This window comes from Panthera onca, chromosome B1 (genome assembly GCF_046562875.1).
Source record: "Panthera onca isolate mPanOnc1 chromosome B1, mPanOnc1 haplotype 2, whole genome shotgun sequence".
Taxonomy (NCBI): Eukaryota; Metazoa; Chordata; class Mammalia; order Carnivora; family Felidae; genus Panthera; species Panthera onca.
In genome coordinates this window covers 158752003-158824091 of record NC_138342.1, presented here as the reverse complement: position 1 = coordinate 158824091, position 72089 = coordinate 158752003, and the positions used below count along the sequence as shown (strand labels likewise).

Genomic DNA, 72089 nt, shown 5'->3' with positions numbered 1-72089 from the left:
AACTCCGTGGACTTAATCATTATTCTATGGTGGCTCTCTAAAATGGGCAAGAAATACAGGAACAAGAAAAAGAGTACAGTTTCTAATATTGACTTTGCTATAAGCTGGGTAATTTTGGGTAAGTCAGAACCCCATGAAACTTAATTTATTTGTCTGTAAAAGATCAGACTCCAAATATTTTTACTTCCACAGCCCTTAACAACATTAAAAAAATATTGTATCCCCTTGTACATTTTAAAAGGACATCTAGATTTTGAAGATGTTTAAATATTTGCCAAAAAAATACTTTCTAACATTTTATAAATACATATTTTTAAATAAAACTTTTCTATTACCCTCTTCAAAGAAGTACTTTAGCTCTCTTCTGGCTGTTATTTGCCTGGTGTATCTTTTTCCATTCTTTAATTTTCAACCCACCTATGTCTTTGAATCTAAACTATGTCTGTTCTACAGTGCATATAATTAAATCTTGCTTTTTCTTGTCCAGACTGATGATTTGTGCTTTTGGATTGGTGTCTTTAGTGCACTGATATTTAATATAATTATTGATGCAGTTAGACTTATATATCTGTCATTTTTCTATTTGTTTTCTATATCTCTCATGTATTTTTATTGTCACTACTGCCTTTTTTGGTATTAAACCAGTATTTTTTAGTAAAAAATTTTAAATTACTCTGTTCAGATTTTAGCTTTGATTTTTTTAACTTTCAAAAAGGTTTACACTTGGGGTTACAACGTGCATTTTCTTTTGCTAAAAATTGTATATATTTCAGGTGTACAGAATGATGTTTTAATATACGTATACACAGTGAATAATCACTACAGTCAAGCTAATTAACATCCCCCATCACCTCACATAGTTGCAATTTTGTGTGTGTGTGGTGGGAACACCTAAGATCTACTGTGTTCACAGATTTCTAGAATTCAATACAGTTATTATACTATATTGAACATTAATGTACATTCCATGTCTAGGCTTATTCATCCTAAAAAACTCTAACTTTATATCCTTTGGTCAACATCTCCCAATTTTCCCCACCTCCCACCTTAATTTATCGCTGTCTGTTTCCAATTTGACTGACGTACTTCTAGTAAAATATAGCTCCATTCCCCTTCTTTGGTGCTAATACTGTCATGTATATTACATCCATATATGCTCTAAGCACAGTGAAAGTGTTATAATCATTGCTTTAAACAATCTTATGGGGAACAAAATTAAACAATCTTATGGGTATTTTTAAGAAATTAAGAGAAACCAAAATATATACAGTAAGGGTATTTTATATATACCCACATATTTATCATTTCCCTGCTCTATATTCCTTCTTGTATATCTGATTTCATACTTAGTTGTCATTTCCTTTCAGCCTAAAGGGTGTCTTTGTAGGACAGATGTGCTAGCAAAAAATTCTCTTGGGTTTTGGTTACCTAGGAATTCCTTTTTTTTTTTTTTTTTTGCGTCATTTTTGAAGGATAGTTTTGCAGGATAAAGAATCCTTGATTGACAGTTCATGAATGTGTACAACCCACTAAGTATGAGGCAATTAGGACTTGAGGCAGCATTCCCCAAAGAAGCATACCCTTTGGAGATTCAGTTGCTATGGAATATCCATGGTCTATGATAGTTGGAAAACTGGTTTCTTTACAATAGGGATTCTCAGAATCTTTCAAATGCTATTATGTATCTTGCTTCTTGAAGAAGGCAGAGCTTAAAAGCTTCCAGAACTTTTCTGACTACAGAAAATTCTTCCTACTGAGCGTCACGCTTGGCTAGTATTCTATAAACAATATGTTGAAAAATATTGATCTAGTTTGGATAAATAAACTGAGGCACAGAAAGAAAGAGTGTGGCCCAAAGGATGAAACAATGGCAAAGTAAAAAGAAGGGCAACATGATCATGTTATTAGAGAAGTAAGGGTTATGACCCTTAACAGTCAAAGAAATATATTGTGATTCATTTATTATTGGTCTCTTTGTTGTTAAACAATGCCCTGTATTTGACCATATAGCTTGATAAGTGGTCTGGAACTTAGTTTGTTATCTTAACCTTAATGTAACTATATGCTTGACTGTTATAGCTCACACTGAATAGAAAAAAAAAATTCTGCAGTTGAAACATCCTTACTTTATAATTACATTTTGATTGCTGAGGCATTATCAGGGCATCCTGCAAAGCTCAACTAATGCAAACTTAATTCTCCTTTAATATCAATCCCAGGAAGTGTTTAACTTGAAAACAGTAAGATTTATTTTTGAGTCTGTAGCTTATTTTAAATACTGGTTGCTAGATTTTATATACTGCATACAAGGGAGAAAAATGGATGCTAAGAAAGCTCTATTGTTTCTTGTCTTCTGAAGGGGACAGGGAAAAGCACAAGGCTCACAGTGGTTGGCTATGTAGTTGGAAGATGATTGCAGGAAATCTGGAAAATGATTGCAGGGAAAACAGATATACCATTACATAAAGCATACAACATATGAGAATATATGTGATCTATAAGAATTGATATATGAGAATTGAATTATGTCTTTTATAGAATTATAATTATTGGTATGGTTAATATTTATTGAACTCTTGCTATATATCATCCCATCGACTCAACAATCCAATGGGGTAGCTATTGTTAATTATTTTCATTATAAAGATTAGGAAAACAAGCTAGAAAGATTAAGTAACATGTCTAAGATCCACCCCTGTGTGGTTTATGACTCCACATCTGTGCTTTGAACCACTGTTCTACACCATAGTGGTTCTCGAAGCCTAGTCCCTTAAACAAATCACTACTTGATAGAAATGCAAATGCTTGGGTCCTACCTTAGACATCCTGAATCAGAAACTCTGGGGATGGAGCCCAGCAATCCATGTTAACCAGCCCTCCAGGTGATTCTGAGGCTCTCTAACATTTGAGAACTCCTGTCATTTAGCATGACATTTGGTAAATGTGTGTTGGGTTGAGGTATATTTTAAGAGACAATTTTGGCGATTTTTTTTTTACTACACATTAGAAATCCACCTCTCAAGTTTTCAGTGTCAATCTACGGAGAACATTATAGCATATACCTTATGTCTTAATTATAAAAATGCAGTGCAAGACTTTGTTTTATTTGTCTTTGTCTAATTTCCTATGTCAGTAAGTATTCCCACTGCACCTGCATTGTTGGGCACCGGATCCTGCTGCCTTTGGAGTAGCCACTCTTGCTCCTACACAAGTCTTCTGAGCTTTAGTCTCCTCATGTGTCTACCCCAATTACCTGCAAGTATTCACCAGTATCCAGCACAGTCTCTGGCACAGGAAATTAATAATCATTAATTAAATAATTTGTTAAATGTTATAAGCTCTGATGCAGATTTTAAATGACCATTCTAGGTACTCTTCTAAAAGTGAATGCTTAATACTTTCTCACTCTCGGATTGATTTGAGTATAACAAAAGTCTACCAGAGCTAGGCATCATCAAACTTCAATAAGTTATTCATGACAAATGTGGTCACTATTCTGCAAAGATAGATTTTCACATCTTTCGCAAAGTGACTTTCACAAAGTGACATTGTGTTAATTTCAAGAATAGGTCCTAAAAAACCATGAAGTTTCTACATTGGTCTCTTAGAATATGTGCTCAAGGGAAAACCAGCCACCATCTAAGAAGTCTATAATGAAACCTTCATGCTGTAAGTAAGTCCAAACTATCTGGCTGAATAGAGAGACTATGAATACAGAGCAATACCCAGTCAACCCCAACTCTTCTGGGCTTCCCAGGTGAGGGACAAAACTTGTGAATTAAAAAGCTATCATGGACATTCAGCCCAGCGGGGCCTTTAGTTAGGGTCCTTCTACCATCTACCATAGGACTGAAATCATGTGAATGACCTCAGGCAAGAAAGGTCCAGGTGAGCTCTGTCCCTCAGAAAACAGTGAGCAACAATAATACATTGTTGTTTTAAGTCACTACAAATGGGGTAGTTTGCTACATAGCAATAGATGACTATAACAATAGGTCAGGGTGTAAAGGTGTCTATCCCATATGTTGAGCATAAGTCATGGCATCTAAATGTAATATAATGAGCTAAAGGAGAAGGGTCAGGTCTACGTATAACTCATTTCCTTTTGTTAGATTTAGCAACACATTAGTGCTGCTTAAATGTGGACTCTAAGTGCTCTTGGTGTAAGTATAAAAACTAAATTTGCATGGCAGGCAGTGTGCATACTGCCTATTTCAGTTGAGGTGGAAATGTCTACACCAGCAAAGGGAATATCTTTATGAGTGTCCCTGAAAAGAAAAACAGGATAAAACTTGTACCCTGTTGAAAAATTTTATAACTTGAGTTACACTGTACATTAAGTGAAACAGTTTCTAATACGGCCTAAGGAAAGTGACTGGTGCTACTTCCATAAGGCTATGAAGACTTGTATCATGAAGTCTGGCACAATTCTCACACAACTGCCTGTTCAGGGAGTCAGGTAGACACATATTGCACCTTTCAGACTGGGGCTTTCCCTGTGACCCCTGGGAAACCCTTCTAGTTAGCATAAGACAGCCTAGTATTTGTCATATTCCTGACCCTGCAAAAACTTTTATATTAAAGTGTTTTCTTTCATTTTTACCTCCCTCCTCTGATATATAGTAGACAAGATTTACTTACCATTTATCACCTAGCATATATGCTAGCTTTCTCCTATATGCAACTAAATGGGCATTGTGTATTTACAGGCAAAATCATTTCTTATTCAAGCTTTAGTGAGATATACCTGACATTGTAGAAGTTAAATGTGTACACCATTTTGATTTGATATACTCATATATGGTAAGGTGATTACCACCATAGCATTACCTGACACCTTTATCACATTGCCTAATTGCCATTTCTGTTTTGTGGTGAGAACATTTAATATCTAGTCTTTTAGCTACTTTTACATATATAATAAAGTATTATTAACTATAATCACTATGCTGTACATTAGATCCCAGAATTTATTCATTTTATAACTGGAAGTTTGTACCCTTTGACCAAAGTATTTCCATTTCCCCCGACCCATAGCCTCTGGTGACTAGCGCTCTAAGTTTGTATGACTTCAGTTTTTTAGACTTCACATACAAATGAGAACATACAGTATATGCCTTTCTCTGATATATTTCAGTTAGCATAATGCCCTCAAGGTCCATCTATGTTGTTGCAAATGGAATGATCTATATCTATGTCTACGTCTATATCTATATCTATATCTATATCTATATCTAATCTATCATCTATCATCTATCTATCATCTTTCTTTTTTTAAATTTTTTTAAACTTTTTTTTAATTTATTTCTGAGACAGGGAGAGACAGAGCATGACGAGGGGAGGGTCAGAGAGAGGGAGACACAGAATCCGAAACAGGCTCCAGGCTCTGAGTGGCCAGCACAGAGCCCGACGCGGGGCTCGAACTCATGGACTGCGAGATTATGACCTGAGCCGAAATCACCCGCTTAACCGACTGAGCCACCCAGGCGCCCCATCTATCATCTTTCTTTATCCATTCAACCATAAGTTGTTGGACACTTAAGTTGTTTCCATATCTTGGCTACTGTGAATAAGGCTACAAGAAACATGGGAGTGCAGATATCTCATCAAGATCCTGATTTCAATTCCTCTAAATATATACCCACAAGTGGATTGCTGGTTCATATGGTAGTAATACTTTTTTTTCCTTTGAGGAACCTCCATACTATTTTCCATAGTGGCTGTACCAGTTTCCCACCAACAGTATACTAAGTGCACAGTTTCCATTTTCTGCACGTCTTTGCTAGCACTTGTTATCTCTTGCCTTTTTGATAATAGCCATTATAGCAGGTGTGAGGTGTTACCTCACTATGCCCTTGATCCGCATTCTGTGATGATTAAGGATGTTCACCTTTTTGTGTATTTGTTGGCTATTTGTATATCTTCTTTGGAAAAATGTCTATTTAGTTCCTCTGCCCATTTGTAAATCAGATTTTCTTTTTTTTTTGCTATTGATTTTTATGAGTTCTTTATATATTTTAAATACTAACCACTTACCAGATAGATGATTTGAAAATATTTTATTCCATTCCATAGATTGGTTTCTTTGTTTTCATTTTACGGGATTTTTTTCATTTGCGGTGCAGAAGCTTTTTAGTTTGATGTCGTGCCACTTACTAATTTTTGCTTTTGTTGCCTGTGCTTTTGTTATCATGTCCAAAAAATCACGGCCAAGACCGACATCAAGAAAAACTTATCCCTATGTCTTATTACTCAAGTTTCACAGTTTCAATTTTTATATTTAAGTCTTTAATCCATTTCGAATTAATTTTTGTGAGTGGTGGAAGATAGGAATCCAATTTCATTCTCCTGCATTAGGTTTTCCAGCTTTCTCAACATCATTTGCTTAAGAAACTATCTGCTTCCCACTGAGTATTCTAGGCTCCCTTGTCAAATATTAGTTAACCATATATGACAGGATTTATTTCTGGACTCTCAATGTATTCTACAGGTTTGTTTTTATGCCAGTTCCATACTATTTTGATTACTATAGTTTTTTTAATATAGTTTGAAATCAAGAAGAATACCTCCAGCTTTGTTCTTCTTTTTCAGAATTGCTTTGGTTATCCAGAGTTAATACAAATTTTACGATGTTTTTCTTCTATTTCCGTGAATAATACCACTGGCATTTCATAGGGATTTCATTGAAACTGAAGATCACTTTGGGTGTATAGATGTCAGTGCGCAAATCTTTTGTATCCTTGGTTAAATTTATTCCTCCATATTTTATTGTTTTAGATGCTACTGTGAATAAGGTTGCCATGTTTCTTTTTCAGATATTTCATTGTTCGTGTAAAGAAACACAACTATTTCTGTATGTTGATTTTGTATCCTGCAACTTTACCAAATTTATCTATTAGTTCTAACATCTTTTGATGGAGTCTTTAGCATTTACTATATATAAGATCATATATCTGCAAAGAGACAATTTCACATCTTCCTTTCCAATTTAGAGGAGTTTTATTTCTGTTTCATGTGTAATTGCCCCGCCTAGGACTTCCAGTCCTATGTTGAGTAAGCGTGGCAAGAGGGGGGGCACTCTTGCTTTGTTCCTAATCTTAGAGGAAAAGCTTTCAATCTTTCATTATTCAGTATAATGGTAGGTGTGCATGTGTCATACATACTTTTTATTGTGTTGAAGTATGTTCCTCCCAAACCCAATTTGCTGAGCATTTTTATCGTGAGTGTGTGTTGTATTTTGTCAAATGCTTTTTCTGCTTCTATTGAGATGATCATAGGATTTTTTTTCTTCAATCTATTAATGTGGTATATGACATTTATTGATTTGCATATGTAGAACCATCCTTGAATCCCAGAGATAAATTCATTTGATCATGGTTCATGATCCTTCTAATGTGTTTTGAATTAGGTTTCCTAATATTTTGCTGAGAAGTTTTACATTTGCGTTCATTAGGGATATCGGTCTATAGTTTTCTTGTAGTGTCCTTAGCTGACTTTGGTATCAGGATAATGATGAGAGTGTAAAATAAGTTTGGGAATGTTCCCTCTTTTTCAATTTTTTTGGAAGGGTTTGAGAAGGATGACATTGATTCCTCTTTAAAAATCTGATAAATTTCACCAGGGAAGCCATCTGGTCCTGAGCTTTTCTGTGTTGAAAGGTTTTTGGTTACTGATTCAATCTCCCTAGTTATTATTGGTCTGTTCAGGCTTTTTATTTCTTCATGATTCAGTCTTGGTAGGTTGTATTTTTCTAGAAATGTATCCATTTCTTCTAGGTTGTCCAATTTTTTGGTATGTATTGGTTGATAGTAGTCTCTTGTGATTTTTTGTATTTCTGTGGTTTCAGTTGTAATGACTTCTTTTTATTTATTCTATTGACTATTTATCTATTCTATTTGACTCCTCTCTTTTTTTCTTAGTACAGTTAAAAGTCAACAATTTTATCTTTTAAATACACCAGCTTTTAATTTTTTTTAATTTTGTTAATTTTTTTCTATTGTTCTTCTGGTCTGTATTTCATTTATTTCTGTTGTGGTGATCTTTGTTATTTCTTTTCCTCTGCTAACCCTGAGCTTACATTATTCTCTTTGTGTAGTTCCTTAAAGTGTAAAGTTAGGTTTCTATTTGAGATCTTTTTACTTATTTGTGGTGTATATCATCTCTTACAACTTCTTTTCCAGTATCCCATAGCTTTTGATATGTTATGTTTCCATTTTTGTTTGTCCAAAATATTTTTTTTTAATTTCTCTTTTCACTTCTTTTTGACCCATTGGTGTTGGGAAGTGTGATGCTTAATTTCCATGTGTTTGTGAATTTTTTAGCTTTCTTCCTGTTATTAATTTCTAGTTTCATGCCATTGTGGTCAGAATAAATAGTTGGTATAATTTCAATATTCTTAAATTTGTTAAGATTTGTTCTATACCTATTGTATGATCAATCCTGAAAAATATTTCACTTGAATACAATGTGTATCCTGCTTCTGTTGTATGGAATGTTCTGTCTATGTCTTTTAGTTTCATATATTCTGAAGTATAGTTTAACTCCAATGTTTCCTTATTGGATGATCTATACATTGTTGGAAATGGAATGCTGAAGTCCCCTACTATTACTGTATTTTTGTCTATTTATCCCTTCAGATCTATTAGTATTTGCCCAATATTTAGGTACTTGAAAGTTGGGTACATATGCTTTTATGATTGTTGTATTTTTCCTGATGACATAATGATATAATGATTATCATTATATAAATGACCATCTTTTCTCTTGTTAAAGTCTATTTTGTCTGACATAATTATAGCTGCTCCTGCCATCTTTTGGTTTCCACTTGAATGGAATATCTTTTTCCCTCACTTTGAGTCTGTATGCATCCTTAAAACTGAAGTAAGTCTTGTTTTGTTTATTTTGGTTTCGTTTTTAATCCATCCAGCCACTCTATATCTTTTGATTGGACAATTCAATCTATGTATAGTTAGAGTAATTATTAATAGGTAAAGATTTACTAATGTCATCTTATCAGTTATTTTCTGGCTTTTTTCTAATTTTCTTATTCTTTTCTTCCACTCTCACCCCTTCTTTTGTGAATTGATGATATTATAGTATTATGTTTTGATTCTCTTTCTATGTCTTTTGTAAATCTACATAGGTTTCTGCTTTGTGGTTAACATGAGGCTCACATAAAACATTGCAATATATACTTATATTTATATATAAGTATGTCTAGTTTACACTGTTAACAATTTTAACTTCAATTGCATACAACTCTACCTTTTTACTCCTTCTCTTTTATGTTTTTGAAGTTTTTGAAAGTTTACTTTTTTAAATATTCTGTATCTATTAACAAATTGTTGTAGCTGTATTTTTTTTAGTTCATTTATTTAAATTCAAGTTAGTTAACATACAGGGTAGTTTTGCTTTTAGGAGTAGAACCCAGTGATTCGGCACTAACAACACTCAGTGCTCATCCCAACAAGTGTCCTCCTTAATGCCCATCACCCCTTTAACCCATTGCCCCTCCCCTACCCCTCCAGCAACCCCCAATTTATTCTCTGTATTTAAGAGTCTCTTATGGTTTGCCTCCCTCTCTGTTTTTATTATATTTTATTTTATTTTTATTATATTTATTTTATTTTTATTATGTTTTCCTTTCCTTCCCCTGTATCTGTTGTGTTTCTTAAATTCCACATATCAGTAAAATCATGGGATATTTATCTTTCTCTGACTTTTTTTGCTTAGCATAGTACACTCTGGTTCCACTCACATTGTTGCAAATGGCAAAATTTCATCCTTTTTGATCACCATGTAGTATTCCATTCTATATATATATACCACATCTTCTTTATCCATTCATCAGTCGATGAACTTTTGCCCTCTTTCCATAATTTGGCTACTGTTGATAGACTTAGCTGCAGTTATTTTTAATAATTTTACCTTTAACCTTTATCCTAGAGTTAAGTAGTTAACATACCATCATAATACAGTATGAAGTATTCGGAATCTGACTGTATGCCTGACTTTGCTATTGTTTTATATAGTTTCATATGTTTTCATGTTGCCAACTAGCATCCTTTTATTTCAGCTTGAAGAATTCCACTCATCATTTCTAGTAAGGCAGTTCCCATGGTGATAAATTCCCCAACTTTTGTTTATTAGGAAAAGTCTTTATCTCATCTTCACTTCTGAAAGACATCATTGTTGGATAAAGTATCATTGGATGACATTTTCCTTCCTCTAGACACTTCGAATGCATCATCCCATTCTATCTGGGCCTGCAAAATCTATGAGAAAAGCATGGAAAGCCTTATGGAAGTTCTTTTATAGGAGAGATTTTTTTTCTTCTCTTGATCCTTTAAAAATTCTCTCTTTGTCCTTGGTTTTAGAGAGTTTCATTTTAGTGGGTCTTGGAGAAATTCATTTTGGATTGAAACTTTGGGGCACTTACTAGCTTCATGAACTTGGATGTTCAAGTAGCTCCACAAGTTTAGAAAGAGGTCAGCCATTATTTCTTTAAATATGATTTTTCTATCCCTGTTTTCATCTTTTCTCCTGGGACTCCAATGATGCATACGTTGTTCCTCTCAATGGTGCCCCATAAGTCATGCAGGCTTTCTTGGTTCCTTTTCATTCTCTTTGTTCTTCTGATTGCATAATTTCAATCTATCCATTTTCTCACTCACTGATTCTTTCTTCTGCTTGAACAAGTCTACTATTGAAGCTCTATTGAATTCTTCACTTCAATCATTGTGTTCTTCAGCTCCAAAATTCATGTTTCATTCTTTTTTTATGTTTTCTATATTTTTGTTGAATTTCTCATTATGTTCCTGTATTTTCTTTCCTGATATTGTTTTTTTTTTTTTTAATCTGTGTTCTCTTTTAGCTCCCTAAGCATCTTTAAAACAATTATTTTGAATTCCTTGTCAGGAAATAATTGTATCTCAATTTCTTTGGGGCCAGGTACTGAAGGTTTTCTATATTCCTCTGGTGGAGTCATGTTTCTGATTCCTTGTAATTCCTGTAGATTTGCACATTAAATTTTTTTTAACGTTTATTCATTTTTGAGAGGCAGAGAGAGAGCATGAGCAGGGAAGAGGCAGAGAGAGGGAGACACAGAATCCAAAGCAGGTTCCAGGCTCTAAGCTGTCAGCACAGAGCCCAACACCAGGCTCAAGCTCATGAACTGTGAGATCATGACCTGGGCTGAAGTCAGATGCTCAACCGACTGAGCCACCCAGGGGCCCCAAGATTTGCACATTTAAAGAAAAAGACCCCTCTTCTAGACTTTATGGGCTAACTTCAACAAGGGAAAATTTTCACCTGCAAGGGGGGCACAGTGGAACTTGCTCTGACCTTGGGTCTAGTGGTGCAGGGCACCAAGTATGGGGACATGTGCTGGCACTGCATTGAGGTGGGGGTATGATGTCTCTTTGGCTCAGGCTGTTTGAGCCCATGGCATCAATAACTGTGTGGTCCTTTGCCAGTATTGATTGGGGGGTGGTAGTGTTCTCAACAGGGCTGCAAGTGCTGTTGGGTTCCACAGCGGCACCTCCAAGTTCAGGACCAGGACAGGTAGCACTGGTAGCTGGAGCCAGTGGTGTGAGCACACTCAGCAGACACATACATCGTGGTGGGGCCCAGGGAAGGCAGGCAGTTGGCCTCCAGGACTGGAGCCAAGTATGGGTTCATTGGTGACTTAAGATTCCTGGATGCCAGCATGCTGTTCTAGAGCCACACAATCTCCTCCTAAGCATATGCACTGCAGAGGAGGCAAGTGATGGGGTCGGGCTGGTGGTGTGCAAAAGTACAGCTGGAGAGGCTAGCTGTGGGTGAACACAGAGGGGCAGGCCAGTGACAGAAGACAAGGTCTGATCCAGGCCCACAAGCTGCTGCAGGAGCTCTGGCTATTGGTGGGTTCTCCCATAGCTACACAGTTTCCCCCTTGGTATGTGCACCACAAGATAGAGCAGTTGCATACCTGTGAACAGCAAGAGGGGCGAGACCTAAGCATGCGTGTGGCAGAGAGGGTCAACTGCAGAGGTCTGGGCTGGCATCTTGTATTCCCACAGCTACAGAGGCCTGAGCTGGTTGCAGTTTCTGGGCTCTGGCAGTTTCTGGCAGGGACAGGGGTGGGGAGGGAGTGAAGAGAGGCTTCAGCAACTAGCATTAGCAACCATGAACACCTGTGGAATGGAAGCTGGTGAAATCTGCATGGGGCCCAAGATGGCTGTGCTGTCTGTTTGATTCCTTCAGTGGTGGAATCTGCTGGGTTTGGGTGCAGAACAGATCGCTGTGAACCACAATCATTTCCACTGCCTCGCTGCTAGTGGTGGCCCTTGCTTTTCTTCCTTATTACTAGTCTCTCTATACATCTGAGCTTTGCAAGTTTGGTTGAGGTAAAACCAAAGCAGGACCTTAGTCCTCAAAGGGCTAGGCAACCTGGCTGATCTCCAAGTTTTTCCTTCTCTGGCAAGAGGTACTCCTCCTAGCTGAAAAGTTGCCTCTTGCACTGAGAAATGCTGTCTCGGGGAATGGGATGTTGCAGGCAAAATTAAGCTGTCTCACTTCTTCTTGTGTGGTTATTCTCAGGTTTTTTGTTCTATTCTGTTGCCAAAAATTCATGAGTAGACTCCAGAGTTCTTCCAGAGCCGTGACTGGTCATGGATTGCTGTCTGATTGTTGATATTTGTTGGGATCTGTGTGTTGCCATTTTGGTGGTCTCTGGCAAAGGTCATTTATTAATTTCCTTTTGTATCTTACACAGGGTCTATTTTTGTATAATAGAACATCTTCAATAAATATTTACCAAATGAAGAAATGGAATGAATGCATGGTACATTTGAAAAATGCTGCATTTAAAAAAAAACAAAAAAAAAAATTAAAAAAGAAAAATGCTGCATTTTTTTATAGACTGAGATACTTACAAGATTATTGAGATATATGTTTATACACACACACACACACACACATATATATACTTTCTTAAGATTTTATTTTTCGTGGGGCGCCTGGGTGGCGCAGTCGGTTAAGCGTCTGGCTTCAGCCAGGTCACGATCTCGCGGTCCGTGAGTTCGAGCCCCGCGTCAGGCTCTGGGCTGATGGCTCGGAGCCTGGAGCCTGTTTCCGATTCTGTGTCTTCCTCTCTCTCTGCCCCTCCCCCGTTCATGCTCTGTCTCTCTCTGTCCCAAAAATAAAATAATAAAAAACGTTGAAAAAAAAAATTAAAAAAAAAAAAAAAAAAAGATTTTATTTTTCGTAATCTCTATACCCAACATGGGACTCGAACTCACAACCCTGAGATCAAGAGTCACACACTCCGCCAACTGAGCCAGCCAGGTGCCCCTAGGATTGTTGATATACTTTGATTGCTTTATCCTTAATCTCTGATTTGCCTGCTGAGCTCTATACCCTATTCTCAAATTTTACCCAATATATGAAAAACTCTGATTTCTTTGCAAAAAAAAAAAACAAAAAAAACAAAAAAAACATTGATTTTAATCCTGTAATAGACCTGTGATTACCACCAGACTCACTACTCATAGCTCACCTCTTGGCTTGACTTAGGTAACAAATACTCTTAACACCCTGATGTTTTATCTGTGGTAAAGTCCTCCCTTAGCAAAAACTTTGGTGAAATAATTTACAAAGTCACATGCAAGTATTCAACCCTTCATAAAATATTAACTCAGTGAGCCAAACCATTCACATTTACCTGCTTTATATACACTTAAAAAGGAATCTTGGCATAATGTTTAATCTTGAGCGTGGAGATGAAGAAGGTGTTTTGCAACATCCTCTAAAATATTCCTAGAACTTGGTCTCTCAGTTTATAACACAAGAATGTTTATCTGTCCATGATTTGGAGAATTGGTTTCATACAGTGCTGGAAAGCCTCCTGCCAAGAAATAATACAGTGTAGACATGTGCTGTGCAATACCTTAGGCATCACATAGCCACACCTCTGCTAAACATTTCAACATTTAAAATATTGAAATAGGAAATCCTTCAAGAGGTCTCCAACTACTTGAACAAATTCTACCACATTCTACTAATAGATTTCATATTACGTGTGACACACACACGTACACACACACTCTGCTTTCCACAGTGTGATGGAAACACAGTGGTGAGGATATCCCAGTGGGCAGTGAAGTCTTCTTCTCTCCTCTCAAAACCTTCTTCTGTTCCCCCTTCCTTAAGCACCTCATTAGTATCTCTTCTTTCCTCTTTCCAGACTATTTTCACTAGTATTCTGAAGGATTCAGGAAAAGGAAAAAGGAAATTAAGAAAAAGAAGCACTCTTCATTAAAAAGTAGGAGAACCCCAATATATGCTTAATTATGGACCATTTTTCCACTGAGCCTACAGATGGGAAAAGAGAGGGAGGCATCAGGGAGGCAAATACAGTTAGTACATATGAAGAAGAATTGAAACCCTAAGATGCTGATGGCTGTGTCAGTCTGCTTGAGCTGCTAGAGCAAAATACCATCGACTGAGGCTTAAATAACAAACATTTATTTCTCACTACTGGCAACTGAGAAGTCCAAGATCAAGGTGCCAGTAGATTTGCTGTCTGGTGAGAATCCTTTTTCTGGTCTGAATGCAAGCCTTGCATAGGTGCAAACCTCCTATGAGAGAACTAATCCCATTTATGAGGTCTCCACCCTCACGTCCCAACTCCCCCCACAACTCCCCCCCCCCCACCTCCAAAAACCTTCATGCTGGGGGATTAGGGCTTCAATAATTGCATTTGGCAGGGGGCCACAAGCATTCAGTCCATAGCAGTGGCTTTAGAAGGGGTGGGCACCAAGGAAATCTATGATGTAGGGGAGCAGAGTAGGGGGATACATTTTGCTATGAGCTCTGAGATTCTAGTTACAAAATCCTCAAAAATACAGGATTTGTTCTACTCAACTTATCTCTTCTCTCTATCCCACCCTCCTCCTCAGAACTGATTTTTTTTTCAACTTATATGTGCAAAATTTGCATGGTACATATTGACAGTGCCTCCTAGGACTACAAAAGTTATGTAGTAATGGTAATAACACTACTGAAAAAAATTAACTCAGTCCTTTCTTATTTCCATCAAGTCTCAGGAAAGCAGCTCATTTGTGCCGCTGCCTGAAACATCTTACCTTGTGTTTTCAAACCTTTAAACCTTAATTCTTTCCCATAAAATCACTGGTGAGATTGTCGGAGATTGGACATGGCCAAGATATACTCAACTTTAGCACCCATACATTTCAAATTTGTTAGTCATGGAAGTTACCCCCATTTTGTTAACGAATACACACAGCTCAGGCATCCCAATGTAATAGACACTTGAATTCCAGTGACGATGGGCAGCCGATACAGCTGTCTGTGCTCTCCACACTTCAATCACCCCTCTTGTTTCATCTCAGCCTGCCAGTCTACCCCTTCTGTCTCAGATACCACGGAGATAGGTGCATCTTTTTTTCCTCCTCAAATCAGGTTATGCCTTCCCCTCCCACCCCTCAATCACTTCTGATGTGTATTGCATCTTGCCTTACACTCTACTTATGAGTCTGCATCCTAGCTCCCTTTGTAAACTGTCTATTCTCTGAGGGCAGGGATGATAGTTTGTTAATCTTGGATTACCTACCCAAAGATTTTAATGTACATGGGTGTTGGTGATGGGCACTGTTTTGTGCCCTTTAGTGCATTTTCTCAGTCCTTAAGACACCATGACAATAGCTATTGGTGTCCTACCCATATATTCTTGGGCTTGGAAATTTCATCCTCCTAGGACCTCTAGATGCCAGAATCAGCATCTAGTTGTCAAGAGTTTGCTCCAGAATCCACTCAGCCCACTGGTACTACAGGTGAAAGTGCCAGAGAATCACTATTTATTTCCAAAACCCTCTTCCCCAACAGTCCTCAGTAATAACTGATGGGAACTGGTATATAAATTTCCCAGCTACCTTCTACCCACCCCCAGATAAAATAACTCTGAGACAGTTGTCCTCCATCCATCTGCTGCCACAGTTCCCTAACTTGAGGGAGCATCAAAATCACCGACAGGCTTTGTTAGACCAGGTTCCTGGTCCCACATGCAGATCTTTTGATTCAGTAGATTTGGAGTGGGACCTGAGAGTTTGCATTTTTTTCTTTTATTGGTTTTTAAGTTTATTTATCTATTTTGAGAGTCAGAGACAGTGTGAGCGGCAGAGAGAGAGGGAGAAAGAGAGAATCCCAAGCAGGCTCTGCACTGTCAGCACAGAGCTTGATGCTGGGCTCAAACCCATGAAACCACCATATCATGACCTGAGCCAAATCCAAGAGTTGGACACTTATCCAACCAAGCCACCCAGGTGCCCCAAGAATTTGTATGTCTCACCAGTGCCTGGGTGATGCTGACACTGGTCAGCCATGAACCATCCTTTGAGAGTCTGTCTTTGCTTCAGGTACCACAATGATAACTTGCTTCTTAGCCTATCTTTCATTGATTGTCTTTTCTTCCCTTCCTCCCTTGCTCCCTTACCATCTGAGGTCATCTTGCAAGTAAACTATTTGTACTCAATCTTTATTTGGGAGCCTGCGTCCAAGGAAACACAAAATAAGACCATCTCTATCTAGATCATTATTCTTGCCATAAAACACATGGAAAATACCTTGTGTAGAGAGATTAGGTTACTTGTCCCAGGTAACACAAGTGGAAAAGTCCCCTGTGAATTACCACATGATGCTGTCTCCTCAACATAATGTCTTCCCCATATAAAGTGCTCGATAAATGTTAGAATCAAATTCAATGGTGTTGATCAACCATCTCACAAGTATTAGAACCAGAACCTGCTTACTGTTTGGAAGTCTCAAAGGTACCACTACAAGTATTTCAGGTTTTAGAGCCAAGCCATGCATCTGGCAAGGTAACAAGATTTGTGTAAGCAATTCTCCCAGCACTGAAGACTGGGATTGGCTTGGCTCTGCATTGACACTCTGGTCTTTTAGTGAAATTGAGGTCTGGTGTTGCACTCTGAAAACTCAAAACACTAGCCTGGAGAAGTTTACGGCTGCTTGACAGCTGGAGTCAGAACATCTTAATGCCCCCCTCTGGAGATAATTAGACCCACTGTCTGCCGTCACTGTTGCCCTCTGATTCCTCATTTTATATTAGCCAAGAGCCCAGGTCCATCTCTCTCTAGTATGTATCATCTTTGCTTCAGTTTACCACTCTGATAAAATTCTATTGTGTTTTATTCTCCCTTCCTCCTTTGGTGGATGATGGAAAAATTTTCCCCACACAGAACAAAGCATATGTTGCAGTTTTTTTGAGAGGTCTTATGATTGAATCACACCATTCTTTAAACAGACTTGTCAAAAATTTTAGAGGTGGTGGAATACTCAAAGCTTAAAATCAGACAGGATTCTGGTTTCATAGATCAGTCAATCACTGAGCATTGGGCGCCCAGAGAGAATTGTACATAACAGGAAAATAATATGTAATTGTGTGAACAATTCACTTTATTAGTTTCCTTGGGATTAAGCTCATACCATCTATAGTAGTTTTGACAGAAAAGGAAGAAAAGAAGGGGAAAACTGTGTGCAATTTTCATAACTTATTCTTAATAGAATAAAATTTGAAATGAATTGTGTGATAAGCTAAAAAAAAAAAAAAAAGAAAGAAAAAAGAAAGACCTAAAGTGAATGTAAGTTCAAGTTGATTTATTTTTTAATTAATTTCGGTGATGGTGAAACAAGCCAGATGTTAGGCTTGGGGGGTTAGGACCATACCCAGAACAACAGAAAAAGTAAATAAAGAAGGGAGATTTGCATATTCTGTATAAAATGTCAATAATGCTTCCTCCATGAGCAGAAATACTTTAAATCAATGGTTTGGAGTTCTTGTAGACAGTCCTTTGGAGTAGCCTCATTGAATATAAGATGCCTCTATATCAGGCCTGATTTCATAGGTACATTTGTACAAAATAATAATTAGACAAGTATCTTGAAACAACTAAGTATTTTGTCTACTTAAGTGTCTGATACCTGCAAAATACTCCTACTATCACTAAAAAAATAACAGCAAACACTTATATATTGCTTATTTCCAGGGCCAGCTTCCTGCATATGTGGTTAGCATAACCTCCTAGTGTTCAGAAGGAAGACCCCCCCCCCCCACACTGGGGTTTAATATTCTGCAATTGTCATCTTAAAATTCTTCATAATCTTATCTTTGATTCTAAAGACCAGTGGGACAGAACAATGGAGAATGTTCTGGAGGCCTGGAGACCCAGCCCACATGCAGTACCCCCTCCCACTGTCCCTGAAGTCTCTAGGATATGTGCTCAGTCTCCTTCTTTCCCACCCCTTGGCACTTGGGTACCGTGCTGGCTTCTCTCTCCTGCATCTGCACAGTGACCATTGCCACCCTCTGCTCCTCGTGGGGGCCTGGGTGTGGATGCAGGGAAGGTTGAGCCCTAATTCCTATGAATCTAGTGAGATATTGTGCCTCTGATTAAGTTATGCCACCTGGCAAAAAGGATTTTGAGAGAAAATTAAAGATGCTAATCAGTTCACCTTGAGTTAATCCAAAGGGGGATCATTTAAGTGGGCCCAATCTAATCTCATGGGACTTTGTTTTAATTAATTAATTTATTTTTCAAGAGAGAGAGAGACAGAGGGTGAGCAGGGGAGAGGCAGAGAGGGAGAGAGACACAGAAACTGAAGCAGGTTCCAGGCTTTGAGCTGTCAGCACAGAGCCTGACCCACGAACTGTGAGGTCATAATCTGAGCCAAAGTCGACCTATGAACTGTGAGATCATGACCTGAGTTGAGGTCGGACACTTTACCAACTGAGCCACCCAGGCACCCCTGTCATGGGACTTTTAAAAGCAGTGAGTTTTCTCTAGCTAGGAGCAGAAGGAGAAATCAGAGACTTTCAAAGTGTGAGAAGGACTTAGTGTAATGTTGCTAAATTGTAGATAGTAGGAACCAAACAAGAAGGAATGTCAGGGGGTCAGGGTGGAGGCCTCTGGGAGCAAAGAACAGCCTTGCCTAACAGTCTGAAAGGAAACCAAGGCACCAGACCTATAGCCACAAGCACCTGGATTCTGGAAACAACCGGAATGATGTTGGAAAAAGATTCTTTCTCAACAGTCTGCAGGTAAAAGCTCAGTCTGACTTTGATTTTGACCTTCCAAGAGTTCAGCCAAATCAGCCTGGGCTTCTGACATACAGAACTGTGAGCTAATAAAGGGGCATTGCTTTAAGATATTCAGTTTGTGGTAATTTGTTACACAGCAATAGAAAACTAATACACCTCCATTCTTCCTAAGTGGTCCTTTGGCATTATTTCTTTTTAAGAGGAAACCAGTTACTGCATGAAATTAATGGTTGGTTAAAGTAGACTCTTAAAATACAGCTTTTCTGGGTTTACATACACCTATAAACAGCATTCTTCTATGAAGTAATTTATGACAAGGCTGAATAGTTTAATGAGCCATAACATTTATAGTCATGTTAAATAAAGATAATCAAATATGCATTAAATATAAGAATCCTATAGTGTTCTAAAACAAATTCCTGGCCTCACTCATGTCAAGCCCATATTTTGTGCAAGATATTATAAAACGTAAGAAAAATATTATAATTTTCTACCTCTCTGACAGTCATGTTTATTCTAAAAAAAAAGGGAGACAGGGAGAGAACAAGACTGGTGGGGAGGGGTATATTATATTCCTTTACCTCTTTTTTTCTTTTTTAGTTTGAGATAGAGAGAGAGAGCACAAGCAGGGGAGAGGGGAAGAGAGAATCTTAATCATACTCCGTTCCTAGCAGGGCCCGATCCCAGGACCTGGGTTAATGACCTGAGCAACAATGAAGAGTCCGACGCTCAACCCCTTGAGCCACCCAGGAGCCCCTACGTCTGTTTGTTTTGTGTTTTTTTTTTTTTAAATCTTACTCTGGTCACTATGTATTTTTGATGAAAATAATTTTACTGTAATGTCAGAGGGGTCCTTAACTTTCAGCTCCTGTTGGAAATGTGTTGGTGAATAAATGAGACAAGGAAAAAAGGAGGAGAGTTTGTGCTGACTGAAAGGTTGCCAGTTTCATGGGCAGCCAGGAGTCAAGTTTGGACCAATCAGAGCTGGTCCCAGCCTCTTCATGGTAGAGCATAGCCATCACACCATTAGAATTAAACTTTCGAACCCTTTTCTTAAAGCACATGAGTCATGCAGAAAAAAATTAAATCAATGATACACTCTGAATAAATGAAACTTAAGTCAAGACCCGTATTATTATTTTACACTTAATCCCCAATGGAGGAACATTTATTTCCTTTTTTTTTTTTTTTTTTGGTGTCACTTAGCCAGGAGACCCTTAAACACAGCTTGCTACCAACCATAATTTACGCTCCGTTTCTGAGCGGCACCTAATAACTGCTAATTAAGTCTTTTGTAGTCTGACTCTGAGCTAATTAGGGTTAATTGAGCCTGCTTGTGCATTAGCTATTCTAGCTCTTGTCCTGATAATCAGGATTTTGGAGCACAGTGAATATTTAGTGAGTCTGTTAGCTTAGACTTCTTCCCACTGGGCATTGTGTTACAGGCCTTTGTCATATGTTAATGGGCAACAGTCAGGCCACTCTCTGCTTGATTTGCACCTTGCTTTATTGTGTGTGTGTGTGTGTGTGTGTGTGTGTGTAAACAGCCAAGGAATATGATAGAAGAATGAGTCCCAAAAGAATGGACAAAGCAACAAGGTTGGTGTCATGTTATTTCAGCTTTGATTTTTAATCATTAAAGAGGTTCACTAAGGGATATCTTCTCTCAGTGAATGAGAATGGGGCTCCTGAAGTTCTGTTTGTGATCTATAAATAAGACATTTTTAGTCCTCTTTCCTCGTCCTATTCATTAGTTCGATGGCTGCATCTTTGAACTGATTTTGAACTGTGGTGTATCAGGGAGCAGGATATTTATTATGATTGTCATCATTATTGCTATTTTAAGCATGATCACTTAGTTCATATTAACAGCCTGTATGAGAGCATCTCCATTTCAGACCAGTGACAATGAAGTCTGTCTTTGAAACTGTAAAACAAAAATGATCATTTAGCTTGGAATCTGATTTGACTGTTCAACTATCTTTACCACAAAAGCAATTCTACATAAAAACAAATTGTGAAACATGTCTTCTCTTTAGTTTTCATGGTCACACTTCCCAAGTTGAATGACAAAAACTCAAAAGATGATTTTTAACATCAGTTACAGCTTTTCTAATCTCACCAAGATGACTAGTTATTCAACAATTTCTTTATGTATGTTATCTGAGGAGCCAGGATTTAAAGCAAATAATCTGGCCATGGCAAAGATTAAAACAGTATTTCTTTAATGACCCTCTTGACAGGGAGATAGAGAGAGGTCATTCCCGAACCAAGAAGTCCATCTGATTTTTCCTTTCTATCTAATAGACACTTAACAAGAGTGTGTGCAATAAAAGAGTGACTTAGTGGATGAATTAGTGAATGAATGTGTATGAATAACACAGTAATTGGTACTATTACCTTCCGTCTCTGTTTACATGTGCAATCTAGATTTTTATGTTACGCAACTCTTTACACTTTATACTTTTGTTAGGTTGGCAGGTGAAAAAGATCATTAATTTCAAGCTCTCCCTTTACAGATGATGAAAATACAGATTATAGAGGTCAAGTGATAGACTCAAGTTCACTCATAATTAAATACTGGCAACGCTGAAATCCAAACTGGGGGGTAAAGTCGATGGATTTCATTGTGAACGGAAATTCTGAGCACTGTTATTGTCTGTGTCTGGTCATTGGCTGCAACCTCCTTTACCCTCAGAAATAAGACCAAGCCAGGTACAAAGACCTGAATTCCAAGCCTCTGTCTCTACACTAATGCCCACAGAGTATCCTCTGGCAGCAACCCATTTAACATAGGCTATCAATGAATATTTATTTTATTTTATGAAATTTATACAATGTGGTCCAAATAAGTCCATGTAAATGGAGAGATTCACTACAAAGCTTTTAATTTACAATAGAAAGCTCTCTCTAAAAACATATCCAAATTATAGAATGAATTAGTCATGTACCTATAGATGTGCCAAGGGGTGCACGAGTGACTCAGTCAGTTAAGCGTCCGACTCTTGGTTTCAATTCAGGTAATGATCTCAGGATTTTGTGAGTTCAAACCCCACGCTGGGCTCTGCACTGGCAGCATGGGGCCTGCTTGGGATTCTGTCTCCCTCTTTCTCTGCTCCTCCCCAATTCACGCAGTCTCTGTCTCTCTCAAAATAAATAAATAAACAAACTTAAAAAGAGTTAGAGGCTCTTGGGTGGTCTAGTCAGTTAAGCCTCTGAATTCAGCTCAGGTCATGATCTCATGGCTGGTGAGTTCGAGTCCCGTGTCGGGCTCTGTGCTGACAGCTCAGAGCCTGGAGCCTGCTTTGGATTCTGTGTCTCCCTCTCTCTCTGCCCTTCCCCTGCTTGTGCACTGTCTTCTCTCTCTCTCTTTCTCTCTCAAAAAATAAATAAACATTAAAAAAATTTTAATAAAACAATTATAGAGATGTGCCCACACATATAAAGGCTCAAATAAAGTTATACGTAAATAGGAGTATATAACTTCATAAGCAGAAACTACACATAGGTTTGGTTTCTTTTTAATTGAATCCAAAATTAATCCACAAAATGATTGCTTAATACATTACCACTGAGCTCCCCAAAACCTTGTGTCATGGCTTTAAACCTATGTTTCTTTTACACACATGGAAAAAAGTACTGCCAACAATCTGTGCTGCATTGAAATAATATCCAATGACTTAGTAGGTAGGGGAAATCATGGAATCTATAATTGTGGCCTAAAAAAACCCTGCAATTTAAAGCCTGCATGCTGCTGTTAAGGTTTTTGATCATACTAATCATGTTGATGTCAGGGTTTATTTCATAATAGGGATTTTATGATTCAGGAAAACAACTGTGATGGTTGAGAATAAGTTAAATGGATTTTTGTCCCAAATATTGTTCCAGAGAGTGATGTGAACATGTACTGCTGTGCTTCCCAGGGATTCCTCCATTTATTTTCCTCATAGCTCCTTGCATTCTACTGTGCTCAATATTACAGGAAATTCTTGATTTTTCTAGTGTGATTATAAGTACAGGCAATTCTTGGGGGGAAAGGGCCATGAAGAGTGCTGATGATTAGAATTAATCCAATTGTTCAAGATTCTCGACTAGTTCTTATTTTTATCTACATTGAATCATTGTTGTGATTGTATCTGGAATTTAATTGCTAGAACTGACTTTAATGTACGGAGGTGATGACACAGAGACATCAATGCCATTTAAAGAAGCTTTATAACTCATAGTTCCCAAGAGAAGGGAATATGCCACACCATGCAGGTCTATGTGGGGAAACAGAGTTTGGTCAGGAGTCAGAAAAAGCGAAAGAGAAACTGTTTTCCAGAGCTCTGTTGTGGTTTCTAGGGAAAGAACGGGGGAGATTGGATGAGCAAGCTTGAACACGTTCAGGATTGGACAGTTTAATTTCAGCAGGCTCTGAGCTATAGGGTGGTCTCTGATTATGCAGCACCTGACTTTGGGGTGATCAAGGGCAGGAGAAACATTGATTCCTTGAGAGTTACATAAAGGAGGTATTAAGGAGTGGGCTTTGGATTAATTGGTTTACATAGGAAAACTATGCTCCCAGGAGAGTCGCTTTCTGTCTTGGAATTAACCAGCCCTGGGGAGGGGCAGTTTCTCCCAGCCTGCAAGGCACCAAGATGTCCAAGCATCATAAAATATAGAAAATTAAAAAAAAAAAAACATGATTAATACAACTACTCCTGAATCTCTCTCTCTCTCTCTCTCTCTCTCTCTCTCTCTCTCTCTCTCTCTTTCTTCGTCTTGGCCTGTTCAGCTTCAAAAGGAAAGATTGGTCAAGGAAGGAACCAGACTGCAATTACAAATCAGAGGTTTTATTGGGTGTCATACATCATACTAAGACGACTCTTTTCACACTTGACTATGTTGTGAATGTGTTCCTCAAGAATTACATTAAAATATTAAGAAATTGGTTCCGTGTGTAATGCTACCATTTGCTAGTATATAAACCTGTTGTGGGTTTATATGCAAACCACTACTTAATATATCTTCTATATAATCTTCTTTCTCTTCAGAAACAAAGCTTCTCTCTCTCTCTCTCTCTTTCTTTTTCTCTCTTACACACACACACACACACACACACACACAACAAGGAAGAAAAATTTGGAAATCCTAGATGTAAATAAGCCTTAGATTTTATAACTGAAGATAAGCATGAATTAACTCTAGAACATTTTGCTGGGTCCTTGGACCCAGCATTTGAGGGACTGAATTCAAATCTTTACATTTCATTATCTAAACATCTATTTTATTTTTCCTTTCCAGCTTTTCCCTTTTCTTTCTCTCTTCTTACCTACCTCTTCTCTCTCTTTCCTCTTTTATTTCCTGTTATCTTTTTTTAACAAAAATTAAAAAAATGATTGTGCTCACATCATACAGTACGCTGGCTGAGTACTACTGATACGAGGATGAGAAGAAATATCAATATCCTCAAAGGATCCAAGAATTGGCAGGAAAATACTGCTGAAATATAACTGTTTTCTGGACATGCTAGGAGCTCTCCAAAGGAGAAAAGGCATGTGAAGGAGGAAGCATGGAGTAGGGAGCTTCTCAGAGGAAGAAACTCAAAACGAGAAAGGACAGCACTTGAAAGGTACAAAAAAGGAAGCGACACCCCGGGGACAGTAAGGATATGTGCTCAAGGGTGAAGGGGAATCTGGCGTCCTTAGGGAACTGAAAGTAGTTAAAACTGACTGAAGCTTGTGGGACATGGAAAACATAAGGGAGAAATAAGGCAAGAGCCAGATCATATCACATTGTAGACTTTAGATTTCATCCCCTCCATTCACAAATATTAATTGAGAGCCTGTTCTCAGACACCATTTGAAACACTGGCAATATGGCAGTCAACAAGACATCCAGAGTCCTTTTACGTTTCAGTGTAAATGCATCAACAAACACATGTATATAGTTGTGTCAGATGGTGGTATCTGTAAGAGGAAGGCCTGAGAGGGGGATGCTGTTTTAAATGGGATGATCAACCAGGGCCCCTGGGTGGCTCAGTTGGTTGAGCGTAATACCCAATAGGTCTCCTCGCAGAGGCTGAGGCCACACTCGCTGTCTCCCACTGCTGCTAATTGGGGCAGCACGGATTGTAACCCAGGTGTGCTGACTCCAACCCCCTGCTTCCCTCCCTCAGCTCATCCGGAGAAACACGGAGTCAGCGGGTGGTGCTGTGGGCGGAACTGAAGCATCCGCACCGTAAGCCCTTTGTTTCTCCTCTGAGCTGCGCCACCTCTGCTGTGGCCACAACACAGAGCCAGCAGTCTGTCCAGCGTCCAACCGTCTGCCTGGTTCCAGGGAGAGCAGTGAACACCTTTCTCGTGTACCAATTAATCTCTGATCACTAAGACTGCTGAACAGAGAGGTAGGAAGGGTGACATAAACTCTTGTTTTTAGGTTCGGAGCTGAGACCCCTGATTTATTTCACCTTGTTGATGGAACAGTAGCTAATGGTTTCGGTTCAGTACCCACTGGACTAGATTCAGGGAAGGCCGTGTAGGTGGAATCCCAGGAGAACACAGTTGGGGGGTGAGCCAGTGTGCCTCTAGTTAGGCTGGAATTCAACTGCCCCCAGGCTCAGGAGGCTCTGGGGGGCCCGGGAAATATTTACTGTGGTCTTCTTACAAGGTGTCAATGTCTTCATGACTATTTGTGTGTGAAAAGGTGTGTATTTTAGTTCTTCCTTTAGCCAGATAAACCCAATAAATATTCTCTTTGTGTCAATATAATAGTAAAGATGCTTGGTCCTTAGATTCCTTATCTTTAGCATGAATATAGTAACACCTCATGGAAATATTGTAAAGATCAAGTGTGATAATATACACAAAAGTGCGCTACAAGGTGCTATCCATACTTATGATGCTACTAGATTAGGCTGGATGTAGTTGTCTATAAAAAGCAATCATAATAATAATAATAATAACTGTTTGAAGCTTTCAGCATGTAGAAATTACTAGAGATGAACGGTCAGGAGCTGAATATATTTTCTCCTCTCACACCCTATGTCTCTGTCTCTGTCTCTCTGTCTCCCTGTCTCTCTCTCTCTACCTCTGTGTCTGTCTCCCTGTCTCTGACTCTGTCTCTGTCTGTCTCTGCTTGCCATCTCTCTCTTTCATGGGTGTATATTACTATGAAATGAGATGATCCATTCTAACATCTCCAATCCATTTTTACAAACCTTGAAAAGTGCTCAGTGTCCATGCTAGGGGTGCCCGGTGACCCTGGATCTCATGCTCCAGCCAGCCTCGTAGAGACAAGGTGCTATTACTCACCCTGAGTCTGTGCTTCTGTGAAAGTCAAGTTGCTCTGCCTGCGATTGATGGGGCCATCCTGGAACCAGCTCTACCAGAACCCTATACGAGCCCAGAGAAAACTGCCCCATGAGATTCTGAAATTGGTAGGGAAAATAAATGGAATTTTTCAGCTCCTAAAAGGGAATTACCCTCACTGGTGAGTGAGAAAGAAGAAAAATTACAGAGAGAGTGTTAGAGAGTTACTTAAAACACATTTTTATGCACTGGGCAACAGCAAGAAATTTGTCAGTAGTGGGCAGCGTTATGGTTTGCCAGAGCTATAAAAAGGTTATGCAAACAGTAACCCAAAAAGAATAGAAACACATTAGAATTTATAGGCCTAAATTGCTCACTATGTAAATGAAGCTTTCAAATATATATGGTTTATGGAAATTAATGTCATATTTATTACTCAGCTCTGAGATTAAAATTGGAACCACACTGATTAGGTAACATTACAAATCAATTCCCATAGAGAGAAATAATAATAATACATCAAAGTACAAATGCTCTGATTAAACAAGTTGATATATAAGAAGAAGAAAGATGTGTGCTTTTCCTGACTGCTGTTTCTGAATGCCAGTCAGTTTCCTCTTTATTCTTCCCAAAACAACAAGCTGAAAGTAAACAGACAAGCTGGTTATGACACTTCCCATTTCAGCAAATGTACAGGGAGAAAAAAAGAGCGAGGAAGATCCAGGCTCCTTCCCTGCAAGTTGAATATCAGATCTTGTATGTGCAACTTACCTGGCTGAATGTGGAGATCCTGCAAGTGTTACCATCAGCGTAGCATTTAGCCCAAGAGAAGGCAGGAAAGCAAACAATGTATCGCTGGCCCACCCTTTTTTCCAAGCGTCTCCATTCCCCCTAAATCTTTCAGGCAGGGGGGCAGGTGATAAAGCAGAGGGGATACTATTCCAGGATTGAAGCGCTCATTACTCAATTTGGTCCGATGGGCTAATGATCTATGGAAACTGTTGGGATCCATGATGTCCAAGAACGTTGCAACATTTCATTCCCAAGCGAGGAGAAAAGGTTTTACCAAAAGAGGACAGAATGAAAGTAAATTTAAATCCCAGTGCATCTCAGGGTCCCGTGTGAGGAAGGAGACATTTCTAGAAAGGTGCTTTCAAAGACCTCCTTGGGAGGACTCTGGAGCACAAAGAAGACCTGCTAGAAGTACCATGTGCCTGAATGGTTTGGGCCCACGTGTCCTTTTTTTTTTTTAATTTTTTTTAAGTTTTATTAATTTTTCAGAGACAGAGAGAGGCAAAGCGTGAGTGGGGGAGGGTCAGAGAAAGAGGGAGACAGAATCTGAAGCAGGCTCCAGGCTCTGAGCCGTCCGCACAGAGCCCGACGTGGGGCTTGAACCCACTAATGCGGAGGTTGTGACCTGTGCTGAAGTCAGACCCTTAACCAACTGAGCCACCCATGCTCCCCTTCCAGGTCTCCTTTTGTGGAGAGGTAGAGTGTCCCTGTAAGGGAAAGGGCCAACAGATAAATGAAGGAAAATTGAAAACAGACAAAAAAAAAAAAAAAAAATATATATATATATATATATATATATATGTATATTTAAATTTCTTTAAATGTTTTTGTTAATTTTGAGACACAGAGACAGAGCACAGAGGGACGAGGGGCAGAGAGAGGGAGACACAGAATCTGAAGCAGGTTCCAGGCTCCAAGCTGTCAGCACAGAGCTCCATGGGAGGCTCAAACCCAGCAACCGTGAGATCATGACCTGAGCCAAAGTTGGATGCTCAAACGACTGAGCCACGCAGGCGCCCCATAAATACATGCTTTTTAGTTGACGAAGTGAGTCCCTTTACCATGTTGCTTCTGCCCAGATCCATCCCAGATGTCTCATTTATGAAGCAAATCAAGATTGCTCACAGGTTAGCTGATGGGGAAGGTTTTTCCATTTAATGTAGCCTCAGTATTTTATAGAAGTACTATTTTTTCCCTTTGGTTCTTCTTTCACGAAAGTAAATATAATGACTGTATTCATCCTTAGTGTTGGGATGTCTTAGGTCTCATGGAAAATTCCCGCTTCGTGCCAATTACACCTCCAGGCATTGGGTGATATGCCAGAGTTGGGCCCTTCAGGCTTGACTTTAACATCTGCAGTCTCAGGTACACTCAGAACTGAAAAAAGACATGCTAGGACTCGCTCATTGGCATTGCCCTGTATTGATAAATAATATCTAATAGCTTCGGCACTTCACCATTTCATCTGGAGACTCTACCAAGTACAATAAGCATGTTTATTGAACTAGACTTGTCAGTCTTTGAATTCACTGTTGTGTTAATGCTTTCATGGTCTGGACATCATCCTGGGTCCCGATGTCCAGATGCTTCCATTTTTAAAATGGATGTTCCAGGAATTATGTGCAGGGTCCTGTGCCAGGTGCTTTAGTAGACGCCAAGGTGAAGGAGGTGAGAGCCCCGTCTTGAGAGGCTATCATCCAGTAGTGGAGACACGACAGATAAATAATGACCTTGTTTTATTATTAATTTTAGTGTCACAAAAGAGATACAGGCCCTGATGGGCTCAGTCACCACTCAGTCTTGTGTAACTCCTCACTCAGGTTCCAAATCAATTTACTGAGTCAATTCACATCCTGGTATCTGTTATGTGATAATGGTTTCTCCTTACATGTTTACCTTTTTTTTCCTGGACTAACTTTCCGTTCTGCTCGTTTGGTACCAGCCATAAATGAATCTTGGTTTCTGGTTTTGTTATTTCTTTTCCTGCAGCTAGTGGTCTCTGAGAATAGGGAAAGGCTTCCTGAAGAAACCCATGGCATCTGGCCCTTGAAATCTGTGGGGTTAGGCTATTGGACACAAAAGCCAAGAGGTAGGCTGCCTCTACTTCTTGGCCCAGCCACACCTCCCTGGAGACAAGAGTGAGTTCCCTCGTTTCTATACGTCATCCTATTTAGATCAGCTAAAATAGTAATAATACTAAATAATACCTGCTAGCTTCAGAACATCACCATTTCATCTGGAAACTACCGAGTAAGATAAGCATGCTTACTGCCCAGATTGAACGTGGTCATGTAGAAATCAGTGTGGCAAGAAGGCCACAAGGGACAAGACGGCCTTTCATGCAGAAGAAACATCATGAACCAAGACAGAAAAGGGGGAAGCATATGTGTTAAGTTGTTTTGCAGATCGGCTGGAGCATAAAGGACACACAAGAGACACAAGGGAGAGAAAACTTTAGCAGTTATGTTAGGATTAACCTGGAAGGTTTCAAGTATGTGGGATATGAGGACTTAATTTTATTGGCAATGGGAAAATAGGAAAGGAAGATTTTTGAACGGGAGATCACAAGATTAGAGCTAACCTTAGGAAGTGTAAGTTGGTGGCCATGTATGGAATGTTTTAGAGTAGAAGAGAAGGAAGGGAGGAAGGAAGGAAGGAAGGGAGGAAGGGAAGAAGGGGGGAAGAGAGGAAGGGATGAAGGAAATTAGGAAGTAGTTATAACAGTTCCTGAAGCACTGTGCTGATCTAAAGACCATGGGTATAGAAAAAGAGGGGACTCACTATTGTTGCCTTTGGGGAGGCGTGGATGGGCCAAGAAGCAGAGGTAGCCTACATCGTGGCTGTTGTTTCCAATAGCCTAACCCCACATAATACCTTATAGAGTTTGTGGGAAGCAAATGGGAGGGGGAAGTAGGGAGAGAAATATTTCTACAGACTATAAGAAGTGTTCCCCTGGACTGTAGGGAGAAAGAGGTCTGTGGCTCACGGAGTTGCAGGAGCAGATTCCCGAAAAAGCCTAGCAGCACAGACAAGCACTTAGGCACAGAGTACACAACCTTGTAAGATTCTTCCCTTCCAGGCAGGAGGAAGAAGAACCTAAAGATACCATGCAAATGGGAGAGATATATCTCATCACCACAGATATCTAATAAATAGGGGCTCCTGGATGCCCTGGAATGGCATACGGCCTGACCTCCAGGTACAGGAAAATGAGGAACCCCAGATGTGCTGACCTTGAACCTCTCACCGACATAGCAGGAATAGGACTCAAGAGAGAAATTACATTGATTCAGAGATAGTTAAAAATGCCCATTTCTTGGGGCACCTGGGTGGCTCAGTCGGGTAAGTGTCTGACTTCAGCTCTGATCATGATCTTGCAGTTTGTGAGTTGGAGCCCCGCATCGGGCTGTGTGATGTCAGCACAGAGCCCACTTCAGATCCTCTGTGCCCCATCCCCCTCTCTCTGCCCCTCCCCTACTCTCTCTTTCTTTCTCTCTATCTCAAAAATAAATAAGCATTTTTTAAAAAGTGTTCCATTTCTTATTCACCCGGATTTGTATACTAGAATTCACATACTCTAAACACCTTACATATTTTTGTATTCTGGGCATATAGCACAGCATGTCCTAAGCAGTCTATACCCAATAAATAGAGGAACATAAATGTAAGTGGATGAGGTTCAAGATAAATCCAATTTACAAACATATTTGCTCCATAGTACACAATAATAGAAATGTCTGTACATATATTTACTACTGATAATTGCCTACTTTTTTCTCCAAATATCTGATTTCTTTGTTTTTAAAATCAAATTACCAGACCACATACAAGTAAAATAAAATTCTTTTGCTCATCTGAAAGTTCCCGATTTTTTAGACTTTCATTTTATTTTTTTTAACTCAAGGTAAGCCTAATATAGTTCACAGATTTTAAATCCCAAGAGACAGCAATTGTTCTATTTAGTTACAACATTAACTGTGAGGAAAATGGAACTATTCTGCAGAAAAATTTAATTATGGCTTTAACAGCAATGAATGTTTAGGTTTTTTTTTTTTTTTTTTTTTTGTAAATAAGGTACTCACTTCCTTTCCTTGCCACAGTTCACATTTTTTTTATTAATGGTTTGCATCGATGTCCATCAGAACTGAGTGTATTTCCTGACAGAATCTTCCCCCAGATTTGTGTTTGTTTATTGACCCAACAATGTCATACAACAGCCAACCTACGTATTCATTCCTATGCCCTGCAAATATCTAGTAAGTCTCAAATAGGGGTGCAGCCCAAGAATATCCTCTCTCATATTGGCTGCCATTTACATGTGGGACCAGGCATTTTTCCATGGAAAGAGAGCCTCTGCTACCATGAGTAAAACCTCCGTATAGTCAATGCTGAACAAGAAAACTAGGACCATCATATGAAGTCTTATTTTCTTCCCCAAATTCCAGTTTGGCTATATATTGGATTAAGGTTCTCCTTGTCTTATAATAGAAAAAATTGCCTAAAGACCTGGCACGTTTTTACGCCAATAATTTTTACCCATGTTTCTATGGCACTAAGTTTTCAAAGTGTTTGTTTGGGGTCCTTTACCTCGTATTTGTCTTGATCCCTACAGGTGAACAGACATGTAGAAAAGCTGAGAGATATAAAGCGACATATTCAAGGTCACGTAGGTGGCTTAAGGCACAACAAAAATGAGCACATAATCCTTTATACCACTTCAGTCACTGATTGCTCTGCCAAGGCTTCTAAGAGGCCATTATGTGCTAGGTGTATTCTAAGCCCTTTAAATAAAACCATAAAGAGGTATAGCCTTTGTCATTAACAGAGTCATGGTACTTTATAAACAATTGGTCAGGAACGGGGACAATTGTAAAACAACATAATGAATACAGTTTTCCAGGCTGATTTTACTTTTTGTCACAAAGCATAAGAATTAAAATTTAATCCAGCTATTCTACCTTTTTTTGTTTTCATTGTTTTTCCTGTTACACTCATATTTTTACAGACACAGTGCACCAGGAATGTGCATAGCTATGGATTCTTAGCAAGGGGCGATTTGGTCACAAGAGACAAAAATTGTTTCAAATTGGCTTAAGTGTAAGCCAGTTATAAGGACACAGAAATCACAGGATCCCAAAGCAGAAAACACAGACAGGCCCCAATATGGAAAGAGGACTGGACTTTGGAAGACTCTGGAAGCTGTCAAGGATGAAGGAAGTTTCTCTCCCTGTCTCCTTATCTCCCTGATTTTATCAAATCACTTGCAGGGGCATTTTTGTCCATGCATTTGTTCTGTTTTTCTATGTGAAAGACAAAATGCACTGGACAACTAAGGTGATTTTATTCAGGATATTGTCATAGAAAAAACACTCATTAATGAGGAACATCTTAAGGAAAGTGGAGAAAACTTGGGATTTTATAAAACAAAAGAGTCATTGAGGAAAGCCAGAGGTAGATCTTATCTAAGAAAGGCAAGGTAGGGTTCTTTTTTTTTTCAATGTTTATTTATTTAATTTTGAGAGAGACAGAGAGAGCAGGGGAGGGGTAAAGAGAAAGGGAGACAGTGAATCCCAAGCACGCTCTGACACAGGGCTCGAACCTACAAACCGTGAGATCATGTCCTAAGCTGAAATCAAGAATCAGACACTCAACCAACTGAGCCATCCAGGCAACTCCAAGGTAGGGTTCTTTATAATGAACTGTTTATCCTATTCCAAAAGGATCACAATAGGTTAGGGGGACATCTCCACTGCTTTCTAGGACTTCTCTTTTCTGTGAAGCTTGGTTTGCTTACCAGCATACATGACCCAACAATGGCCATTGTGGACCCAGAGTCTACCTGATCTCCTGTCTCCAAAGATAACCACGAACCAAGTGCTGATTAATTTTTCAAGAGGAAGAGAATTAGGAAAAAACCTCAAGGGTCAGCTATTTACCTCAAATGCAATAATCTCACAAAAGCTGAGGTCAGTGAATCATGTTATGAAGACCCATCTCTTCTGTTGTATTGGTGGGGAAGGAGAAGGATGGAGTTTTCCAGGAAGAAATTATAAGCAAGAAAACACATCAATAAATATCAGTTACCTAGATGATTGTGGTGTGGCCTCTTGGAATGCCAATATTACTAGGTACTTGGGGGGGTAGTTATTTACGTATTAAAATAGATGGGATCTGATCAAGATTCTGTAAATATACCTAGCTTCATTTCTACTGAAAATTTCTAGAAATGACCAAAAATATATAAAAGAAAAACAAATTCTACCAGCATTTAAAGTCAAGAAAGTGTGCCAATAGCAACTTTGAGGACTTCTAGAAGAAAAGAGTAGATGGCTTTGGATCAATTCATTAAGAAACAAAGTTCACTGATATTTAGAAAAAGTCTTCATCATAGGAATGTAGGATAATTTGACATTAGGCGACCTAATGATACATCTCACCACATAAACTTATAAAAGAGAAAAACAATAGAAGATATGTATATGTATATGTATATACATATATATATTTTTAATTCAACTCTCATTCTCTGTAAACATTCAAAACAAGCTAGGCATAAAAGGATTCAACCATGTGGCTATTGGCTGGCTCAGTGGGTTAAGCAGCTGACTTTGATTTGGGCTCAGGTCATGATCTCATGGTTGTGGTATTGAGCCCATGTAGAGCTTCATGCTGGGAATGGAGCCTGCTTGGGGTTCTCTCTCTCCCTCTGCCCCTCTCCCCTGCTTGCACTCTCTCTCTCTTTCTCAAAAAAAAAAAAAGATTCAATCCTAATTTATTTAAAAGAATTTTCCAGAAACCTATATACAGCCTCATCTTTATTATTAAAAACAGAAAAATTCCCATTGTAACAAACTAACAAATTTCCTCAGGTTTTCTTCATTTGTCCAAAACTCCTTGACCTCTATTTCAGCCCCTAATGAATAAGTAACAGGAGCTGAAAGATTTGGTTCAGTCCAACTTTATTTAAAATATACGAAGTCCCACTAATGTAAACAGTTTCTCTAGGTACAACTATATATTCTCTGTGATAATTACTCGACATTTTCATTTCTTCCCCAGCCCCCTGGCTCTACAGTTGGCATCTGTGGTATGGGGAGAACCTTCATAACTGTGTGACATTGGACAAAAGGGGAACCTCTGGCTTCCCATGGGCACCTGGGTGTGCACCATCTGCTAGCTGAGGTATGTACATTCTTCTAGTGCCTTTATTTAACCTCTGTGGCTCATAGAAATGTGGCTTCTCTCTCCTTGGCTCTGTGTGGGCCTTATGGCCTCTCCATACTTCAGCAGTATTCCTGCAGGTCTCTCTGCTATAGCTTCTGTCTGTAGGTCTTTGTCTTAACCTCCTTTGGATTCTGGATGAGGCCACCCATCACTCACCAAGTCATCCCACCGAGCAAGCCCTATGGAAAGCCTTCTGGACAGATTGGACCTTGAATAACCCCAAAGAATTCCTTGTTCACTTTCTCTCTGCCTGGCCCAAGCTGCTCTTCACTATTATACCCATTGTTGGTATAAACCCAGACTACAGAGCAGTAGAAAAAAAATTGATGTCAGCAAGATCACAGGATATGTGTTTCCAGTGTCCTTCCTCTAGCAGAAATATTAATTTGAGTAACTATCCACACTTGAAAAGGAGAGTAATATGAGCACCTTACTTCAATGCAAACCCTGAACCAGACCCACTCCTGTGAATGTCAGCACCAGGCCAGCCCCTGTGGTCTGAGGACCTGTGGATCTAGCTTCCAGGTATGCCTCAGTGCCAAGGGCTCCCACAGTTCCAGGCCTTAAATCAGCACCCAAAGCTCCAGGCTCCAAGCTCAACATAGTGCCAGACCAGCTCCAGTGGACCCAGGCCCCCATTCTCCCCCAGAACCTGGCCAGACTCATGGGCCCAATCTCCAAAATGGCACCTGTAGCCCCAGCTTCCAAACTGGTCCTTGTTATCCCAGGCTCCCAGCCTGCCCCAGTGCCAAAGCCAGCTCCCACAGACCCAGTCTCCATTCTGGATAACAGAGATGTAGGATCCTAGTTCACCCTAACACCAGGATTCCTCCAAGCTCCAGGTCAGCACTCATAATCTTAGGTTCCAGTCCAGTACCAATAGACCCAAGATCCAGAACCATCCCCACAGTCCAAGCCTGTGTGAACACCAGGTCAGCCCTCACAGACCCAGATGCCAGGTTGGCTCCCACAGACCCAGGCTACCAGTCTGCTTTAGCATCAGGCTTATGTAACTTTACAAATACTATTAAATACACACACACACACACACACACACACACACACACACACACATTATGGTAGTCCAAAAGAAACAGAGAAAGAGAAATCTTATTTGTAAATAACAGAAAACTTTCTCTGGAGGGAGGGAAATGAACATTCAGATCCATGAAGTCCAAAGAGCCCAAATAGATTAAATATAAAGAGATCTTTACAGAGACACATTATAAAGCCTCAGAAGTCAAAGACAGAGAATTTTAAAAGAAGCAAGAGAAAAATAGTATCATATACAGGGTAATCCCCATAAAACTATCAATGAATTTCCCAACAGAAGCTTTGCAGGACAGGAGAAAGTAGGATGGTATATTCAAAGGGCTGCAAGCAGGGGAAAAAAACTACCAACCAAGAATACTATACCATTTAAAGTTGTCCTTCAAAAATGGAGGAGAGATAAATATTCTCTTAGACAAACAAAACCTGCAGGAGTTTATTACCACTAACAACTGCCTTATAAGAAATGCTTCTCAGAGTTCTTCAAGTGCTACCAATGTGAAAATGCTACCAATGCTACCAATGTGAAAACACATGGAAGTATAAAATTCACTATAAAAGTAAGAATGTAGTAAAATTCAGAATATTTTATATACCACCAGAATGTCCTGGTGGTATATAAATCACTTTTAACTCTGTCATAAAAGTTAAAAGGAAAAAGCATAAAAAATAACTATAACTATAATAATTTGCTAATGGTGACACCATATATATACAAGATATAAACGGTGACATCAATAACATGAAATGTGAGAAGAGGAGAAGCTCAACGGTAGAGATTTTGCATGTAGTCAAAGTTAAGTTGTTATCAGATTAAAATTAACTTTTATAATAAGATGTTTTAAGTGCATCTGATGGTAACCACAAATATAAAGACACCTGTAGTAGATACAAAAAATGAAGGAATCTAATCATATCACAACAAATAAATCATCAAATCACAAAAGAAGAAAAGAGGAAAGAAACACAGGAACTACAAAGTAGTCTGAAAACAATTTTTTAAACGGCAAGAGTAAATCCTCATATATCAATATTTTCTTTAAATGTAAACGGATTACATTTTCTTATTTTTTCTTTTTTTTAATGTTTATTTATTATTGAGAGACAGAGCATGAGCATGGGCGGGGACGAGGAGGCAGAGAGAAAGGAGGAGACACAGAATCCAAAACAGGCTCCAGGCTCTGAGCTGTCAGCACAGAGCCCGATGTGGGGCTCGAATCCACAAACCACGAGATCATGACCTGAGCCGAAGTTGGATGCTTAACCAACTGAACTACCCAGGCACCCCAAGATTTTCTACAAAATACATAGATTGGCTGCATGCAGGCTGAAAGTGAAGGGATAGAAAAACATATCTCATGTAAATGGTAAACAAAGAGAGTAAGGGAAGGTGTGCTTATATCACACAAAATAGAAACTGTCACAAGAGACCAAAAAATGTAGCTATGTAATTAATCACAAAGCAGTCAATTCATTCAGAGGATGTAATAATTGTAAATATATGTGCACCTACTGTATACAGTACCTATATAAAGTACACAGTATATGTAGTGCAAAGTACATAAAGCAAATACAATCAGAACTGAAGAGAGAAATAGAAGCAATAGAGTAAGAGTAGGGGACTTCAATACCCAACTTTCAACAATGGAATCATCATCCAGAAATAAAATCAGTGAGGAAAGAGCAGAATTGGACCTAACAGACATATGCGAAATATTCCATCCTACAGCAATAGAATACACATTCTTTTCAAATGCACATGGTACGTTCTCCATAGTAGATCACATGTTAGACCACAAAACAACTCTTAACAATTTTATGATTGAAATCATATCAAGTATTTTTTCTGACCACAATGGTATGAAACTAGAAATCAATAACAGGAGGAAAGTTGGAAAATTTACAAATATATTTACAAATTTACAAATACTAATCAACACACTCCTGAACAACCAATAGGTAAAAGAAGAAATCAAGGAAAATTTAAAAATCTTGAAACAAATGAAAGTGAAACACAACATATGTACCAAAACCTATGGGATGCAGCAAAAGCAGTTTCAAGAAGGAAATTCATAGCAATAAATGCCTATGTTAATTAAATGAAGGATTCCAGATAACTCAAGAAATTAGGGGGAAAAAAAGAACAAACTAAACCTAATGTTAGCAGAAGGAAGGAAATAAAGATCAGAACAGAAATAAGTGAAATGGAGACTAGAAAAATAGAAAAAAATCAGTGAAAATGAGTTGGCTTTCTGAAAAGATAATCAAAATGGACAATTCTTTAGCTAGCTTAACTAAGAAAAAAGAAGTTTCAAATAAATCAAATTATAAGTGAAAGAAGAAATTACAGATGACAACAAAAAAATAAATAAATAAAAGGATCATAAGAGATTACTCTGAACATTTGCCATGCCAACAAATTCAATAACAGAGCAAAGATTGCAAGTTCCTAGAGACATACAACTTAGCAATGCACAATCAAGAAAACTACAAAATCTGAACAGATGAATAACCAACCAGTGAGGAGATTGAATCAGTAATCAAAGCTCTCCCAATATAAAAAAGCCAAGACTTCATGGCTTCACTGGTGAACTCTACCAAACTCTTAAAGAAAAATTAATGCCAATCCTTCTCAAACACTTACAAAAATTGGAGATGAAGGAACACTCCCAAACTCATTTTACAAGGCCAGGATTACTCTGATACCAAAGACAGACACCAAGAACACTACAAGGAAAAACATATATAGGCCAATATCTCTGATGAACATGGATGAAAAAATTCTCAACAAAATATCAACAAGCCAAATTCAACAGCATATTAAAAGAATCACATATAATGGTCAGATGGGATTTATCCCTGAGATGTAAGAATGGTTCTACATGTACAAATCAAGAAATGTGATAAATGACATCAATATAGTAACAGACAAAGAACATAATAATGATCATCTCAATAAATGCAGAAAAAGCATTTGACAAAATTCAACATCCTTTCATAATAAAAACTCTCAACAAACTGGGTATAGAGAGAACAAACCTCAAAGTAATAAGGCCATACATGACAAGCTCACAGCTCTCAATATATTCAACAATGAAAACCTGAAATCTTTTTTTCTCAGGTCAGGAATAAGACAAGCATGACCACTCTCACCACTTTCATTCAAAATAGAAGTCCTGGACCTAGAAATTAGGCAAAAACAAACAAACAAACAAACAAGCAAAAACAGAAATTTCTTCTATTTGCAGATAACATGATATTATATTTTAAAAACCCTAGAGTCCACAAAAAACTCATAAAACTCATAAAGAAAATCAGTAAATTGCAGCATACAAAGTCAACATATAAAAACCAGTTGTATTGCTATGTAATAATAATACACTACTCCAAAAGAAATTAAGAAAAAAATCCTATTTACAATAGCATCAAAAATAAAATTAAATGCATAACAATAAATGTAACCAGGAAGTGAAAAATCCATATACTGAAAACTATAAAACACTGATGAAAGAAATTGAAGAAGATACAAATAAATGAAAGGATATCCCATGTTCATAGATCAGAAGAATTAATATTATTAAAATGTCCACTCTACCTAAAGTGATCTACTTATTCAATGCAGCTATCAAAATTACAATGGCATTTTTCACACAATTAAAAAACATCCTAAAATTCATATGAAACCACCAAAGACTACAAGTAGCCAAAGCAATCATAAGCAAAAAGAACAAAGTAGGAGACCTCACAATACCTGATTTTAAAATATACTACAAAACTATAGTAACCAAAGTAGCATGGTACTGGCATAAAATCAGACATGTAAATCAATGGAACAGAATAGTGATCCCAGAAATAAATCACACATTTATGTTTAATTGATCTTTGGCAAAGGTGCCAAGAACATACAATAGAGAAAGGGCAGCCTCTTCAATAAGTTGTGATGGGAAAACTGGTTTTCCACATGTAGAAGAATAAAATTGGACACTTATCTCACTCCATATATAAAAATCAAATTAAGATGGATTAAAGCCTTAAATATAAGACCTTGAAACTGTAATACTGTTAAAAGAAAACAGGGAAAAATCTTCTTGACATTGATTTGGGCAATGATATTTTGGATATGACTCCAAAAGCACAGGTGGCAAAAGCAAAAATAGACAAAACAGTATCAATCTGAAAAGTTTCTGCACAGCATAGAAAATAATCAACAGAGTGAAGATACAATCCATGAAATGGGAGAAAATATTTGTAAATCATCTATCTGATAAGAGGTTAATATCCAAAATATATAAAAAAACTCAAACAACTCAATAACAAGAGAACATATACTTAATTACAAAATTAGCAAAGGATGGAAATAGACATTTTTCACAAGAAGACATACAAACAGGGGCTCCTGGGTGGCTCAGTCAGTTAAGCAACTTCAGCTCAGGTCATGATCTTGTGGTTTGTGAGTTTGAGCCCTGCATTGGGCTCTGTGCTGACAGCTCAGAGCCTGGAGCCTGCTTTGGATTTTGTGTCTCCCTCTCTCTCTGTTCCTTTCCCCCTCATGCTCTGTCTCTCTGTGTCTCTCAAAAATAAATAAACATTATTTTTTTTTTAAAAAAAGAAGATATATGACCAAGAGATATATGAAAAGATGCTCAACATCACAAATCATCAGGGAAATTGAAATCAAAACCATAATAGGATATCACTCAGTGCCTGTTAGAATGGCTATTATGAGTAGACTAGAGATAACAAATATTGGTGAGGATATGGAAAAAAAGGACCCCTTGTGTACTCTTGGTGGGAATGTAAATTGGTATTTACATTGGTGTTTTGTAAATTGGGAATGTAAATTGGGAGTGTAAATTGGTAAAACATGGTATTTACATAGTGGCTACTATAAAAAACAGTATGGAGGGTCTTGAAAAAACTAAAACTAAAGCTATATATGAGCCAACCATCCCAATTCTATGTATATATCCCAAGGAAATGATATCAGAATCTTGAAGGGATATCTACATTCCCATATTCAGCATTACTCACAGTAGCCAAGATAAGGAAACAACCCAAGTGTCTGTCAATGGGTGAATGCATAAAGATGTGACATCTACCTATATGCAATGGAATATTAATCAACCATGACAAAGAAGGAAATTCTGCCATTTGTAACAACATGAATGCATCTAGAAGACATTATAAGTGAAATAAACCAGACAGAGAAAGGCAAACGCTGTATTATCTCACTTGTGGAATCTAAAAAAAAAAAAAAGTCAAACTCATAGAAGCACAAAGTGGAAGAGTGGTGGGAGGAGGAAGAGATATTAATCAGAGGATACAAAGTTACAGGCATGTAGGATGAATAATTCTAGACATCTAACATATAAGTGTGACGATTATAGTTACCAATCCTGTTTTGAACAATGGGAATATGCTAGAAGAGTAGATTTCTCGTGCTTAATCATCAAAAAACATGGTAATTATGTAAAGAGATATGTTAATTAACTTGATTATAGCAATCATCTCAATATATAGATCTAATCATCATGTTGTACACCTTAAATATATATAATTTACATTTAAAATATATAAATAGAAAAAAGAATTATTCAAAGGTTGTTGTGCTTAGACAACAATGGTAACAAATGGAAGGAAGGAAGGAAGGAAGGAAGGAAGGAAGGAAGGAAGGGTGTTTCCATTCATTAGGAGAGAGGCCAAGGAAGGAAAGGACTCCTAATGGTGGAATTCACTTCCCTTATTCTGTCTCCAGGCCAGTGTTTAACTCCAGATACTATAGCTTCTCCCAGGTCAATTCAATGTCAAGAGGTACTCAAGTAAATCTTCCTTTTCCCTGACAAATCCCTTACTCCATTTTTCCCTGATATCACATAATACAGGGTGTCTCCCAAGAAGTAGGCCACCCTTGCTAAAGCACCAATCACAGCTTGCTACTATCACCCAACCAAGAAGTCATAGTCAGGGCCTGGCTTGCAGGAAAGAAAGCCTGGAATGAAAGGAAATGTGGGCAAGTGTCCCATGGGGAAAGGTTAAAACATAGAACTTCAACAACAACTTGATTGAGCAGATACATGCCAGGGAGAGAACTCAGGGAGGCTGTAAGAGGGAAAAGTAGGTCAGTGAGATCCTTGACAAGGATGATAGAATTCACGGTCTTACCAGCTGAATTTCGTACTGACTTTGTTGACAGAAGACCAGTGTGTTCCCGGAGGCATTAGCTAAGGGGATCCCTTCAGAACCTCTTATTAGGGAAACATATGTGCTGTATAAAGTGCAGACAACTGAGCGGGGGGGTGGGGGAGATTGGCTACCCCACATGAAAGTCATGAAGAGCTCCCTGCTAGCTTCTTGTCACAAAGTTAGGTTTATTGACTATTCTAGTCTTTGTTTCCTGTGACTTATCTTTGTAGGGTCTTAGAAGCACACACACTCCTCCCCAGTGGAGTGGATTTATTAAGAGTCATATACCAGCTCTCAGAAGTGTCTTCGGGCTAATCAATATGCTGAGAGGCTCTATAAAACAGGCGATAGCCATCATAGCATGTCCAATTTGTCTGTGTTTTCACTTTTACATCTGTTAAAGGTCAGGGACTATATTTATCACAACCAAATATACGTGGGTATTGAAAAGATATCATTGCCAGCATATTGTTTTGAAATGGGATGGGGTGTGACAAGGCTTCCTTCTGGTTTCTGAAAAGTTCAAATTAAATTAAAGCACATTACACGTTTATATGCTCCTTTCCATCAAAAGATTCCAAAGTACTTAAACAACTTTAATTAAGTTGCTCCAGCATCTCTCAGGAGCAAATCAATATTTTTCATACTCCTTGTTACAGGCTAGGGAAATAAAGCCCAGCACTGCCCCCCACCCCTAGCTCAGATTGAACATTTTTTCTTTGAAATGGGGAAAATTCCTCTTGAATATATTTAATTACAAATGAGTAAAACTTTCCTCTTAATGTACTTTACCTTTTTTTTCCTCTGTTAGAGATGAGAAGGAAAAAAAAAAAAGTAAGCAAGCCCCACATAAGAATTTGAGAAAAATACGATTTGGGGGAAGCCTGGATATTGAAAGCAAAAACAGAATATATTTTTCATCTCTCAGTCAATATGGGAGACTATCTGATTTTTTTCAGCCTATGAACAAAAGAAATATAGCCATACTGTCAGACCCCAAAAAGATTAAGAAAATAATAAAATCTAGATTCACAAAAGCAACAGAACCAACTCTTCACTTCAAAAGTGTCACCAGAGAGAGTCAGAAAGTGTCCCTCTGTAAACCTGTGGAAGAAAGGGATCTGGGTGCTGACTTTTCCTTCTGTTCTCTTTGTAGGATAATTGGGTTTCCTGTGTCTTTTGAGTGAGGATTGACCTTCTCTGCTCTCAAAATGTCTAATTGTCCATCGGGGAGAGTCTAGGCTCCAGCAGCAAGCAATAGATGTTGAGCTGTCCTCGGTATGACAGGAGGGCAGGAAAAGGCTGCTCTGCCCACTCAGAGGTGGCACCACCGGGACTCGGGAAAAAAAAATAATCTAGGAGGAAAAAAGCAAGTTTACTCACACTTCTCTACCTGGGGGCTACTGTTTGTAGGAAACAAATTGCTATAATAATAGCTACACTTCTGCCACCTTCCTAGGTTCACCTTGGAGACGGATTTAAGCTCCTGAGATGGAGGTTTTTTGCTGTTAAAGTGAAAGCTTGAGTGCCTGCAACTGTCCCTTAATGGCTTTTGGAGATAGAGGCCTTCTGCATCTCCTGCGTCGGAAAGCTCTGAATCACAGGAGCACCTCAGCTGAGCTGTATCTAGACTTGTATTTAAATAGCGGCTTCACTGCACAGCACAAGCTCTAATTCTCTGTTCATAGCATGAAGCAAAGGGAAATGGCAGCCATTGGACATGATAAATCGACGTTCTAGGCTTATACCCATTTGGTAATGTGTTCTGAGACATTTTATCCTAATATCCTCTAAGGTAGTTTTGGTAGATTGTGGTGATCAGGAGGACATTTAGAGTCTCTCTCTGTGTTCTCACACACACACTGCCAGGGAGAAATACCTTCCCAGAAAGAAGATTGGTTTTTGATCTACAATACACAAATATAATAAAAGAAGTTGACAGAAAAGGCTAACCAATGCTGCATCTACTTTCTCTGTTGGCACCTCTAGAAAAAATAAATCAATTGCTTCTCGGCCTTTTGGCTAAGATCAAGTGTAGAAAAAACAAACCAGGGGTGCCTGGGTGGCTCAGTCGGTTGAGCAGCCCACTTTGGCTCAGGTCATGATCTCTCAGTTTGTGAGTTCAAGCCCCATGTCAGGCTCTGTGCTGACAGCTCAGAGTCTGGAGCCTGCTTTGGTTTCTGTGTTTCCCTCTCTCTCTGCCCCTCTCCTGCTCATGCTCTGTCTCTGTCTCTCAAAAATAAATTAAAAGGTTAAAAACATTTAAAAAAGAGAGTTTAGAAAAAATAAATCAACATTATGTTTCTAAAGACTCACTTAGGAAGGCCTACACATAGGATAATCATACACACCAGTTATGCCCATTTTCTCAGCGTTGTTATTACTAATGCTTCCTTTCACCCTTAGAAGTGTCCTGATCTGGATGGCATACTACATGGTCACATTACCTGGCAAGGTCTTCCCCAAAAAGAAGAATAGAGAGGAAATACTTGGACAGTTAAAGACAGAATGTCTGGTCCTAGGAAAAGAAGAGAGTTATAAAGACTGGAAAGGAAACAGAATTTTGGCTAATTCCCTCACAGCACCCTAGGCCTGCCTGGTATGTCTATTGAGGTTGGACAACAGATACTTAGGACCTAAATTGCATTAATCCCCCTGCACCCAAGCTGGAATAGTAACAGGTATGTGCATTGTGAATGGATCACAGGGACTTGAACAGTGAACCTATCAGACATGACCACAGTAGACTGAAGACTAGAGAACATTTCTTCAGTTTCTGGGTATTCATATAAACCACCTGTTTCCAAAGGTATTACTGAGTTTAAATTTCTCTCAACCATGACTAGGATGGGCACAAATTTGGAACTAATTTGATTTAGAAAAATTAAACAGTATGACATTTCTTTTTTTTTTAATGTTTTATTCATTTTCTGAGAGAGAGAGAGCAGGGGAGGGGCAGAGAGAGAGAGAGAGAGGGAGACACAGAATCCGAAGCAGTTTCCATGGTCCAAAGCCTGATGTAGGCTCTAACTCATGAACCATGAGATCGTGACCTGACCTATAGTCAGACATTTAACTGACTGAGCCACCCAGGTGCCCCAACAGTATGGCATTTCTTATAGTCAGGTGCACAGATACAAAATCATATGTACTATACAAGCAACTAAGAGCTTGTGTTTGTATCACTAAAGTAATTGTTAGACAGGTGGCAGTTGAGTCTATGACCAGGTGGTTGAATCAGTAACCATGTGAGATTGGAGTTCTTAGTGACCTGAGATTTCCTCAGGGCCCAGGGAGTCAAATGGGAAGGAATGGAGGGGATTGGTTACAAGCACTGAAGGGTCATTGATTAACTCAATCAATCCCACACATATTTATTTATTAAGCAAAGTGAACTCATTCATGGCTGTGATAGTCTTGCCCTTGCATTCCATAGGCCCAGGTCCCTCCTACAAGGACATGTTGTTTCAGATTGAAGGGTCACCTATGGGAGAGACAATGAAGCATGGGAGGTTTTTGTTTGTTACTGTTTGTTTGCTTGTTTGTTTGTTTGTTTGGTTTTGGTTCAGGTAGAACACAGGAATTGACTGAACACACAGGTCCAGGGATTCATATCTAAGACAGAAAGTTTGCAACATAGGAAAAACCAAAATCCTAATAAATTAAAAGCAAACATCTATTCTGAATTAAGTGATTAAAACAGTAGTATTATGAGAAAGTATACAGGAGATTACACTACATATTAAGCTAATTAGCTAATTAGCTAGTTAATATTCTACTTGTCTAAAAAAAAACCATAAGAATCATAGGGCGTAAGCAGGGTAAGATCATTCAGGAGGTAGCTTGGGAGAATTTGTACCCACTTCTTCTATGTTGCTTTATATATTCTAGGAATAAGGATGCAGGTCGTGTATGGCTGCTGTAGGCAGCCTGATAGATTAGGACAGCATTCAGGGAAGGACTCCTTGGAGGAAACTAGTGTTGCACAAATTAGGACATCTGAAAGCTTATATTAACCCAAGGTTCATGAGTCAATGAACTTGTGGAAGATTTTAATGTCCTGCCTGCTATTTCCCATTAGAGCATCCAAAATGAGAGTATAAAATAACTTGAAGCCATGAATGATAATATCCGTAAGAGTATCCATAGGCAAGCAGAGGCAGTTGGAATTCATGGGGCTTCATGGGCATGGTCCTCCTGAACAGCTTTGGGGTGGGCTGAGTCTCGAGATGGACTTTGAAGTATGGTTAGAAGAAGGGTAGAATAGGAGTAATGAACTTCATACTCGTCCCTGTCCTCACCTCTAGTCATCCTGGAGCTAATGTGCTTGTTTTTAATTTTTTATTTTTTTTCCCACACTGGTATTCTGCTAGATGCCTCTCAGTGGATAGATAATAATAACAACAGCAACAACAATGATAATCAGAATTAGCCACGGCCTAGACCTTGAGGGCACATAATGATGAGGTGTCTATGACAAGGTTGGTCTTTCTATTTGTATAAGAGCTTTCAGAAATAGTCCTGGGTAGTTGCCCAGGAGGAAATTGGGTAAGTCCACTATCTCATTTACTGAGGCCACCAAGGAGCTATCAAGGAGAGGTGATCTTCAGCCACATTTGACTTTGATTAGGTTCAAACCAGTGACCTTGAAGTGGGAAGCACTGGCTGTAGACTCTCTTCTCTCTGACAGACTATAGGGCTCTTGGCACATGGTCAATTTAAGCCTTGCAGCTGTTGCATTAAAAATTATTTGTGCTGCTACTGAAATCCTCTTGCTCCTGCCCCCTTCCCAAAATAATTATCAGTTACAGCACAGATATTAAAATGGCACTTTAAAAAATTAAAATACTGTTCTAAAAAAAAGACCATATAAATGTAGAATTAATTGCTGTATATGCTTCGAATTACCGAGAAACTTTATTTTATTTCTGTCACAGCAGAAAGTGCTTCATCAAGAGGAATTCATGTGGAGATCCAACCATGTCCTACTTATTTTGTGTTTAATATGCTCGCGATGTTTAATTATTTTTGATTAATTCATTTACCATTAAACTGCCCAAAGACTTTGATGTGCTCTGCCCTGTATGCCTAGCCAGCATGTTGCTATACAGTCCCTGCCTTGGAGGAGTCAACATAAAAGCCCAGCATTGGGGGTCAAAGCAGACTGAGATTCAAATATTGGCTCCATTACTTACCAGTTGTGTGAATTTTGACAGTAAACATCTCTGAGCTGTGGTTTTGTCATTTGTAAAATGGGTAATACAATGAATCCAACTTCACAGGGTTCTATCAGAATTAAATGAGAAAATGAATGCAAAGCATTTTGGACTAGTGACTGGCTTAGGCAAGCACTCAGCAAATGGTAATTATGACCATTATTGTCATTCTGTAGAAGTGCTAACCATCTACTCTCCACAGAAGTAAAACACACAATTGTTGCTTGCTTTGCCTCACAGTGGTAAGTGGATTCCTTGGGACAAGCCCTAGTCTCAACTCAGATAAATATAAAGGAAATCAAGGTGAAGAGAGAGTTCTAGCTGGTCCTGGATCACCTTTGGACCCCAGCCCATATTTTTAGTCTTATCTCTTCTTACTAATACCCCAATGACCACTCAATTTCATTCAGACTGGTCTCCATAATGTACTCCTGTACTCCATTTATTTCCCATGTAAACTGAGAAGCTTTCTGTGACCACCATAACCTTCATGCTCACTCGCTCTGGCACTTATTGAGGAGGCCCTGATAGAATCAGAGAATTTAGAACACAGAGGAATTCACAGAATGTCAGGGAGAGAAGGGATTTTGGAGATCATTTTGCCCTCTTTTACAGTCAAGAAAATGGAGTCCTGAGAGATTCAATAACTTGCTCAAGGTTGTACAACTAGGTAATGACAGGAGAAGAATTAAAGTCTCAAAACTCCCAATTCCACATTACTGTTCTTACCAGACTTCTTCTGCTTGGCTTGCTGATTTGTTTCAAGTTGGCAAGTTCTCAGACAAGAGTAACTACTTCAACTTCTCTGCAGGGAGATCTTGGGAGCAGCCTAAGCAGCAGAACAGGAATTAGAAGAATATGTCTTTGCCTCCGTCTTTACTACCCATGTGTAAGTGTCTCTGTTCCCAGGAAGAAGAGAAAAGAGAAAGGACATAACAGTTACTGGGTTCTTACTATGTAGTCCTTACTATGCCCTTCATGGCCTCACATTCTCCAAGCTTCACCAACCTACATCGAGAGACCGGAGAAAGTAAGTGCTTTTTCCCACCATAATGGTAAATCCAGATGTCCTCAAAATCCCTGCTCCTATCTCAATACTGGATATCCTGTGGGATGTCTCACTTCTGCTATTAACATATTCACAGCTGCTGAGTGATGCCCCACCATTTTCCTCTTCTCTTACTGCAGGTATTGAAAATCATCTTATCTCTCCTAACTCAGCTGACATGATGCAGACTGTGAAGCCACCACAGCATGACATCTTTTTGGTGTTGCCACATATGCATTGGTGTCTGTCATGAATCAAGATGCTATATTTTTCTATATCACATCATATTCCAGTAGGAATCCAAAAACTGGGAAATACTCTTCATTGGCATGAGCACAACATATCATTACAACAAAGCATCATTCACTCTCAGTATCTATCTAGGGAAACTAGGCTTTTCTTTGTTCACTGTGGTCCATCTCCTAAGACTCACAAACAGGCTCAGATGGGCTCTGATAGGAAATATATTGTTCCCAACACATCTCCACTCCAGCACTTGTGTCATGTCCGTAAACAAAATTTGTCATCTAAGTTTCTCCCTTGCCTTAGAATGAGTTACCCTCCCTCACTAGCCACATCTGAACGCTAATCCGAATTTATAGGCCTGTGCTTACACAAACTTTAATTCATTTGATCTTTACAAAACTGTGAGGGATAGAAAGTATTGCTTCCATCTTTCAGATGCCAGCCCAAGGTCACAGAATCAGTAACCCAAAGCTAGGAATTAGAGCCAGGAATTGACCCTCGGTCTGAGCTCATGCTCCTGGCACTGTGCCACGGGATCTGAGAAAGACCTCATTCTCCATCTCTACTATACATCCGCCCAGTTCCACCAAACCTACCATCCCAGCTTTCCTGGTTTAAGAGCTCCTTGTGATTTTTACATGTTCCTTCTGTGAATGAATTTATTGCAATGTTTTCATCCTACCACCATTACCCTTGTGACCTGCTTTGAATGACCCTAGAGTCTCTAATGTTCTCTTACAACCCAGTAACTGATCTATTGTCCAACTTATTCTATGTTAAAGACAAGTATTTAAAAATACACAACTACACCATATTTCTGATTAAAATTTATGATGGGCTAGGTATAAGCAAGCAAAGCTGTTAGATATCCTGACAATGACTAATAGAAGTTTGTGTGTTTTAGCGAATTATATATGCTACACTGTAGGTACAGATGGCAAACAATGTAATTTATCTTCTATTTCCTTTAATGGTCTGTCCCATAAAATTAGGTCGATCATGAAAAGGCTTTCTTGAAATGATAATCTGGAAATAAAACTTCCATATAGACACTCAAATGTAATTCAACATCCAAAGGGAAGAATAGACCTTTTCACTCTGAAGTGACTACAGACATGTACAACTTATAAAGATTTCTGTACATTTTAAGCCATCAATTATCATGAGAATTTCGCACAAAGAAGGGTTCCTGACATGCTCGCCTCTCAAAATTTGAGAATCAGTAAAACGACTTCCAGAAATTGAAGTCATTATGAATGATCACCCTAGACAGTAGATAAATATGAAGGCAAGTTCAATGGCAGCTACCCCTTGTCTTCTCTGCTCTATGTTAGAAAAAGTGTCGGGTCTCTTAACATTCTGGAAGAGGTGCTATTCTTGATCAATTCAACTAATCCCTCCTTGTATACCTTAGGGCATAGCAGAGACATTATAAACCATCCTGTCTTTTTGGGATTAAAAATTCCTATGAGAGCTAAATGGAAGTGAAGCTGAAATTAAGACAGATATTCCTACTCATTTGTAATATCTATTTTCCAATTTCTCACCTAAACCTCAGATCACTAGGGAAATAATATTAGCAGCAATGGCTAACATGAGTCCTTCATTATCTTCTCCGAGGTATTTGGGAAACGTTAGTTGATTTTACTCTGACTATATTATGTCATAATGTCTTCTCTAATTGTCCTATCTTCTTCTTAAGCATTAACCATAAGCACACATTACCCAACTTGTTTCTACCTAAAAAGATAAACAGTCATCGCTTGTCTTTGGTCTAGCCTTGTTCTTTTTGCTGACATTCTTTCTGTACCAGACTACCTATAATTTTTCTAATTGACTCTTATAGAGTAGCCAATAGCCACATGTTACTATTTAATGTGTTAGAATTAAATATAATTAAAAATTCTGTTCCTGAGACATACTAGCCACATTTCAACTGCTCGATATGTCTTGAAATAGTCGCAAGTCTGCTAATGGTTATTGCAGAGGATAGCGCAAATATAGAACATTTCCATTAACTTAGTTTTTTGACCAATGCTATTCTATGGTGAAGGACTAGCTATTATAATGGTGAAGGTCATTATTTTGTTTTTCTAAAATATCACACTTTTTTAATCTATACTCTATTTAAGAATTTCTTTTATGGCTGTAGTGAGGTAACAAGAGCCATATTTATCCTTTGGTCTTAAACAACAAGAAAACTGGAAAAAATACATAAAATATATTTTGCATTTTCAGGCTTTGTTAAAGAGGCAGCACAGAACTGACAACTGTGAAACAAAGAGAGGTGAGTTCTATGATTGACCCACTTTATGCTCAGTGACAGTTTGTAAGCCTCAGGGGAGAAAAATCTAAACACAGCCTAGAAGTTTCCATGAGTCTCTGTTGAGGACACAGAGTAAAGGGAGGTCAACAATGCTGAATTGTGTGAGGTGCAGTACCGACAAAAGTGACTGTATGTTGAGAGAGATCCAAATGTTTATAGAGGGGTTCTTCCATATCTTCAGCTCATTACCGGTCTATACATGAATGACAGAAAACTACCCAAGGATGGAAAAAGAACCACCCGAACAAAGAGACCAAAAAAGAATTCCCAAAGAGGGCTGTGAATAGTTTTTCTTCCCACTAGCCAGAAGTAGTTTAAAAAACTACATAATAAACATCAGGTCAAATGCTCAGACGACTATCACCTTAGTAGTGGATATAAATTAGCCCGAGACTAACAGATGTTCTGGAGCTACTCTAAAAAAAACTTAAAAGCAATCTTTAGAAGGATCTACCTGCTCCTAAGTAACTTAACCAAGTGCCAGAACAACGTACACTATTTAAAGAAATTCAAGAAAATATGGCTCCCAAATATCTATCTATCCAAATATCTATTATCCAATAAAAATTACTAGGTATACCAAGAAGCATGAGAATATGACCTAAAACCAGTTGAAAACCAATCAACCAAAGCAGACCGCCAAATGGCATAGATAATGAAGTAAGCAGACAAGATGCCTAAGTGGCTATCATAAATATGTTTCAGAAGACCAATAAAGTCGAGGAAAACATGAATATAATGTGGAAAGAAATGGAGTATGTAAAAGTAACCCCAAATGAAATCTCTAGAGTTTATAAAGTAAGATAAAAAAAAAAAACAACACATTGAATGTAATTAACAGTGGCTTGTATACTACAAAGGAAAGGTTAGTGAATTTGAAGACATAACAATAAAAATTATCCAAAATGAAGCACAGGAGAAAAACGACTGAATGAACAAAATGAATAGAAGAGCAATAACGTGCTGGGCAATTTCAAAGGATCTAAGATATACATATTTGGAATTTCAGGAGGACAGAAGGGAAGGGCAGGAAAAAAATTAATAAAATAGTGCTTAACACTTTTTTCAAAATTGATAAACACTTACAACCCACTGAACCAAAAATCTCAATAAAATCCAAACAGAATAAACAAAACAAGACCATAATTGGGTGCCTGGGTGGCTCAGTCGGTTAAGCGTCTGACTTCAGCTCAGGTCACGATCTCGCGGTTTGTGAGTTCGAGCCCAGTGTCAGGCTCTGTGCTGACAGCTCAGAGCCTGGAGTCTGTTTCAGATTCTGTGTCTTCCTCTCTCTCTGCCCCTCTCCTGTTCACACTATGTCTCTCTCTGTCTCTCAATAATAAATAAATAAATGTTAAAAAAAAAAAAAGACCTTATCAATGTATCTCATAATCAAATTGCTGAAAACCTACAATAAATATAAAATCTGAAAGTCTTTCAGAGGTATTAATAAATAAATAAATAAACACACAAATAAATCAAAGAAACAAAAAGAAGAATTTTACCAGACTTCTCATGAGAAACTGCAAGCTATAAGACAATGCAGCAACACCTTTAAGAGCTAAAAGAAAAAAAAATTACCCAGAATTCCATACTCAGAAAAAAAACATCTTTCAGAAAGAAAGGTGAAATCAAGACTTTTCAGACTCATAAGCTGAAAAATATATATCTCTAGCAGATCTACACTACAAAAAATTATAAGGAAATTTCTTTAGGCAAAAGGAAAAATAATACCAGATATAAATTTGGATCTACTCAAAGGAATAGAGTACCAGAAATATGGATAAATAGAAAAAAAAAGTTTCTAAAAAATTTTAATCCCATTGAAATATAATTGATAGCATAACAAAAATAATAATATATCATGGGATTTAGAATATATGTAGATGAAAACATGGAGCATATAGAAGTTTACTGTTTTAAGGTTCTTGATTATACATGAAGTAGCATAATTTGATATGAAAGTAAACTGCGATACGTTAAAGATGTATTTTGTAAGTACTAGAGCGACCACAAAAAAAACCAAAAATAATTATACCAAGTGAAACAATAGCAAAGAAGAGAAATAATAAAAATAATAGCATAATCCATGGAATAGGGAACATAAACACAATAATGCATATCAAATCACATTGTTTTTATTTAAAGATTAGCACAATTGGGAACACTAGCCAGACTAATCAAGAAAATAAGAATAACACTAATAATCAAAATCAGGAGTGGAAGAGAACCCATTACTATAGGTCCTAAAAATGTTAAAAATGTAACAGACTGTTATGAATAACCTTATGAAAAAGGAAGTATCATTGATGATATATAAAAAAATTCTGTACAAGACATAAGCTACCAAAAGTTTACTAAAGAAAAACAGATGAACACTTCTACATTTAATTTTTAAAACTGAAATCACAGACTAAAAATATTCTACAAAGAAAACTTCCGAACTAGATAGCTTCATTGGTGAATTTTATGCAACATTTAAGGAAGAAATAACACCAATTACAAAAACTATTGTAGAACGAAGGAGATGGTCAACCCTCCCTAACTGATATTATAAACCTAATATTATCCCAATTCTAAGATTCTGCAGTAAGAGAAACTACCTATCAATAACCCTCATAAATACAGATACAAAAATTCCTAACGTACTTTTTAGCAAATCAAATCCAGCAATATATGCATCATGACCAGTTGGGGCAAATCCCAGGAATGTAAAATTGGTTTAACATTTGAAAATCAATCAATGTGATTCATTATGTTGACAATCAAAAAAGAGCAACCATATGATTTTAAGGAAAAGCAAAGAGCAAAATTCAACACCCATTCATAATACTAATTCTCAGTAAACTTGGAATACAAGGGACTTGTGCTCCTTAATCTGATAAAGGACATTTATGGTAAAACCTATAGATAACATGATAATGAATGGTGAAAACCTAAATTATTTTTCTCTAGATTGAGAATGATACCCCATCTTGTCATTTATATTCAACGTTATCCTAGAGATCTAAGATGGTGAAAAAAACAAAACACACAGATTGGAAAGGAGGAAATCAATCTTTCTTTATTTGCTAATGTCCATCAGTGAATCCCCATAAGTTTACCATGAAACAACTAAAAATGATAAGTTATTTTAGCAACTTTGTAGGATACTTGGTTAATATACAAAATGTACTGTATACCCTATTCAGCATATTTTGATGATGTAGCAATGTCAAATTTTTATAACAATTTCTATCACTTATTCTCAATTTTTGTACTTTTTTCATTATGGATTGGTAACAAAAAATTCATAGACAGGCACCAGTCTACAGACCACCACCCAAACGACCTTTTTACTAAAAAAAGAATCTTCCATTTATTCAGTAAATACTTAGTATCAGGTATTGTGTTAAATACAAGGGTCTCCAAAATGATCAAGGCTCAATTTCTAGGATGGGACCCGCTGTGTAGTATGAGAGATAAGACAAGTATACACATAATTAATATTTTCAAGAATGTGTTTACAGGGGCTCCTGGGTGGCTCAGTCTGTTAAGCGTCCGACTTCAGCTCAGGTCATGATCTCGCGGTCCGTTGAGTCCCAGCCCCGCGTCAGGCTCTGGGCTGATGGCTCAGAGCCTGGAGCCTGCTTCCGATTCTGTGTCTCCCTCTCTCTCTGCCCCTCTCCAGTTCATGCTCTGTCTCTCTCTGTCTCAAAAATAAATACACGTTAAAAAAAAAAGAATTTGTTTACAGACATAAATGATGAGAAATCATTTGCATCTCAAGAATAGGGAATGGAGGGGCTCCTGGGTGGCGCAGTCGGTTAAGCGTCCGACTTCAGCCAGGTCGCGATCTCGCGGTCCGTGAGTTCGAGCCCCGCGTCGGGCTCTGGGCTGATGGCTCGGAGCCTGTTTCCGATTCTGTGTCTCCCTCTCTCTCTGACCCTCCCCCGTTCATGCTCTGTCTCTCTCTGTCCCAAAAATAAATAAAAAACGTTGAAAAAAAAATTAAAAAAAAAAATAAATAAATAAATAAAAAAGAAAAAAAAAAAGAATAGGGAATGGAAATTGAGAGTTGTACTGATTCAGAAAATCTTAATGGTTGAAAGTGTATGCGAATATGCCAGAGAAGCAACAGGGCAATCCACACTCATCCACGTAACAATGAGCTTAATGGTGAGAACCTGATATTCTATACTGGTAATTTTTTAGGAAATGGATTTCTAGAAAAACTTTTGGGACTTGGGGGTGGGTAAAGAACTGACTTTAAATCTCCCCCTTCAAACATGCTCCCAATCCTCCAAACCCACTCATACTTCTGATTCCCAAATAAGAATGGTATTCATGGCTGAAATCCCCAGAAAAAAATGTTTATGTACAGATTGTGAACCTCTGTATCATAGAATGACAGGGTGTTAGCGATGGAAGATCCTTAGAGATAAGGTGATACCAACATTTTGCAAATGTGACAAAAAGAGGTAAAAGTTTTTTCTTCAGCCATGTGACTTTGCTGGAATCAGACTTCAGATCCAGCTCTGACATGAAATCCAATGCTCTTTCCATTATGCAATAATGCCTCCCCAGGCATAAAAGAAATGAAAAGCATCAACTGCAGCTGCTGTCATTGCATGTAATTAACAAACCCAGTTGAGTAATCTGTGTAATAGAATGACAGCTTTAATCTAAACATAAAGGCAGTCCGAACATGAATAAAGGACTGGGGACAAGTCCCCCAGGCATCTATTTATAGGCGCACAGAAGAAGCCTTCTGATAAAAATATAACCAAAAGGAAAAGAAGGTATGGGAAAATCAATTCATACATACTAGGCCATTATTGAAAGGAGTAGGTAGAGTTGAAAATACTAAGTTATTACTAAGAAAATTCAGTTCTTATTAACTAACACTCACATCCCAGGAAAGAATAAAAGCTACAGGATGAATTTAATAAAATATCAATGGAACATTGAGAGCAGTATTGGCCCTGGTGTGGCATTGACAAAGGTTACCCTGGAACTAGCAAAGCTTATAGTGGTAGGGACAATATTCACAACTGATGTGCTCCTTCTGTTGGCATCCAGGGATGCCTATGGTTTTAACAGAAATACCAAAATAGAAGAATCTTACTCCAATATCCATCCAGCAAATGGTTTCCAAAATACATAAAATAAACCAAAAGAATAATCATGGAAACCTTCAATAAGACATACAGTAGCATGTCCTTGTTTAAAAAAGAAAGTCTGAATATAGAATGAACATATTTTAAAAAATAAACCACTGGAGGGGCGCCTAGGTGGCTCAGTTGGTTAGGCAACCAACTTTGGCTCAGGTCATGATCTTGCAGTTTGTGAGTTCGAGCCCCGCATCGGGCTCTGTGCTGACAGCTTGGAACCTGGAGCCTGCTTTGGATTCTGTGTCTCCCCCTCTCTCTGCCCCCTCCCCTGCTCACACTCTGTGTCTCTCTGTCTCTCAATAATAAATAAACGCTGAAAAGATTTTTTTTAATAAAAAATTAAAAAAATAAATAAACCACTGGAAATCCCATTATCTCAGAGCCCTTTCTTCCATGGCCTCTCCCCTTTTTGCAGAACCACAACACTCCACAGCTTTATTTTCTGGTTCCCATACAGAACCTGACTTTATTTTTTTAATTAAAACTTTTTTTTTTTTTTAAAGAGAAGTGGTTTTAACCCCTTCCGGTGCATTGGAGTCATCTGAAGGTCTTTTTTCAAACCAGCTGAGTTAATGATTCAGTTTATTTGGGGTAGAGCCTGAGAATTGACATTTCTCACAAATTCCCAGGTGTTGCTGATGCTGCTGGTCAAGACACCAATCTTGGAGAAGAACAACTACTTTACAGCTACCCCCATCCTCCAACCTCTTGACATAGCTTTTTACATCGTTAGACAAAACAACATGTGGACAGCTATTATGTCTGCCTCCTACTCTGAGGTTTAGGCAAGGCATTAAGTAGGGGGTTGATAATAGCTATTGTATAAGAAAATTAACAGATGAAGGAATGGTTGAGTTGTGAATGAATGAATGAATGAATGAGTAAAGCATTTGTGTCTTTGTTTGCTTCAAAATCATGTAGAACTACCCTAAACAGAACAAAATGAAACACTACATGAATAAGAAACCCAACCAAAATGATTCTATCACAGAATAAAGAAGAGACTGTCCTAAAGATAAATTTCCCGTTATGCCTTTCAAACCACAGACAGCAAATTTCTGCCACTAATCAAATGATCACATTGCCCCTATCTACAAACTTCAAAAGTTTAAACATTGAACACTAGTCTCAGAGGAGTATCTTTCTGCAACAATAAATTACTTCATGATTTTAAATCCAAATATTTGTAAGTCTTTACAACAATAACACCCTCTACTTAAATAAGGTAAACTGTCTTCTCCCTTCTGAAGTCCAGTAAGTCATAAACCCACAAAAATAAAAATTTTGGAAGAGAAATGACACCAGAAAAGGGAGGTCGATAGTTTTCTGGAAGATGAAAAATGGTCACTGATGGGAAATGCCTTTGCATTGCGGAGAAAGCTGGACCCTGGGCGAGTACAGAGAAAGAAAGCAGCAAGCAGCAAGCAGACCCATGCAGAGAACACTGAGACACCTCAGGAATTGGAGGCCCCAGATCCCTCAGACAGCCATGAGGGGAAGTGAGGTCAAAGGTACGATTACTTTAAGGTTGAACAAAGGGGAATTTGACTTACAGACATCCTTTCCAACTCCATGGTGTTAATTCATATTTAAGATCTCACAACATTTGAGGAGCACCATCATCATGAAAGATAAAGACCAAGTCAAACAGGAAAAGGACAATCAGAGAAAAAAAGACAAAGTGGAGAGCAGAATAATTTTTTAAAGAATATAAGATCTTTACAGAGATAAGAGAAAATTATGCATGACTGAAGCAAAACAACCTATAATAAAAATAATTTTTAAAAGTTCTTTCAGGACTTACCTTTGGAATAAGTTGCATAGATAATAATTAATAATAATATATAATAATTATAATTAATATATGATATATTTTCAAATTAGTGTTTTTGTTTCCTTTGGATATATTCCCAGAAGTGGAATTGCTGGATCATATGGTAGTTCTATTTTTAATTTTTTGAGGATATTTCATAATGTTCATAGTGGCTATATCAATTTACAATCCCACCAAAAGTGCACGAAGATTTTCTTTTTTCCATATCCATGTGAGCATTTGTTATCTCTTGTTAATTGACAATGGCAAATCTAACAGGCATGAAGTGATATCTCATTGTGGTTTTAACTTGCATTTCCCTAATGACTAGTGATGTTGAGCATTTTTTCATGCAACTGTTGGCTTTTCATATATCTTCTTTGGAGAAATCTCTTTTTAAGTCCTTTGCCCATTTTTTATTGAGTTATTTGGCTTTTTGCTATTGAGTTGTATGAGTTCTTTATGTATTTCAGATATTAACCCCTTATCAGATATATGATTTGCAAGTATTTTTTCCCACTTCATAGGTTTTCTTTTCTCTTTGTTGATGGTTTCTTTTGCTGTGCAGAAGCTTTTTAATCTAGTCTCACTTATTTATTTATTTATTTATTTATTATTTATTTATTTATTTATTTATTTATTGTGCTTTAAGTGCCATATTCAGGAAATAATTACCCAGACTCGTGTTAAGGAGATTTGCTCCTATATTTTCTTCTAGAAGTATCATAGTTTTGGGTCTTATATTTAGCTCTTTAATCTATTTTGAGTTAACTTTCGTGAGTGGTGTAGTATATGTGTCCAGTTTCATTCCTTTGCATGTGAATATCCAATTTTCCAAGCACCATTTATTAAAGAAATGGTCATTTCTCCATTGAGTATTCTTGACTGCTTTATCATTTTACAGAAGTAAAAATGCCGTTGGAATCTTGGGAGGGATTGTATTGAATCTATAGATGTTTTTCAGTAGTGCTGACATTTGAACAATATTAATTCTTCCAATATATGAACATTGGATACCTTTCCATTTGTTTCTGTCTTCCTTTATCATTGCCTTGTACTTTTCATAGTAGATAACTTTCACCTCTCTAGCTAAATTTGTCCTTAAGTATTTTATTTTTTAATTGTACTATAAATGAGATCATTTTTTTTCTTTTTCAGAAAATTTGTTTAGTCTATAGAAATGAAACAGATTTTTGCATGTTAGTTTTCTATTTTTTTTATTTTGTTTTTTATTTTTAAAAATTTACATCCAAATTAGTGAGCATATAGTGCAACAATGATTTCAGGAGTAGATTCCATAGTGCCCCTTACCCATTTAGCCCATCCCTTCTCCCACAACCCCTCCAGTAACTCTCAGTCTGTTCTCCATATTTATGAGTCTCTTCTGTTTTGTCCCCCTCCCTGTTTTTATATTCTTTTTGCTTCCCTTCCCTTATGTTCATCTGTTTTGTCTCTTAAAGTCCTCATATGAGTGAAGTTATATGATTTTTGTCTTTCCCTGACTAATATCACTTAGCATAATACCCTCCAGTTCTATCCATGTAGTTGCAAATGGCAAGATTTCATTCTTTTTGATTGCTGAGTAATACTCCATTGTGTATATATATATATATATATATATATATATATATATATATATATAACACATCTTCTTTACCCATTCATCCATCGATGGACATTGGGCTCTTTCTGTACTTTGGCTACTGTTGATAGTGCTGCTATAAACATGGGGGTGCATGTGTCCCTTCAAAACAGCACACCTGTATCCCGTGGATAAATGCCTAGTGGTGCAATTGCTGGGTCATAGGGTAGTTCTATTTTAATTTTTTTGAGGAACCTCCATACTGTTTTTCAGAGTGGCTGCATCGGCTTGCATTGCCACCAGCAGTGCAAAAGAGATGCTCTTTCTCCACATCCTCGCCAACATCTGCTGTTGCCTGAGTTGTTAATGTTAGCCATTCTGACAGGTCTGGGGTGGTATCTCATTGTGGTTTTGATATGTATTTCTCTGATGATGAGTGATGTGAAGCATTTTTTCATGTGTCTGTTGGTCATCTGGAGGTCTTCTTTGGAGAAGTGTCTATTTGTGTCTTTTGCCCATTTCTTCAATGGATTATTTTTTTGGGGGGTGTTGAGGTTTATAAGTTCTTTATACATTTTGGATACTAACCTTTATCTGATAGGTCATTTGAAAATATCTTCTCCCATTCTGTTGGTTGCCTTTTAGTTTTGCTGATTGCTTCCTTTGCGGTGCAGAGGCATTTTATTTTGATGAGGTCCCAGTAATTCATTTTTGCTTTTATTTCCCTTGCCTCTAGAGACACGTTGACTAAGAAGTTGCTGCGGCCAAGATCAAAGAAGTTTTTGCCTGTTTTCTCCTCGAGGATTTTGATGGCTTCCTGTCTTACATTTAGGTCTTTCATCCATTTTGAGTTTATTTTAGTGTATGGTGTAAGAAAGTGGTCCAGGTTCATTCTTCTGCATGTCGCTGTCCAGTTTTCCCAGCACCACTTGCTGAAGAGACTGTCATTTTTCCATTGGATATTCTTTCCTACTTTGTCAAAGACTAGTTGGGCATACGTTTGTGGGTCCATTTCTGGGTTCTCTATTCTGTCCCATTGATCTGAGTGTCTGTTCTTGTGCCAGTACCATACTGCCTTGATGATTACAGCTTTGTAGTATAGCTTGAAGTCTGGGATTGTGATGCCTCAAGCTTTGGTTTTCTTTTTCAAGATCGCTTTGGCTATTTGGGGTCTTTTCTGGATCCATACTATTTTAGGATTATTTGTTCTAACTCTGTGAAGAATGCTGATGTTATTTTGATAGGGATTGCATTGAATATGTAGATTGCTTTGGGTAGTATCAACGTTTTAACAATATTTGTTCTTCCTATCCAGGAGTATGCAATCTATTTCCATTTTTTTTGTGTCTTCTTCAATTTCTTTCATAAGCTTTCTATAATTTTCGGTGTATAGATTTTTCACCTCTTTGGTTAGATTTATTCCTAGGTATTTTACGTTTTTTGTGTGCAACTAAATGGGGCCAATTCCTTGATTTCTTTTTCTGTCACTTCATCGTTGGTGTATAGGAATGCAACCAATTTCTGTGCATTGATTTATATCTTGCCACTTTGCTGAATTCATGAATCAGTTCTAGCAGTTTTTTGGTGGAATCTTTTGGGTTTTCCATATAGAGTATCACGTCATCTGTGAAGAGTGAAAGTTTGACCTCCTCCTGGCCAATTTGGATGCCTTTTATTTCTTTGTGTTGTGTGATTGCAGAGGCTAAGACTTCCAACACTATGTTGAATAACAGTGGCGAGAGTGGGCATCCCTGTCTTGTTCCTGACTTTAGGGGGAAACATCGTAGTTTTTCCCCATTGAGGATGATATTAGTGTTGGGTAATTCATATATGGCTTTTATGATCTCGAGGTATGCTCCTTCTATCCCTACTTTCTTGAGGGTTTTTATCAAGAAAGGATGCTGTATTTTGTCAAATGCTTTCTCTGCATCTATTGAGAGGATCATATGGTTCTTGTCCTTTCTTTTTTTGATGTGATGAATCACGTTAATTGTTTTGCAGATATTGAACCAGCCCTGCATCCCAGGTATAAATCCCACTCTGTCGTGGCAAATAATTTTTTTAATATATTGTTGGATCTGGTTGGCTAATATCTTGTTGAGAATTTTTGCATCCATGTTCATCAGGGAAATTGGTCTATAGTTCTCCTTTTTAATCGCTGTCTGGTTTTGGAATCAAGGTAATGCTGGCTTCACAGAGTTTGGAAGTTTTCCTTCCATTTCTATTTTTTGGAACAGCTTCAAGAGAATAGGTGTTAACTCTTCCTTAAATGTTTGGTAGAATTCCCCTGGAAAGCCATCTGGTCCTGGACTCTTGTTTTTTGGCAGATTTTTTTATTACAAATTCGATTTCCTTACTGGTTATGGGTCTGTTCAAATTTTCTATTTCTTCCTGTTTCAGTTTTGGTAGTGTATATATTCCTAGGAATTTGTCCATTTCTTCCAGATTACCCATTATATTGGCATATAATTGCTCATAATATTCTATTATTATTGTTTTTATTTCTGTAGTGTTGGTTGCGACCTCTCCCCTTTCATTCTTGATTTTATTTGTTTGGGTTCTTTCCTTTTGCTTTTTGATCAAACTGGCTAGTGGTTTCCCAATTTTGATAATTCTCTCAAAGAACCAGCTTCTAATTTCATTGATCTCTTCTACTGTTTTGTTTTGTTTTGGTTTGGTTTGGTTTGTTTGTTTTGTTTTGTTTTGTTTGTTTGTTTGTTTTGATAGCATTAATTTCTGCTCTAATCTTTATTATTTCCTGTCTTCTGCTAGTTTGGGGTATTATTTGCTGTTCTTTTTCCAGCTCCTTAAGGCATAAGGTTAGGTTGTGTATCTGAGATCTTTCTTCCTTCTTTAGGAAGGCCTGGATTGCTATATACTTTCCTCTTATGACCGCCTTTGCTGCATCCCAGAGGTTTTGGGTTGTGGTGTTACCATTTTCATTGACTTTCATATACTTTTTAATTTCCTCTTTAACTGCTTAGTTAGCCCATTCATTCTTTAGTAGGATGTTCTTCAGTCTCCAAGTATTTGTTACCTTTCCAAATTTTTTCTTGTGGTTGATTTCGAGTTTCATAGTGTTGTGGTCTGAAAATATGCATGGTATGATGTCGATTTTTTTTTTTGTACTTACTTAGGGCTGATTTGTTTCCCAGTATATGGTCTATTATGGAGAACATTCCATGCGCACTGGAGAAGAGTGTATATTTTGCTGTTATAGAATGAAATGTTCTGAATATATCTGTTAAGTCCATCTGGTCCAGTGTGTCATTCAACCCATTGTTTCCTTGTTGATTTTTTGATTAGATGATCTGTCCATTGCTGTGAGTGGGTGTTGAAGTCTCTCACTATTATGGTATTACTATCAACAAGTTTCTTTATGTTTGTGATTAATTGATTTCTATATTTGGGTGCTGTCACATTTGGTGCATAAATGTTTACAATTGTTAGGACTTCTTGGTCTATAGAGCCCTTGATTATAATATAATGCCCTTCTGCATCTCTTAATACAGTCTTTATTTTAAAGTCTAAGTTTTCTGATATAAGTATGGCTACTCTGGCTTTTGTTGTTGTTGTTGTTGTTGTTGTTGACCATTAGCATGAGAGATGGTTCTCCATCCCTTATTTTCAATCTGAAGGTGTCTTTAGGTCTAAAGTGGGTCTCTTGTAAACAGCATATAGATGGATCTTGTTTTCTTATCCATTCTGTTACCCTATGTCTTTTGATTGGAGCATTGAGTCCACTGATGTTTAGAGTGAGTACTGAAAGATATGAATTTATTGCCATTATGATGCTTGTAGAGTTGGAGCTTCTGGTGGTGTTCTCTGGTCCTTTCTAACTTTTTGTTGCTTTTGGTATTTATTTATTTTTATATATATATTTTCATCTTTTCTCCCCTCAGAAACTCCCCCTTAAAATTTCTTGCTGGTTTAGTGGCCACAAACCCCTTTAATTTTTGTTTGTCTGGGAAACTTTTTATCTCTCCTTCTATTTTGAATGACAGCCTTGCTGGATAAAGAATTCTTGGCTGCACATTTTTCTGATTCAGCACGTTGAATATATCCTGCCACTCCTTTCTGGCCTGCCGAATTTCTGTGGATAGGTCTGCTGTAAACCTGATCTGCCTTCCCTTGTAGGTTAGGGACTTTTTTTCCCTTGATGCTTTCATGATTCTCTCCTTGCCTGCATATTTTGTGAATTTGACTATGATATGCCTTGTTGATGGTTGTTTTTTGTTGAATCTAATGGGGGTCCTCTGTGCTTCTGGGCTTTTGATGTCTGTGTCTTTCCCCAGGTTAGGAAAGTTTTCCACTATGATTTGCTCACATAACCCTTCTACCCCTATTTCTCTCTTTCTTCCTCTTCTGGGACCCCTATGATTCTGATGTTGTTCCTTTTTAATGAGTCACTGATTTCTCTAATTCTTAAATAGTGCTCTTTTGCCTTAATCTCCCTCTTTCTTCTGCTTCATTATTCTCTATAAGTTTGTCCTCTCTACGGCTGATTCTCTGTTCTGCCTTGTCCATCCTTGCCACCGCTGCATCTATCCATGATTGCAGCTCAGTTATAGCGTTTTTAATTTCATTCTGGCTATTTTTTACTTCTTTTATCTCTGCAGAAAGGAATTCTAATCTGTTTTCGACTCCATCTAGTATTCTTATTGTCATGATTCTAAATTCTGGTTCAGACATCTTGCTTGTATCTTTGTTAGTTAAATCCCTAGCTGTCATTTCTTCGTGCTTTTTCTTTTGGGGTGAATTCCTTCGTTTTGTCATTTTGAAGGGAGACAAGGAATTAATGAGGTAGAAAAATTGAAATTAAAAAAAATTAAAATAAAAAAATATTAAAATTAAAAGTTAAACACACACACATAGGCAAATCAAATAGATGATGCTAGATCCTAGGTGTGTTTTGGTCTGGGTGTTGAAAGTGGTTTGACAGATTAGAGAAAAAATGGGGGCGGAGCAACAAAAAAAAAATCATTTGATGAGAATTTCAAAAAATGAATACACTGAGGTAGACTAAAATGAGATGATGGGGGTAAAATAGAATTTGAAAAAATATACACAATAATAAAGAATATATTAGAAAAAGTAAACAAAAATTTTTAATAAAAATTAAAAATAAATATGATTTTTTCTTTTTTTGTATACAAGAAAAAGAAAAGAGACAAAAAAGAGAAAAAAGAGAAAAAAAGGATTCGTTTGAAAATTTGAAAAAGTGAATACACAGTAGTAGACTAAAAATGATGGAAGTAATTGAAAAAAAATTACATAAAAGCCAAAACAGTAAAAAAATTAAATAAAAATATTTTTAATATAAATTGAAATTAAAAATGAAGTTTTTCTCTTTCTGCATTCAAGAAAAAGAAGTGAAAAAAAGAAAAAAGGAAAAGAAAGAAATAAAATAAAAAGGAAATTGTTTGAAAATTTGAAAAGGTGAATACATTGAAGTAGACTAAAATAAAATGATGGAAGTAAAATAGAATTTGAAAAAATTTACACAATTGTAAAAAACATAGTAATAAAAATTAAAGAAAAATGTTTTTAATAAAAATTGAAAATAAAAATGAATTTTTTCTTTCCGTATTCAAGAAAAAGAAAAGACAAAAAAAGAAAGCAAATTGAATAGATGAACTTGCTAACAGATTGAAGTCAGACTGAAATTATTTAGTTCTCCCCTAGAAGTCAGTCTACGTAGCGCTTTATAGTCCATAAATTAAGCTGGCAGTGAGGCTTGTGTTCTTGAAGAGTGAAGTTGGCCCAGTTGGGTGGGGCTCAGTGTAACAGCTCCGCTCTCCACTAGATGGTGCTGCTAGCCTACTGGGGTGGATTGTTGCGGTGCTCGTAGGTGTGTATGAGCATGTGTGGGAGCGGTGAAAATGGCGCCACCCAGCTACCCAGTCTGTTCTCCCGGATCAGCAATTGTGCACCCATCCTCTGTCCTCAGCTTTCGTCCACTCCCTGCTTTTCCACTCTCTGTGACCAAGCCCCAGGCAGTACCTCTCTCCCAAGTTTTGTCTCAGATGTAGCTGTTTTCCCTGGCCCCTTACTTCTGAAGGACTGCGGCTTTGGCCCGTTCCACCCCTCTGTGGGAGGGTCTCACTGAGCAATGGCCAGATGTTGGCTGCACCCAGGAATGCTTGTGGAACCCTGCTGCTGCCGGTGCCCCGAGACTGCGGCCAGGTGCCAGCCCGCCCCAGAAAAAGTTTGAGAGGTAGTGTAGCAGCAGCGTTTCAGGGATTATAGAAAATCACAACACACATCGGGCACCAGGCTTCACCCTTAATGACTTTGTTTCAGCACCAGCGAATGTGGATGTTCTCTGGGGTGCTGGGACCAGGTGGCCTCAACAGTCTCTACCAAATGTCCTTCCAACAATGGAACCGGTTTTCCCCATGTGGCCCAAGAACCTCCTGAATCCCACTCTGTCCTGGAGATTTGCCCTTCCCACCAGTGTATTGCCAGGTATCAAGCTGTAACCTTTGTGCTCCCCTTCTTTACAGTCTTAATGGAATTTAAACCCTCCTCTTTCTCCTTTCTCCCTTTTTAGTTTAGTCCCTGCGGCTGTTTCCAATTTTCCACTTTCTCTCCAGCTGCTTTTGGGGAGGGGTGCTTTTCCCATATTCTCCCCCCATCTCCATCCTCTCTCCACTCACAAAAGCACCCCCCTTCCTGCGCCTTCTTGCTCCCAAAATTCACCTGTCTGCACCACATACCTGCTGAATTCTGTGGTTCAGGTTGTGCAGATGTTGTGTTAATCCTCCAATCAGTTTTCTAGATGTGTAGGATGGTTTAGTGTTGGTCTGGTTGTATTTCATGGACATGAGACACACAAAAAACTTCCATGCTGCATGTTAGTTTTGTATCCTGCAACTTTACTGAATTGATTGATTGGATCTAAGTTTTTGGCTGAGTCTTTAGGATTTTCTGTATATAAAATCATGTCACCTGCAATAGAAACAATTATACTTCTTCCTTTCCAATTCTTATACCTTCTATTTCCTTTACCTGCCTGATCACTCTAGTAGGACATCCAGTACTATGTTGAATAGGAGTAGTGAGAATTGGCACCCTTTCCTTGTTCCTGATCTCAGAGGAAAGGTTTCAGCCTCTCACCATTGTATATGATGTTAGCTGTGAACTTATCATATATGGCCTTTATTATGTTGAAATGTGTTTCTTCAATGTCTAATTTATTAAGAGTTTTTATCATGAATTGATATTGAATTTTGTCAAACCTTTTTTCTGCATCTATTGAGATGACCATATAATTCTCTTCTTTCATTCTATTAATGTGATGTATCATACTGATTCATTTTCATATGCTGAACCATCCTTACATCCCAGGGATAAATCCCACTTGATCATGGTAAATGATTATTTCAGTGCTGCTGAATTTGGTTTGCTATTTTTCATCTGTATTCATTAAGGATACTTTCAGTTTTCTTTTCTAGTAGTATCCTTTTTTGATTTTGGTATGAGGATAATGCTAGCCTCATAAATAAGTTCGAAAGTGTTCACTCCTCTTCAACATTTTGGAAGAGCTTGAGAATGATTGGAGTTAATTCTTCTTTAAATGTTTGGTAAAATTTGCCAGTAAAGTCATATGGGCTTTTTTAAAGTTATTGAGAGATTTTTGATTACTGAGTCAATCTGCTTACTAGTAATTTATCTAGGGAAACCTGGGTGGCTCAGTTGGCTAAGTCTGAGGTCAACTCAGGTCATGATCTCATGGTTTGTGGGTTTAAGTCCCTTATCAGGCTCTGTGCTGACAGCTCAGAGCCTAGAGCCTGCTGCAGATTTTGTGTCTCCCTCTCTCTCTGCCCCTCCCCTACACATGCTCTCTCTCTCTCTCTTTCTCAAATAATGAATAAACGTTAAAAAAAAAAAAAACTAGTAGTATGTCTATTCAGAGCTTCTCTTTCTTCCTGATTAAGTCTTAGTAAGTTGTATGTTTCTAAGAATTCTTCCACTTCTCGGTGGTCCAGTTTGTTGGCCTATAACTCTTCATAGTAGCTTCTTACGATCCTTTGAATTTCTGTGGTATAAGTTATAATGTCTCATTTTTAATTTATGATTTTGTTTATTTGAGTCCTTTCTCTTTTTCCTTAATTAGTCTAGCTAACAGTTTGTCAAATTTGTTTATCTTTTCAAAGAACCAATTCTTAGCTTGGTTAATCATTTCTATTGGTTTTCTGTTCTTTATTTTATTTCTGCTCTAATATTTATTATTTCCTTTCTTCTGCTAATTTTGGGTTCAGTTTACTCTTTTTTTTTTCCCTAATTCCTTAAGGTATAGAATGAGGTTGCTTATTTGTGATCCTTCTTTCTTCCTAATGTAAGCATTTATTATTTTGAGCTTTCCTCTTAGAAGAGTTTTTGCTGCATCCCACAGGTCCTAGTATGTTGTGATTCCATTTTCATTTGTCTCAAAACACTTTTTCTAATTTCCCTTTAATTTCTCCTTTGATACATTGGTTGCTCAGGAAAGCATTGTGTAATTTTCATGTGTTCATGAATTTTCCAGTTTTCCTCTTGTTATCAATTTCTGGTTTCATGCCACCATGATCAGAGAAGTTAATGGCATGATTTCAATCTTCTTGAATATGCTAAGACTTGCTTTGTGGCCTAACATAATGCCTATCCTAGAAAATGTCTCATGTGTACTTGAGAAAAGTATGTATTCTGCTTCTGTTGCATAGCATGTCTGTACATATCTGGTAGGTCCATTTGGTCTATTGTTTCATTCAAATATGCTGTTTCCTTATGGATTCTCTGTCTGAAGGATCAATCCACTGTCCAGAGTGGGGTATTAATGTCCGCAACTATTACTGTATTACTATTTATTTCTCTTTTTAGCTCTCTTAGTTTTTGCTTTATGTACTTAGGTGTTCCAATGCTGGGTGCATAAATGTTTACAATTATTATAGCTTCTTGATGATTCGACCCCCTCATCATTACATAATGTCTTTCTTTTTCTTTTTTTACCAATTTTAGTTTAACGTCTATTTTGTCATGGGGTGCCTAGGTGGCTCAGTCGGTTAAGCGTCTGACTTCAGCTCAGGTCATGATCTCACAGTCCGTGAGTTTGAGCCCCGGATCGGGCTCTGTGCTGACAGCTCAGAGCCTGGAGCCTGCTTCGGATTCTGTGCTCTGCCCCTCCCCTGCTCATGCTCTGTCTCTCTCTGTCTCAAAAATAAATAAATTAAACAAAAAACCATTAAAGTCTATTTTATCTGATATAGGTATAGCTACTCCTATTTTTCTTTTTTTTTTTTTTTCTTTTTGGTTACTATTTGTTTGATACCTCTTTTCCATCCCTTCAACTTTTAGTCTATGTGTGTCTTTAAGGCTAAATTGAGGCTCTTATAGGCAACATATTGTTGGGTCTTGCTGTTTTTTTTTTTTTTTTTTTAATCTAGTCAGCCATTTTCTGTCTTTTGATTGGAGAATTTAACCTGTTTATGTTTAAAGTAATCATTGATAGGTAAGAACTTCATATTGCCATTTTATTAATTGATTTCTGGTTGTTTTGTAGGTTCTTTGTTCCTTGTTTCTAATGTTTCTTTGTTCCTTGTTTGTTCCTTGTTTCCTGCTGTCTTTTTTGTGTGTTTTGATGCCTTTTGGTATTTTGATGGTCTTTTGTTTTCACTTCTGTATCATGTTCTTTTACATAATTACTACAGGATTTTCCCTTGTGATAACCATCAAGCTCACAGAAAATATCTTAAACATACAACATCTTATTTTAAACTGATAACAACTTAATTTCAATAGAATTCACACTTGATCTTAGCCAAAGGGCTGAAAAGCAATCAATAGAATTCATAAACTCTCAATTTTATTTCTCCTCCCCCTCACATTTTAAGTCACTGCTATTACATTTTACATGTTTTTATATTGTGTAACTAATAACAGATTATTGTAGTTATGGTTATTTTTACTATGTTCACTTTTTTAAACTTCTCAACTAGTAAGTAAATTATGCACCACTGTTACCATACTGAAGAATCTAACTATGACTATATATTTACCATTACAAATGACATTTACACTACCTTGTGTGTTTTTATGGTGTAATTAGCTTTCTTTTGCTTTCTTTCAAGAGAATCTCTTTAGCATTTCTTGTAGGGCAGGCCTGGTGGTAATGAAGTTCCTCAGCTTTTGTGTTTGGGAAAATCCAGACTTCTTGGCAAGAAATACTAGGTCCTTCATGGTCAGTTTCCAGATTTCCTGTTTGACTTAATCCTTCACCACTACTTTCCTCTACCCCTAGCCCTCTATCTCCAGCCTGGGGCAACATCCTGCTTTCTGGGCCTTTATGCCCTGCTTCTCCACTCCTTAATTCCTCTCGTTCTTAAAGTCCAGCTCAGATCACCTGTACCCCTCATTGAGCTTGAATGACCAACCCACATACCACCATCACTTGCTTTTTAAAAGACAATCTCCAGTTATATCTATAAATAAGTACTGTTTATTGAGTACCTATGATATAGCAGACACGACAATAGGTGGTGTACTTATATTACCTCTTTTAATCACTATAACACCTGTGTAGTATGTACTGTTATACCTATTATCCGGAAGTGGAAAGCAAAGCTTAAAGAGGTTTACTAACTTATCTAGTCTTATAGGCAGTATATTAAAGAACTAAGATTTGAACATAGGGTGATTTTTACTTCAAAGCCCATCTACAGTTTTATATTCAGCACTCTGAATTTTTTTTTAAATGAGTGCATGATTATAAAACCCATAAAAGCAAGAACCATAATGAGCCTCAGCATTATCGCCCCATCATACAGTAGAGTGCCTGGCTTATAGTAAGTACACAGTAAATATGTGTTGAAACAATGATCTGTTTGTACAATGCTGTCTCCATCATCTGTGGGCTCCTTGAAGATATTAGTCCTCTTTATATGCTGTGTTTGTTGGAATAATAAATGAATATACTACATACTCTTCCTCTCATTCAATTTCTCTCTCTCTCTCTCTCTCTCTCTCTCTCTCTCTCTCTCTCTTTGTGTCTCTCACACACACACACACACACACACTAGTTTTTCATTGCTCATGCAAGGCCTTGGAAACATACCCTGCTGGTTTTGGTATTATTGCCCAAACAGATCACAGAGCTTTAAAAGTCAAACCGTGTCTTCCAGTTTGGGATCTCTCCTGCATTGGTTTTCACAATGCTTGGCATATACCTGATGCTTTAAAAAGTTGCTTTTGTTGCTCCTCTTGCTGTCTCAAGAAGAAAAAGAGATGAATCCTTTCAGCAGATTGTACAAAAAGCTTACATATCATTTGCTTGAGTAACTCTGGTTTATCCCTTCAAGTGAGACACATGTTTGGCTGTGAAGATTTGAAAGCCATCTGACATGGACTGGCCTAAATGATACACTGGCACTGAGAGGAATTCTGCCAGGTTGTAAGCTCTGTCGTTTCCTGTGATGCGAGCGTTCCAGAAAAAGCCATACCTGTTCCTCAGAGCTGGGGGGGGTGACCAGGATATGGGTGAGAGAAGAGCATTAACATTTTATGCCTGGAAATTAGAGGTTTTGGCATCCCAGGGAAAACACGATGTGGCCTTTTCGAGGCTGCAGGAGCTGCTGCCAGATGTCTTTCCCCTTGAAACAAAAACTGTGTTCAAGTCTAGATAATTACCACTGCGCTGTGCCAAGCCCAGAAATCCTTCTCAGCCAAGCAACCCCGCAGGAAGTTGAAATTTACATGTATAATCATTTATCTTCAAAATAAAGTTAGTTTTCAGGACCAAGCTTCACACACATAACCTTGGGGTTAGATCTGGTTGAGTCCTGAGGCTGGACCCACCCATATCAACCAAGGAAAACCTTGTAAGAGAAAGACAGCTTTTTTTCTTTCTCAATAATAGAGGATGTTTGTAGGGGAAATACTAAAAGAATAGAACAGCTAAAATATCAGAAGCAGGATTGCTTTAATAGTACCATGTACCCTGTTTTTCTGAAATTTTGTAATCCCAGAAATGAGCAGATTGTTTTTCATCTGATCTCCAGAGGACTCTTGCGGACTCAAGAGAGACACAGTTCTCAAATCCATCTGATCCCCTTTGCCCATCTGAACAGAATCAAAATACACAGAGCTCCAGATATTTGGCCAAACAACAGAAGTAGCCAGGCAACAGATACCTAAAAAACAAAACAAAACAAAAAACCAACTAAAAAGATTAAATAACTTGCCTTTTCTTCTGACATAGACACAGACTTTATTGTCACTGAAAACATTCATCGTTATTATTCATGTCTGATTAATTCAGAATAAGTCCCAGTTTTCTGTTTTCGATCCCCTTGGTTTATGAATTCAGAATCATTAACTATGTGTCAGTGCCTTATGCTTTTATTTTCTTTTCTCCCTGGGAAAATTAATGTCAGTCTCTGTTGATTTCTCCATCTTCCCCCAGAAAAGGTACCAAAAAAAAAAAAAAAAAAAAAAAAAACCCAAAAACAAAAACTCAGAAGATTCATAATAGAGATACCTGATTGTGTTGTGAATGGTGGAGGGGGTGGGCGTTGGTAGTTAGATAAGATGGGAGCCCAGGGAGCATTCAGCTCTCAGCATTGTCTTCCTACTGGGATTCACCAACAGTGGAAAAAGAATTTAGTCACCCCTCCTCTTTCTTTAAGTGTGACAAGGGTAATATATTACTGCCAAACCTTGTGAAAACGTTAAGAAACATCATTCCAGCTGCTAGCGTCAATGAGAAAAGCCATGAGTCTTGTCAAGTCCTTTTGCCACTTCACAGCATAAAACTGTCACTTCATTAATTAGATGAGCGTGTTGCCACGCGACTCCAGGATGCTCAGTCTTCATCACTGATCTTTGTCAATTTTGGTAATAAAACAGCAATTTAATAATCCCCCCTCACACATTAGGAACTGTTTTATGATGGAATTTCAGTTTCCTGGTGCACTTAATTAATCAGTCTGGGGAGGTCTTAACTAGATATATTAGGAGTTTAATTAAAAGGCAGGCTGAAAAAAAAAAACTAAAAGGAAGATAGAGTTCAAAGAA

The 72089-nt window shown here is 37.9% G+C and overlaps 1 long non-coding RNA gene across 3 annotated transcripts; it reads left to right on the top strand.

Annotated features, from left to right (window-relative positions):
- Positions 1–18776: 18776 nt before the first annotated feature.
- LOC132693213 (uncharacterized) lies at positions 18777–43598 on the top strand. Of its 3 annotated transcripts, XR_009616656.3 has the most exons (6): positions 18777–19114; positions 24515–24728; positions 25275–25502; positions 34258–34380; positions 42812–42933; positions 43115–43598. It is a non-coding gene; the product is annotated as an uncharacterized LOC132693213 (long non-coding RNA). The 3 variants fall into 3 exon arrangements; XR_009616655.3 differs by having other exon boundaries at positions 42812–43598; XR_009616657.3 differs by lacking the exon at positions 25275–25502 and having other exon boundaries at positions 42812–43598.
- Positions 43599–72089: the final 28491 nt, after the last annotated feature.